The following is a 72,089-nucleotide window of genomic DNA, read 5'->3' as shown; positions in this document are numbered from 1 at the left end:
TCCTCTTCAGGAGACAATTAATATAAAGGAATAATGCAGTTGCTAGATAAATATGGTATTAAATCAAATGTTGGTGGATTGTGCTTTGACACAACAGCAACAAATACTGGCATTACAAAAAGGACTGTTAATAGAATTACCTATGATTTAGGTAAATACATTCTCCAGCTTGCTTGCAGGCACCATGTTACAGAGCATAGAATAGGTCATTTTCAGAAACATGTTACTAATGAAGAAAAGGTTCGGACCAGAAAATCTTTTTTTTAAAAGATTAAGAAACAAGTTTGACAACCCAGAGTTTCATTACAATCCTGAAAACATATTAGGGTTTGATTGGTCATTAAAGACTGGTACTGTAGTCAAAAAAGCAGCAACAGATGCGCTCGAATATTGCAAAAAATACATTTAAAAAAAAAATATTGCTAGGGAAGACAGAAAAGAACTAGCAGAGCTTGTAACTATTTATTTATCGAAATCAGGAATTGTTAAAAAAAAAAAACCAGGTGCAGTTTATCATGCAAGATTTCTTAGCTCATCTCTTTATTATGTAAAGTTACATCTGCTATCTAAACAACTAGATTTTTTGATAAAAGAGGAAGATGTAAAAGCTCAAGTAGAACAAATTGTGGAGTTTATTTGTTGCTTTTATGCTTCATGGTACTTGTAAAGCCACAATCCTTTTAAAGTCCCATACCTTGATATTACAGTTCTACATCAAATGTCTCTGTATAAAGATGTTTGTCAAGTAAAAGAAGCTGTAGATAAAGTCATTGACTCAATATTAAAACACTCATGGTACTTAGACTCCACTTTGATACCTCTTTCGCTTCGAGATTATAAAGTTTCTGATAAAGATAAAACACTAACCGCCAGATCAATTTTAACTTACAAAATGCCATCTTCAAAGGCATCTGATTACAAAATTGAAAATAAGCCGAAAGTGGATATCAAAGAAATAACCAACCTAGATAGCACAATGCGATAGCACAACGGCTAATAACTTACCAAATTTGGCATACCCATAGATACATTAGTTAAGAAGATAAAGAAAGAAGACTGGTAACCATAGACAAAGTTCATTATGCCATGACAAAAAGGAGTATGGAAATAGGTTTAAATAACATTAATAATTTCAAGAAATTCAAAAGTAATTAAAAAACTTTTTTTTTCTTTTGTAGGCTTTTTTGTAAGGTAAATCGAAAACCTAGTTTTTATCATAATTGGCGTGAGTAACTTAAAAATTGATTATGGCATAAAAACTTGAACCAATTTTAAATAAGTAAAAAAATGAGGAGGGACCTGGGGGTAGATAAGGGTGAGAGGAGAGGTAAGCCAAATACATTACTAATTGAAGTAACAAGCAATTTACAATATTATCAACCAAAAAATATTTTTATTACACATGGCTGTCAACACAGGGGGAGGGGGGCATGCCCCCCACCTTCCTTTATTTTTTGAGAACCTTTTTCTTTATATATATAATATTGAAATATAGCCCCCCCTCTTTACTTTGAAGGTCGGTTTAATGGTCTCGTTATATTAGAAAAAATGTATTTGTATACTCCAAATGCTTTCTTAGCATCACAACAAACTCATCAATTTTGTGAATTTATCGACAATTTGAATAAAAAGTGTTCAGTAATAAAACCAAAACAAAAATATGTATGATTTTAAATGCAAATTATATGTAGTCTAGGCCATTTTTTTTAATTCAGCCAACTTAGTTTTTATTAGACCTTCCCTCGACATCATTGAAATCAGCAACTTTTGACAAAAAATTGACATTTTTTTTACAAAAATGAGCCTTGAGGGAGAGTCTAGAGTGGTCAGAAAATGCCTGGTATGCTTTAAAACCTTTTTTCTATATATTTGCACCAAATTTAACAAGATACGCATTTTTGTTTTGAAAATTCTCTCATTCTGAATCACTCTAATATATATATATATATATATATATATATATATATATATATATATATATATATATATATATATATATATATATATATATATATATATATATATATATATATATATATATATATATATATATATCCTAGGTTTGTAAATCAGTAAGATCTATTACATGATAAATTAACATGAAAATATTTTTTAGGAATTTAAATTATACGTGCTGCATTGAATCCTGGAATGAGTGTACCATTTTGACATCACTGGTTTTCCCCTTTTAATTTTAGATTTTGATTTAGAATTCAAAATAACGTTCAATATTTTGCTTATATGTTCTGATGCACTTCTTTTGAGTTGAATTTAAAATCTTTTTAATTTCGAGCAACAGCCACTTGTAGAAAAACAAAAGAAATCTTTACACTTTAGATTTACAGCACATTCCGCCAAAAAGTTATTTTACAAGCTTTTTAGTAATATGCTTAAAAAAAAAAAATTTATTTAATTCATTTAGTTAATTCTTATTATAACAAACTTTTTAACCCTCAACTCTATTAACCTTTCACCACCTTGAGGCTAGCTTTCTCATCTTTGATTCTTAGGTGATAAAAAATAAGAAAAGTACATACGGATAAGTAAAGAAATAAATTTAAAAGTAAAAACTTTTTTTACATTCTAAACAAGAGTTTTACATTTCTAAACTCAAAGTAAGTTTCATTGTAACAAAACAAGTGAGCATTGTTTGATTCTAAGCAGTGTATATTAAATGTGCACATAGAAAGCTGTCTACGATAATAAATATCATTTTTAGAAACATATGGACAATTCATATTTTTTGCAAAGTCAAATGCAAGAGCTGCATGACCAGTTTTGCATTATAATGTACTTCTTTCTTTCTGACATAAAACACCTCTGCTTTCTCCAAATGAAGCTCTTTTTCTTGACGACTCTTGATGAGTTGTTCTACAGAGGTGCTTTGGTTTTTAAGCATAATATTGAGCTTGTCACATGTAGAGCATGTATCTTTACAAGGATAACCAAAGCTAATATTAAACTTTTCTACAAATATTTTCCTGGTAAAAAAAAGAAAGTAGAAAATTAGATAATATCCAATAATATTTTGAAATAATCAAACATTATTAAAGTACCTGTAGCTTTCTTGACAAACTTTATTCAGTGGGAAGCACTCCTTGTACATATTGTACATTTTTAATAAATTAAGGTCCTCTGGTAAATATAGCTGTTTAGTGTCATGTAATGCATTATGACTTTTTTGTCCTTTAAAAGACTTGATATGATCAATAATACTATTTACAATATGGTCTGAAAAAGCTAGAGGTTGAATTGTATGTTTTCCTTGCTGGTTTTTAGGAGAAACTCCTTAAAAAATAATCAAATATACAAGCTTTATAATGTTTTATTAACTTAACTAAGCCAAACTATTAACTTTCAAGCTCATATAATCTTTTTTGCTAATGTTATTTTTGAAAGAGAAACTTTGTTGATTATTAATTCACATAAAATAAATAATGAACACAATTGTTCATTATTTATTTCATTTGAATTACTAATTAGTAAATAAATAAATATTTATTTCTGTTTACTTACCAGTCTTGGCAAGAGATCCTCCTATTCTTTCTATACTTGATTTTCCAATTCCAAAAATTGATAAAATAGCATTGATGCAAACTGAAACTCTAACAGTATCATTATCTCGTGTAACTTTGATGTTATAAGAGAATGAGTAACCATGAAGAAATCTTTTTTTCTTCTTTTTATATATATACATATATATATATATATATATATATATATATATATATATATATATATATATATATATATATATATATATATATATATATATATATACTAATAAGAAAATATCAAACAATACGAATTCTATTAATACAAATAATAATTTATTTTGAGAAATTTTCACTGGGTTTTTGGGGTCATGATTCGAGTGCGGTTTTATTTGAATATTTGTAATGGCTTCTTTTCTGTAGACTTTAAACTCATACTTATCTTTGCTGTTATTTATTATTGTTATATCTAGGAAATTCAGAGTTTTGTTATGGCTTTCTGTCTCAATTGTGTATTGCATTGCAGGGTGTTGTTTATTTAAGATTATTTTGAATTTCTCTGCTTCTTGGATGTTTGAAAATCTAGCATGACTATCATCGACGTATCTTAGATAGGATTTTAAGTCGAGAGGAGGATTTAATGTCATTACAATTTTGAAAGCATTTTCTTGGTGATGTTGTAGAAAAGATTCTGCCAATACAACCTTGATTGAAAGACCAATAGGACCAAAATTCTCCAATTCATAGATCTCATTGTTCCACAAAAAATAGCAGCAATGTAAACTAAGCTCTATAAGTGTTTTTGTTTCTGATATAGTAATTCTGATATAGTATTCTGATATAGTTCTGATGTCTACACTCAAAACATATATATATATATATATATATATATATATATATATATATATATATATATAAATATATATATATATATATGTATATATATATATATATATATATATATATATATATATATATATATATATATATATATTTATATATATAAGCTACACATATGGCTAAATTAGTTCATGCCTAGTTGAAATTAGATAATTTTAATGCCCTTATGGCTAAATCAATTGAACCATGTAAACACCAAAGCAGCTAGAGCCAATGCACTCACCGCGCTGATAAAACAAAAAGAACAAAAACAGAATAGAAAATAAATGAAATAAAGTAAAGTACAAATAAAATGCTCTCTAAAATAACTTTTATAAAAAATGAAAACCATCTACATTTAATATAGATTTTGAAAAGTTATAAATAAACAACTCTGGAATAGATAAAGTTAATTAAAAACAAAATTATGTTTAAGTTTCTGTTTAAAAAAGCAAAGGAGTTAAAGCTAAAAGTTAAAGCTACTTTCAAACAGTCAGTGGTTTTTTTATAGAGATTTTTTTTAGCACAATTATTATATTGTTATTAAGTTTTAAAATCTTATATTAATTTTATTATTTTATTTTTAAAAAAATGACTGACATTTTTACTGTTATTTTTTTTTAAGTCAAGAAAGATTTTTGCATAATTAAATGAAGAAATATTTTTTATAACTAGATAAGCAAATATTTTTGTATAATTAAAGTTATAAAATATGAAATTCATTTATTGAGGAAGAAGATTTATTGAACATGTTTTAAGATAATTAAAAAATACAAAAGCTGAGATTAGACTGTATGAAAAATACCAAGTTGAGTTTTATGACAAAAAATCAAAATACAAAAACCCAAGTTGAGTTTTATGACAAAAAGTCAAAATACAAAAAGCCAAGTTTAGTTGATGTTAAGTCTCCACAACATATTCTCATAACAAAAATCGCTATTGCTGACAAATAATGTGCAAGAAAATGTAAGCTCAACATTGACATCACTTGCTTGTTCTTCCAGTTGTTAATTTAAATTGAAGTGACGTGTTTCTTGCTTTAATTGTCTTTAAGAAAATTTCACACATTCCGATTTCTTATTATTTAATTTTTCTTAATCTTATACAAGTGATTGCAGCAGTTTCTTTTGCTGCAGCATAAATACATATGCCTTTCACTCAAACTTAAATGTGAGAACAATAGTTATTGAGTTTTATGCTATAACTATTGGGCATATCTAAAAGATCGCACAGGGAATTGTGTTTTAGAAATTAATGTCTATTTTTCAAACTATTGTGATGTTAACGCACACAAAAAATAAAATGATAAAAATATTCAAACATCCAGGTAGGCTAAAATATTATAAAAATATTTTTGTTATAATTGTTCTTTAAGAAAATCATAATAGCATGTATATTGCTTGAAGTCCCAACTTCAAATCATAAAAATAAAGAAAAATAAAAAATTATGCACAGGAATGGAAATGCCCTATTTTAAACTAAAGTTATATTTCCAGTTTTCAAATTTCATCAAATAAAATTTTAGAGTTTATAAATTCCTTATTTTAGGTGGTTTTAAAAATTTACTTGGTCATAGCTTTTGAACACTAAAAAATTGTTAAATAAATTTTTAAAGAAAAAAAAATTGAAATTTGTCACTATTATAAAACTTAATGATTTATTATTTTCCCAACATTGAGAGTTGAGAGGGGGCATAAGTTTAGTGCTTTTTCTTTCATTCTCATTTGATATAAGCATAAGTGTAAAATTTGCTCTGAGACTCGAACATCAAAAAAAGCTGTCACAATTCTGTATACCTAGTATACCTTTTTTTTTTTTTAAATATCTTTAAAAATGTTTTGTTATTTTTTATAGCCATCTGTGAAACAGAAACATGAACTAAAAAAAAGGTTCCGAGTTTGATCCCCACCACGTCCCTGGTAGTACCGCGCTCAACTTGTTTCTCCACACAGTGGCCTTGTTCGTCAAGGTTCATGTTTCGGAGTTATAGAGTTGAGAGAGGGTTATAACCACTATTAAGTAGCCTCCTTATCTGTAGTGGCCTTCTCAGCTTGAGGAGGTGAATAACAAAAACAAAAATATAAAGTTTGAGTTTGCTAAGTTTACTTTTGGTAACATTTATCGTAAAAAAAAAAAAAAGAAACATTTAATATTATTGCAATGGTTTGGTTATTTAAAAATATACTTATACTAAACATATAACTGAAAGCAAGCATTAAAAAAGAATTTACTATCCTGTTAGTTTATGAAAACTTTTTAATGCAAGTTTTCATTTACGGCAGGTCCAGAACACACACTGGACGCCTTAAATACATCATACGGACTTGTGGCGTATGAAAACTTGTGACTTGTGAAAGTTATATTTTAGGGGGAGTCAGTTGATCAGCTTAGGGAATGCAGGGAGGTGGGGAGGTGGCCTCCCCTCCCCCCTTGCCTTATGCTGAATTTATCACTGGTTATGATACAAACATTTTCTTTATATTTTATAAACATTTTTTTAGGAATATAAATAAAGCAAAAATAAAATACCTTTTTTGATGAGACTTTACACCTAAAAAACATATATATATATATATATATATATATATATATATATATATATATATATATATATATATATATATATATATATATATATATATATATATATATATATATATATATATATATATATATATATATATATATAAATTAGTAGAAAATCACTCAACAAAAATTTTTCATCAAGTGAGAAAAATTTTTATTAAGTGATTTTCTACTAATTTATAATTGCTCTGTTTCTTTAAGAACATTGTGCACTCTATTTTGTAGAACACATTTTAAAATTGTTTATATATATATATATATATACATATATATATATATATATATATATATATATATATATATATATATATATATATATATATATATATATATATATACATATATATATATTTATTTATATATATATATATATATATATATATATATATATATATATGTGTGTGTGTGTGTGTGTGTATCTATGTATGAATCAGAGATAATATAGGTCTCATTTAAGAAATCCGGAAAACATTTTATGGAATAAATCAGGAAAAACACAGACTTTATTTCCCTCATATTTGTCTTATGAAAATAACCAGAGGCAATTAAAAATAAGTATAAATCCTTTAAAAACCAGAGATTATATTATTTATTCTATTAAAAATCACCAAAATTAAAAAAATTTCAATAATTGGACTTAATCACATTGGCTTCTGAACGGCTCATATAGTAGTAAATAATGTGGTAGTTATAGAGTGGTAGAGCACATGTTTTATAAGTAAAACAAGTGCTACCTATTTTATTCTTAAGAATTTAAAAAAATAAAATCACAAAAATTATTAAGGAAAATAGTTGAATTTAACTATTTTTAAAACCATCAAAACACAAATTTTTAGAGTAAGAAGATTTTTTTACTAAGAAAATTTTTGTTTTTATATTTTTTGTTGCTTTTTAATGTTTTTACTATTTCAATTCTTTCAATCTTTTTTATTATCATTATTTTAAGTAAAAGATTTAAGTATAAATTTATTGATTGAAAGCAAAACTAAAGTTTATGGAAAAATTGCAGATGATGATAATGATGATGATGATGATGATGATGATGATGATGATGATGATGATGATGATGATGATGATGATGATGATGATGATGATGATGATGATGATGATGATGATGATGATGATGATGATGATGATGATGATGATGATGATGATGATGATGATGATGATGATGATGATGATGATGATGATGATGATAATGATATACGCTAACATCCTTGTGTACTGCCTGAAACAACATACTAAAATAGCTATCTGTTTCAGTATACGCATCAACTGAGGGTTTGAATCAGAGGTGAATCCAGCATTTTTCAGTTTCTAAGTTAGCCAACTTTTTGACATAGAGCAAGCTACAAACATTTATATGTTTATACCCATATTAAATACAGTTGCTTTGCAAAAAACTGCCATTGGAGCCTGGGAACATAAAATACCTAAAACTATTGCCCCTTCCATAACATGGAAGCAATAAGTTGATAAAAAAAATTTTTTACTGTTCTTAACTAAGTTTATATTACTTAATAAATTTATATTTATTAATAAATTTTAAATTTCATTGAATAATCTCTTAACATTCAAAAATTATTTAAAGCCTCAGTTAGGATATAAAAGCACAATAATTACCCAGTACCCCTTTGATTTTTTTTACAAAATCTATATAGAGAAATACTTACCACATAACAGAAAAATAGCATTCAGTTTTGTTGTTTATTTCTAATGCCTTAAGTGGTTTATAAGTCTTTATTTTGTTCTTGTTAATATCAATGGTGTTACTAACTCTGCATGTTTTTGAAAATGGTGGTGAAAATACTTTATTGGAATAACTTAATGTAGTTGGTTTTTGTATAACTATTGATAAATCTTTTTTATTTTCTTTTTGAACAAAATTCTTTACATTATATTGATTTAATAAGTTATTGTTACTTCCGCAGTCAGAATCTGAATTGTCAATGACATTAAACTTTTCAATTGGAGCTGTATGCAACTTTGACTCAACATTATCTTTTTTTATAAAATTTGCTGGACCAACATAATTTTCTTCAATACTTTGCGTACACGTGTTGTCACATTCATTGCTGCAATTTAAAGATAAACCAAACTTTTTAGCAGTTGAATTAGGAGATAGCTTACTTTTTTTTGAAAACGATGACAATGAAGGAGCAGCAGACCTTCTCATCTTAATTAATAAAAAATTCGTTTATATAGCCTACATTATAGGCTACTACATTTTTATGTTTATTATTACACATTAATTATATTTAAAAACTATTATGATTTTATTGTCTATAGAAATAAACCCTCTGCTAATATTATTTTATTCATTATTTTTATAAATTTTACTTTTAATATTATTTTATTTTTATTTATGAAAACTATTAAATTTTCATAGTCTATAGAAATAAACCCTCTGCTTATTTTTATGAACTATGTTCATTTCCAAACACTAGAACAATTTTGCGGTTTTATTGTTTCTCTTCACGGACCTTTAACCCTTTAACAGTGGAGCATTTTGCGGCGATTCTTTAACCCCTCTACAGTGGAGCATTTTACGGCGGTTCTCTAAAAATAAGTAATTTTTTTCTAATTGCGTACGGTTTTGAAAACATCGAATTGTTTTGAAAAACCCACTATTGAAACATCCAACTAATATTATTGAAACATCCTAACGCTACTGAAAAATCCGATTACACTATTGAAAAAAAATCTATTTTTAGAACAAAAACTTCGCTATTACTGTTTTTAATTTTTTGTTCAAGCGACAAAATTTCGTGACAGAAACAATTCGTACGGTTTCGCCCAAGACGCAAGTCTTCAAAACAATACCCACATATAATACTTATATGTGGGTATGCTTTGTTTTGAAGACCTGTATCTCACCTTTTATTTGTATTTTACCCTCGACGGTTATAAACGTCGTTTACTGTTAAAGGGTTAACCGTGAGTAAAATGTCCAATTTTTATGTCTTTATTACTAGAAATTAAAAAACATCAACTAAAAATTAAAATTTGGTTTTGCAGTAAAATATTTGGAGGAAATTTTCTTTCAAAATATAATTTTCTACTACTGAAAAAAATATTAAAAAACTGAAAAGATGCGCAATTTCATTGGCAATGAGAAAAGCAATAGTTTGCACTTTGGGGTCATCCATAAATGATGTCAGTAAATATAGGGGGGGGGAGGGAGTGCTGTAAAGTTTGACATTAATTGACAAGGGGTAGGGGGTGTTGAGGCCAAAATGATGCCAATTTAAATTATTTTTTTAGTTTTAATGAGCAGATTTTAACGGTATTTAGATCTACTAAATGGTATAGTTGTTTTGTTTGTAGGGAAATTAATTTTAAATGCGGGGAATTTGATATTATATTTTATTAAATTATTTATATAATATAATATCATAAATTAATATAATAACACAGGCCTGCAAAATGAGAGTCATAACTTCCTCTCTGGAATTTGATAGCTGATTCTAGGGTATTTTGGTGCGCTGATTACGAATATGTACTTAGTTTTTCTCTATCACCTCCAGATTTTTCAAAAAAGGCACAGATAGAAAATAGAAAAAAAACAGAAGATTTCACATAAAAAAATATATATTTAAAACAGAACATTATTTTTAACTTAAAAAACTACTAAAATAAAGTAACAACTTAACACTAGTCTAAATAACATTTAAATTTCATTTGTGGAACCTGGTCCTTTTCTCCTGGAAGCTTCGGTTGTGCGATTTTCGCTTAAATTTCCGGTTTGGATCGTCGCGCTTCAATAACCAACAATAGTCCGCCATCATGTTGGTATTCCATCTTCCTTGATACCGGACTTCAAGCTCTTTCAAATTTTGGTGAAATCTTTCGCCTTGTTCTTCGCTAACGGCTCCTAGATTTTCTGGGAAGTAATCAATATGAGAATTTAAGAAATGAAGTTTAATGCTCATATTATAACCCATTACACCCAAATTGGAAATCATTTTGGCCACTATTTCTTTATAGTCGGAGCTTTTATTGTTCCCCAAAAATTTTGTCACCACTTCCTTAAATGACTGCCATGCTTGCAACTCGATATCGTTAAGTTTTTCATCAAACTTTTCATCCGGCATTAATTTCCTACTATCAGGGCCGACGAAAATTCCTTCTTTTATCTTAGCTTCTAATAAAGATGGAAAAACTGAATGCAGATATTTGAAGCCTTCCCCCTCTTTATTTAAAGCCTTCACAAATTGCTTCATTATACCCAATTTTATGTGCAATGGTGGCAGTAAAACTTTTTCTCTGGGAACCAAACTCTGTTTAAGTACGTTTTTGAATCCTGGGGTTAGTTCAGTTCTTGGAGTCCATTCCTTTTTGGTTCAATGATGTTGTTTATCCCGGCTATCCCACTCGCAAAGAAAGCACGGGTATTTTGTATAACCACCTTGTTGGCCTAGTAGCATGCTTATGATTTTCAAATCTCCACACAACATCCAACCGTGTTGCTCATAAGCTATATTAGTCAAAAGCTTTTCCAAATTTTCATAACATTCCTTTAAATGGACAGAATGTGCAACAGGTAACGAGGCATATGTATTCCCATTATGCAGAAGAACTGCTTTCAAACTTCTTTTTGAGGAGTCAATAAACAATCTCCACTCGTTAGGATCGTATTCAATGTCGTACATTTTCGTCAAGCCTGGAATATCTTTACAGAACACTAAATCTTCATCTTCAGCAAAGAATGGAAGAAAATCTTTTTCTCTGTGACGGTACCATGAAAATGAAGTACCAGGTGCCAGCATATTTCTTTCTTTTAATCGTGATCCGAGGAGTTCCGCTGCATACAACGGCGAATTTGTTTCGATTGAAATAGTTAATGATAAAACCAAAAATATTTTAGTAACCTGTTGTTACAAACCGCCAAATGCGTCCACAGGAAATTTCTCAAATCATCTCCAGAATATTATTCAAAAAGTTTCTCTAGAAAAAAAAAAACTGTTTGTATTAGGTGACTTTAGTATTAACGCCCTAAATTATGACAATGATATAAAAAGTCAAAACTTTTACAATGATTTATTTCGTTATGGTGTGATCCCTTTAATAAACAAACCAACAAGAATAACAAGAAATTCAGCAACATTAATAGACAATATATTAACTAACTTTTTATTTGAAACCTCGTTAAATAAAGGAATAATTAAAACACCAATTTCAGATCACATGCCAATTTTCATATCCGCTAATACGTCAAATAAACAAAAACAAAAACAAAATAAAGTCACATTTACTAAACGCCTTCTATCATTAAACAATCAATTAGCGTTTCAAAATGAACTAGGAAATATAGACTGGTCTCCATTAGAATCACTCAATGATGCTAATTCCATGTTTAATAACTTCCATCACAATTTTTCAAACTTGTATGAAAAACACTTCCCAGAGACAGAAGTTAAAATTAAAGTTAAAACCTTAAATTCGCCATGGTTTAGTGAAGGCTTAAAAAAAGCTTCGAAGCGAAAACATCGACTGTACGATAGATATCTAAAAAATAAGTGCGTAAAGACCAATGCAGAATATAAAAACTATAGGACTTTATTTGAGAAAGTCAAACGAACTGCAAAATCAAACTATTATAAAAAGCAACTTGAAAAGTGTCAACTAAGTTCTAGGAAAACTTGGCAAGTACTAAATGAAATAATTGGAAAACCGAAAATCAATGAATCTTTTCCGAAAATCTTACATATTAAAAATAAAACTGTTGACAATGAAAACAATATAGCAAATGAATTTAACAATTTTTTTGTGAATATAGGACCTAAACTTGCGGCAAAAATTCCAAATGTAAATAAATCACTTAAGGAATACCTTCAGTACAATAAAAATCAATTTAAAAATGAGAATTTAACCTTTAAAGAATACGAAACAGCCTTTAAAAGCTTGAAACGTAATAAGCCATCTGGAATTGATGGTATAAACAGCAACATTGTCATTGACTGTTTTAATAAGTTAAAAGTGCCTTTATTTAAAATTTGTAAACGTTCTCTGAATGAGGGTATCTTTCCTGATATACTTAAATCAGCAAAAGTTAAACCTATATATAAATCAGGCGATAAAACGGATATTGGAAACTATAGCCCAATATCTATACTTTCCATTTTTTCTAAGATTTTTGAGCGAACTATGTTCAATAGGTTATATGCATTTTTTAAAAATAATGACTTATTCTATTCAAAACAGTTTGGATTCCAGAAAAGCACTTCAACTGAACATGCAATACTTCACTTAATTAATGAAATAAAAAACTCTTTTGCAAACGGAGAATTTACTTTAGGCGTGTTTATTGACCTCTCCAAGGCCTTTGACACAGTGGATCATAAAATAATGATAAAAAAGCTTATGATGTACGGCATAAGAGGCGTACCCTGCAGGTGGATAGCAGATTACCTGAGTAAACGTACACAGTCCATATATAACGGAAATAAAAAACTAACAAATTCATCTTTAATTTCTTGTGGAGTGCCCCAAGGATCTATTCTTGGGCCTCTACTTTTCCTAATATACGTGAATGATCTCTGGAGAGCGACAAATATATCAACAATAATGTTTGCTGACGACAGTAACTTTTTTATTTCAGGAAAAGATATACCTCAACTCTTTGTACAAATGAACAACGAGTTAGATAAAATTTTACTATGGTTCAATGCAAATAAACTTTCTATTAATTCAAGTAAATCAAAGTTCTCATTATTCCACCCTTTAAAAAAAAAAAAAATTCCTATTTCTTTTCCAAAACTAGTTATTGAAAACACAGAAGTTAGTCGCGAAAGAGTCACAAAATTTCTTGGTGTTCTCATTGACGAAAATATTACCTGGAATAAACATATTGCCTATATTGGAAGCAAAATATCAAAAAGTATTGGCGTTCTATATCAGTCACGGGATTTACTTAATAAGCATCATCTAAAACAAATCTATTTTAGTTTTATACAAAGTTACTTGAATTACGCGAATATTGCGTGGTGTAGTACATCTAAAAGCAACCTTGAAGCAATCTATCGAAAACAAAAACATGCCTTAAGAATAATAAATTTTAAAAATAAAAACGAACATGCAAAACCACTGTTCGAAATTATGAACATCTTTACGTTATACGAGATAAACGTTTATAAAATTTTATGTCTCATGTTCAAAAGTAAATTTCAACAATGCCCCTCAATTTTTGATGATCTTTATGAAATAAAACCTAACATTAAGTATACTTTACGCACAACAGGCTTAATTGAACCATTGTGCAAAACTAAACAAGAACAATTTAAAATTACGTATCGTGCTCCGCATATCTGGAATAAAATCTTAGCAAAATATAGTAATTTACAAGATGTAAACAATATAAATTGCTTTCAAAAACTAATAAAAAAGAGTATTTCAAAGTATAAAAATCTTATTAATGATTTCTTTTAAACTGCTTTGTTTTGTTTTTGTTTCTTTGACTGTTTGTTTTATTTGTTCTTGTCTTTTTACATTGAATGTTTTTGGAGTTAACACTATTTACCTTAGTTAATTAAGTTTTGCTTTTAACAATATTATAGGAATTTAATATTGTAAAAACATAATTAGTACAACGGTTCTTGATGATAAGACTTAATGGTCTTCTGCAAGTTTCCCGCGTTTTTATATATTTTTGTATAACTATCTCTTATTATTTTGTCTTTGATTTTTTTTTTATATTTATAACTGGATTATTTTTGAAAGAATAAGAGTATCTTGTATTATATTACGGAATTTAATTGTAACAAAAACGGAAAATTTAATAAATAAATAATAATAAATAAATATCTTTGGGAAGATTTAAATCTCTTGTCGTTTAAATGTGACTGTGAAAAGAGCTGACAAGCGTCAGAATCTCCATGAAATTTAGGATCAGATTGGTGGACATCCTCTTCCTCTATATCACAGTCAGAATTTTCAATTTGTAGAGCTGGAACCGGGGGCTGCACCATTTTTGAATCGCCAAATATTGCAGGCGTAACTGATGACACGTTTGGATAGTTTATGTCCCTTTTATTTTTTGAATTGTATCCAGTTATGTCACAACAACAAAAGTAGCAATCTTTAACATGGTCGTTAGGCTCTCTCCATAGCACAGGCGAAACGATTTTGAAGCTATTTTTCTGTCCTTTTGACCACTTGCGAAGTTCTAATAAACAAGTCGTACAAATTTTATGAGGTGCCCAAGTTTTGTCTTGGTTACTTAAAACGAGTCCAAAATAACTTTTATAAATATTTTTTACAAAGTCTGTTATACTGTTTCGTTGTTTTATCACCATAAATTTCCCGCAAATATAACAGAAACAATTAGGAGAGTTTAAACAACTTCGCGATGCCATTTTAAAGTTTATGTTGCAAGATGCGCACTTCAACTGTTAAATTTCTAAATCAGTGCGGGTACTTATACAAAAATACTTTGGTTTATCCTAATTACACCCTTTTCTAATAATATTCACAACAGTTAGTTAATAATACCAAATCATTATGTAATAATGAGCTCATTACTAAATTAAGCCAAAATGACCCGTTTTTGACATGTTTAATGCGAATTACTAATACTTATTATGTAGTCATTAACAAATTACTAATTGGCGTTAATTTCTATGTTCCCTTACACTAATTATATGAAATAAAAATTGAGCTGAAGTAAATTAATAACGTTTTAGACATTTCAAAAGGTAGGCGCTCAAACATTTTAAAGCAAAATCTTAAATATTCCATATCAAAAAATCCTGACGTGATTGATTTTTTTTAATTATTTTTCTCGTGATCAGCACATCAGAAACTATAAAAAACGTTACTCAGATTTTAAAGAGGAAAACCATTGCAGGCCTGTGTAAGTTTCCCAGAGACATTAAATAAATAACAACCACTAATGTAAAATAAAAATTACTACCGTTTTATTAATACATTATCATTTGACTGCGAATCAAATTATGTTAGAAACATAAACTCGTAGTATATAAAATTCACAATCGTTACTCGCTCCCTAGAGGATTATAAAATGTGTTTCAAAGTAAACACATAAAAGTAAACTCATAAATTTCTCAATTTTTGAAATTAAATTGTCGTTATTTCAACTACGAAACTTTAATTGCTCTCTAGTTGATTGTAAAACGTGATGCAATGCAAACTCATAAAGTCTATTGAAAATTCGAAACGCTAAAAATCTCCCTTGCGGGTTGAAGAAACTCTTTTAAAAAGCTTGCGCTAACGATGAGCAAAATCATTATTCTGATTGTGATGTGAACAATACTAATAAATCAATGTTAAAATATGGATAAAACCGCATTACTTAACTTATTGATGGTCTCGTATGAAATTGCTCGTCCCGATAAAAAAAAGGCTAATATCCAGAAAGAAGTCCATAATATATGGAATTCATTAAAAGAAGAGAAACTGGTGCATAAGGATCTTGAATCAAGAGTAATGTATTAAATCAATTTATTTAATGAAAAGGCAATGAAATTCAAGAGCAAGCAATTATCATTTTGGGCCAATACTTTAAAACAGTCTGCCCCCACGTATACTCCACTTGAATTTGACAAGAATTCCTCGCAGTTTGTTGAGCCCACCAATGAGCAATCTGTTATAGATGAACAACATAGTGCATTAACTTTGAGTTTGTTGACCACGAAAAATCAAAAAAATGCAATAACAGTGGCTCAAGATCGACTCAATTCTGAGATTGCAGCTTTAAACTGTGAAGTTGCTGAACTGAAGACTAGAAAGAGAAGTGGATTCATTGCTGAAGCTGAAGAGGGTGATTTGAAAAAGAAAAAGAAGAAACTAGCTCATCTAAGTAAAGAACTACCAAAAAAAAAGTGTGATCAAGCTCAACAGAAGAAAACTAGAGAACTGAAAAAAGCTAGAATGGAGGAAATCTGCTTGGAGCATTCAAAAGTCAAAGAAAAACTAAAAATCAGAAAGAAACCTGGTCGACCGTCATTAGAAGTAGATCAACCTCTTCTTTTGAAGGCGATTATGGATATTGCTCTCCATGGTTCGTCCGCTGATGAAAGATATCGGTCAGAGGTTCTTCGGGTAATGATAGCTTAACTATGTTTGTTAATATTATATTTGTTAGAACTTTACTCTTAATTAGTATATGCACTATTGTAAATATCCTTGAAATGTTAACAACTAATTTTAAGATTTGATTTAAATATAATTTACGAAATAAATCCCGTTTTCTGTAAAAAAGTTAATTATATCCAAATATATTTCTGTATTATTAAGAGCATTAAAACTCTCGACGAATTGACATCCGAGATGAACAAAATTTGATTTACAATCAGCAAGAGCGCCCTCTATACTCGTCTACTTCCGAGAAGTTACGGAACATTAGAAGGCAAAAGGCGCGTCAAAACAGTCCCTGTTAGACTGATCAGTCCCAGAATGAATCTCATTTAAAACATGTTGACGGAATCTTTTGCAGTTCAACTATAAAATATGTGAAAGAAGTTTGTTTTATTTTAGGGCCAGATGAAATGTGTTTCATTAACCAAGACGACAAGGCTAGAGATGAAAATCCCAGATACCAGAAAGTAATTGAAATCGGGATTCACCATTTCTTGAAGAATAACCTTGACGCTCTTTTCATCATGACGAACGCTCCAGGCCGCAGTGCATTCAACAGAGCTGAGCGACAAATGGCACCTCTAAGTAAAGAATTATCTGGGGTGATTCATCCGCACAAAAAATTACGGAACTCAACTTGATTCTCAAGGTAATTACATTTACAAAAGTTAATTGGTAGAAATGATAATACAATTTTTTACCTAACGGGTGATGCAGAAGTTATCGGACAAATCCTAATTTCATTATTTAAGCATAATAAATAGTTTTTGTGGTTTTATGCGTAGGCATAAACGTTCTATAAAATATAAACTTTATTATTTGAAACACAATTATTTAAAATGAGGTTAAATGCAGCTGAACGAGAATCTATTCGAAAGCAACTAAAAATGTTTTTTGTAAACAAACCTAATATAAAAAAAAAAATCGTAAATCATTTTGAAAAGGAAGGATTTGCTCGAAGTACAATATATGATAACCTAAAAAGACTTGAAACTGTTCAATCGTTTTCTGATAGAAAGCACCCTGGTCGTCCGATATCCTGGACTAAAGAAAAGAAAGCCGAACTAACAAGACTTGTCAACAATAAAAAAGGGGTCAGTCAGAGAAAAATAGGTATTAAATTCGGTGTAAATCAATCGACAAATGGTCGTCAGTTAAAAAATGAATATTAAATATAGAAAACGTGAAAAGACTCCAAAATACACTATAGAACAATAAATAAAGGCAAAGAAAAGAAGCAGGAAACTAGTTAACCAACTCTATAACATAAAATCGCTTCTAGCCATCGATGACGAAAAATACTTTTGTTTTGCAGGGGACAACATGCCTGGAAATTCTGGATACTACACAAACAACAAAAAGACATGCCCAGAAAGTGTTCGTTTTATAGGAAATGAGAAATTTCCAAAAAAATTATTAATGTGGATAGCCATATATGACCGTGGTATGTCCGAGCCATTGTTTCGCACTTCCAAGGCTGTAGCAACCAACTCATCAATCTATATTAATGAATGTTTAGAAAAACGACTTCTTCCATTTATTCACAAGTATCATGGAGACTTAAACTATTTAGTTTGGCCAGATTTAGCAAGTTCTTATTATTCTAAAGATTCTCTAAATTGGATGGACCAATATGTCTATTACGTTGATAAAGAATCCCATCCCCCAAATGTGCCTCAAGCACAACCAATTGAAAATTTTTGGGGACATTTGGCACAGAAGGTTTACGAGGGAGATTGGCAAGCTTCAACAGAGCAAGTTTTGATTGATCGCATTAAACTAAAACTACATGAAATTGATTTAAACTTTTTACAGTCGCATATGAAAGGCGTCAGAGCAAAATTGAGATCAATTGCAGATGGTGGTGTTTTTTCATATAAAAAATAATATATTTTTATTAAAAGATAAATGCTTTATTGAAAAAAATATAATAGTAGTTTGTTTTTTTTATTTATAAATAAGTTATTGACGTTTTTATTTTGTCCGATAACTTCCGCATCACCCGTTATAATAACCAACATATCTTTTTAAATCAGGCAGGATAATAGATGAAAATTTAGAAAAACAGAACTTTGGTTTTGCTGGGCAGGCTTTGACTGATATTTGGTCTGATCTACAAATTGACGATTACCTAACCATTGCTTTCTTCTGTCATAATTGTGAGCAATTATGACAGAAGAAAGTTTGGTAGAGTTAACATTACTCAATATTCATAGAAATATTGACCTAAATTTTTATGAAATCATAAACAGATTTTCTGCAAATAAAATATAGCAAATTTGATTTTATACTTTAATTAATGGTTGAAATTATTTATTCCGTAATTCGATTGGTTGTAATCATTTCATATTGTAATTTGATTTGTAGTATTGAATAATTTGAATTAATAAAATAATTTAAATTTTCCTAAAGATTATTGTTAGCATCTAATTTTACATAAGGCATTTTTATTAACATCGCAACTTTTAAATTTTACGATGCTCTGGGTGATTACACCAGATGCTTTTGGGTGTCTCACATCTTATTTTAGGCTGTCTCACATCTTATTTTTGGGTCTCTGACATCTTATTTTATCAAAATTTTTGTAAATAGTCATTATAGAAATTTTTGAAAACAGTCAATTTTTAAGATTTGAAATTGATTTGTTTTATGTTTTTAATTGATTCTTCTATGATATATATAATTTATCTCTAAATTATCTATCAATTTAGTTAAGAAAAGTAAAAAAAAAAATTTATTAACTTGTTGTTCTCACACTTAGCGCAGAGGGGAAAAATTTGGGGGCACTTAAGTCACAACCCCTATTTTTTAATAACGATTGTATATATATATATATATATATATATATATATATATATATATATATATATATATATATATATATATATATATATATATATATTTATTTATTTTTTTATTTTTTATGTACGTGACAATTCCGTCTTACGACACCAAATTTTGTGCTATAACTATGTGCCACGATTTTTTAAGGCCTTTTAGAGTAAGCGCGCTTACTCTAAACGGACTTGAAAAAACTTCTACTTTCTAAAAATAATCTGTTGATATCAAAGATATCAACATAGATATGAAATGATAAAAACTAGAATAGTTTAACCTTATTACTCTTTGATTTATGGTTATACTGACTAGGTTAATTACTGAGTTCATTCTTTTCGAATCTTCGACATTAATTTTATGGCAGATGTGCAACAAAAAACTTTGTTGCACATCTGCCATGAAATTAATGTCGAAGATTCTCAAAAAATTTTCTATTCTATTTTTTCATCTAAGTTTTTCATTTATCTATGCACCTGCTTAATTTCATTGAGTAATTTTGAGTAGCAGGCACCCAATTTTTAGTCGCACTATTGGTAGGGGAGAACGGGATGAAATAGGACATGGGGTGAGTTGGGACATGACAATATCTCAGCAGAAAATCTTATAACGCAAAGTTTTTTTATATCAGTAATAAGTTTGCAATAACTATTTCATATTATTGTGGTTTTTGAGTTTCAGATGTATTTTTTCAAATTATTTGTGAATGTGTAAAAATCTAACAAGTTACCCGGATTTTGAATACATCCTTCATGTTAGATATTTTGGAGGGATAAAAAGGTTCATTTAAAGATTTTATTTAAATAGTGGGTAGCCACCTTAATGTTTAATAAAATATATATATTTTGTGATAATAACAAATTTTTTTTTCTATTTTGAATTAAATTTATAATAAAAAATATTTGAAGTCTCTTCTAATAAATTCTAATTGTAATAAAAGTCTTTTAGATTCTGTTTTAAATTTCTCCAAGGAGTGCTATTTATGATTGATAAAAATTCTATTAAAATCTTTTGTTCAGGGTTGATTGTGCCCCCTTTGTCCAGGTGTTTAGGTAAAATGCACCCAGTGCCCTCCCCCCTCATTCTGGGCGGCCCTGGACAGCAGACCTGGAGTGAAATGGAACACTGTTTAATTTCATCACTTTTTAAATTTACTTTATTTCGACTTTTTTAATTAGCTTTTTTGTAAATAAACAAACAAGTAAAATAAACAAATAAACAAACAAGTGAACAGAAAATATTGCTTATGTTTATGATTTTAATTTTTACTTTATGTTACTGTTTTTTTAATTTTACATTATATTTAATTAATCATATAGGATTTCTTTGTCTTGAAATTTTACCCTGATTATTAAAGACATCTTTCACAGTAAGTATTGTTTTACCTTTTTAGGATATTCTAAATTCAGTTAAAATTATATTTTTTAGGTCTTCACTATAACCCTTTTTAAATTTAATCTTATTATTCTCTATAAAGTAAAACTCTAAAACCGAAAATACTCATAAAAGAAGAGGAGTTTAATGATGGAAAAGTTATATATAAAGAATTTAATAAAATACTTTGAAAGTATAGGTCCTAAACTAAGTTCTTAAATTTAATGTATAATCTATTCATTTAAAAGTTACAGTAAAGACTCTCTTGTTTTCAAAGAACTAAAATACGAAGAACTTAAAATTACATTAAAACATAAAAAAAAAGTAAAGGTCTAGGTTTCAATGATATGTTAAGCAAAGTAATTTCGAATGTTTTTCAAGATTCAAATGTTCTTCGAGCATTTAACTTCTCAAATATTACAGAAACTCCATACAGTTTTATTACATGATTCTAAAACTTAAAATAGCTGAAATAGCTAAAGTCTAGAAATCCGTGAAAATCTCCTCCCTAATTATGAATATTAATTTTACCTGTGTTATCAAAACTCCAATCGGCTACATAAATACAAAATCACAAACAAAATTCCCAATAAAGACCAATACGGTATATAAACATAATATCTATAAAACTTCAAAAGTGTTTTATTTTGTATTTTGAAAAAATCAAATAAAAAATAAAAAAAGTTCCGGTGGTAGGGCTCGAACCACGGCGCTTTGCTTTAGAAACACTGCGAGCTTATCACACGGACACACAGGCGTGTTTGTTGTTGTAGATTTTATAACTATTTAAGAAATAAAAAACTTTACAAAACGAGGGTGAAAAATTTTCAATTCGGAAATGAATGAACCAATGTTCCATCTAATACCTGCATAGTTTCTAAAAAACATTTTCCTTGACTTTATGAGACTTCAATTTCATTGTGACATTTTTAATAATGTTTAAAAAATTTTTTGTTTGTTTTTTTATTACATTAAAATAAAAAATTGTGCTCAATTTTATCGGATTTATTAATCAGATTGGAATTAGGAAAATTGCATCAGTAAATGTCCTTCTCCTTATAATCATTATAGCTAAGCTTTTCAACAATTGTACAACAGAACAGTCGTATGAAATTTAAAACCTACATTTGGTTGAATATAGGTTATAAATTATATTAATAACATACAAAATTTTAAATTTGAACTAAATTTTTTTAATTTTAACATACAAAATTTTAAAACTTTAAATTTGAACATACAAAATTTTAAATTTGAACTAAAAACCACTATAAATAACTTTACGGTAATACACATAAACATCAGAAGTTTACTTATTAATATAGACAAATTAAAAAACTTTCTCCCTGAATGCAAACATGCTTTCAGTATGATCTGCCTTACAGAAACTTGGTGCTCTGACGAAGCAGCAGAAACAAACTCTGACCTCAAAATTCCAAATTATAAAGTATTTTTTAAAGAAAGATCAGTTTGCAAAAGAGGAGGAGGAATTGTGAATTATAAACGGAATGATCTAAACAATAAGATAAGAAATGACCTTTTAATCTCTGATGGCAATAGTGAGGTCTTCACAATGGAAGTTGTTAACACTGCCTCAAAGAACTTTCTAGTTTCCACGTGCTACAGACCACCTGATGGTGATACTTGTGAATTTTCAAATTATATTAAACATATAATTACAAAAAATAGAGAACAGAAAAAGTTATTCATAATTGGAGATATAAACATAAATATTTTAATGTACAACAAGCATGCTATTACTAAAAATTTCTTTGACGACATGTTTCAACTTAATATCTTCCCAATTATCAACAAACCTACCAGGGTAACTTCCAAATCTATTACTGCTATTGACAATATATTAACAAACTCAGTACAAGATCCTTCTCTAAAATCAGGAATAATAAAAACAGATATTTCAGATCACTTTCCAATATACTTATCTCTGTCACAAAATTCCAAAAAAATTGATAATTCAAAAATCTTATGTTATAAAAGAATTATCGATGAAACGTCTACTCAAAAATTTAAGGACTTGCTATCGGCAACAAATTGGCAAACTGTCTACCAAGAATGTGACCAAGGAAACACAAACTCTGCGTACATTAACTTTATAAATTTATTTATCCTACAATATAATTTTTTTTTTTTTTTTTTAAATTAAGGTTTTACAATAAATTGTGTAGGCATAAACTGCCTGTCAACCTAATTATATAATACTTGACAATTACAGAGTTTGTATAACTAATAGAAAATAAAATGTGGATTAGTCATAGAGAAGCCATTCATTTTTTAGATGATTGTCTAGAAGCAGTTTAAACGTTTTTAAAGATAACGCTGATACAATGTGATTAGGAAGAGAGTTCCATTTATTTATTATTCTTAGAGAAAAAAAATTCATACGTAAATTTAATCGCGAAGATTGTTTTTTTAGTTTATATATATGACCACGAGTAATAAATTTACTATCTATTTCAAAAAGACTTCTGTCACTATTGTTGTTTTTGCTCCATTTGTAGACGTTGATTAGGTCTGCACGAAGTAGCCTGTATTTTACAGTTGTCATATTTAATGCCAACAATCTTTGTTCATACGGTAGATCCTGTAATCCATTGATTCGTTTCGAAGCTCTTCTTAACACATTTTCTAGTTGCCGTTTGTCTTTGAGAAGTCCAGGGTTACAGATTGATCCACAGTATTCTAGGTGAGGGCGGACTAGTGCTGAAAATAGTTTTTTGAAGGATAATAAGTCTGGATATGATGTAAATGTTCTTTTTATTATTCCTATTATTTGTGTGGCTTTGTTGACTTGAATAGTTGTGTGTTTGGAAAATAATATAATAAAAGTTTTCTAATTCAAGAAAAAGAAATAAAAACAAAATATTTAAATTGCCTATGGATAACAAAAGAAATAAGAAAATCCTCAAAACAAAAGCAAAAGCTATACCTAAAATACTTAAAAAATAGAAGCGAAGCAAACCTTTCCCTTTTCAAGCAATACAAAAAACTGTTTGAAAAAATTAAAAAAACACACAAAATTTTATACTATTCGAATCAAATACAAAAATTTAATGGTGACTTAAAGAAAAGACATGGGACATTATGAAGGAAATTGGTAAAAGTGAATTTAATGTTAACAAAATGCCTTCTAGAGTAATAATTAATGAAAGTGAATCAAACAACAAGCGAGATATTTCCAATGAATTTAATAAATACTTTGCCAATATTGGTGCTGATCTTGCATCGAAAATTCAATGCCCAAATAATACATTTAAAAGTTACTTAACAGGCTCACACTGCTCTTTAAATTTCAATGAAATAAATCAAGATGAACTTAAAATAGCTATTAAATCACTTAAAATTAAGTCCCCAGGAATCGATGATATCTCTTGCAAAGTAGTCTCAGATGTTTTTGAGGAGATACGTAATCCAATTTACCAAATATTTAATTCATCAATTTCAACAGGTATTGCACCTGATAAACTAAAAATCTCTAAAATTATACCAATCTATAAATCAGGAGAAACCAATTCTTTAAACAATTATAGACCAATCTCTATTCTTTTGGTATTCTCAAAACTCCTAGAACGAATAATCTATAATAAAATAAATGAATATTTAAAAACTAACAAAATTATCAATAAAGGTCAATATGGTTTTCAAAAGCTACACTCAACTGAGCATGCAATCCTTGACCTCTCAAATAGGATAAGTAGATCATTTAAAAAAAAAAAATCACATTAGGGATCTTTATTGATTTGTCAAAGGCATTTGACACCGTCAACCATGAGATTTTACTAACAAAAATGAAAAACTATGGTATAAAAAATCAAGCTTTAAATTGGTTTAAAAACTACCTTGATAACAGACAACAGTGTGTTATTATAGATAGAAAAAGCCACTCAAATTTACTAAAAACAAAATGTGGTGTACCCCAAGGTTCCATTCTTGCTCTTCTTTTGTTTCTTATTTATATAAGCGATCTTCCAAACGCCTCTAATATCTTTAAAACTATAATGTTTGCCGACGATACAAACTTATTTTACTCGTCAAAGACAATCGAAGACCTCTATGAAAAAACAAATGCTGAACTAAAAAAAGTTAACATATGGTTTAAATCAAATAAACTGCCACTCAATATAGAAAAAACTAAGTATATACTATTTCACTCTAATCAACAAATTAAAAAGATACCCCTGAACCTACCAACAATTAATATAGAAAATATATCCATCAAAAGAGCTCTGAATACAAAGTTTTAAGGAGTTCTAATTGATGAACACATCTCCTGGAAAGCCCACATAAACTCAAAAATATCAAAGAACATAGGTTTTCTTTACAAGGCAAGACCATTTTTGTCACAAAAAAGTCTCAAACTTATCTACTTCTCATTCATACATAGCTATCTCATGTATGCCAATTTAGCATGGGGCAGTACCCACAAATCTAAATTACAACCACTTTACTTACGTCAAAAACACGCTTCAAGACTAGTATACAACAAAAGCAAATTTACTCATGCTCAACCCTTACTGGAACAAATGAACGCACTAAATATATTCCAAATAAATATTTTTCAAAATATACTTTTCATGTTTAAATATAAACTAAGTCTGGTTCCAGAGCATTTTACAGCACACTTTTTTAAAAACGATATAAATAAATACAATACAAGAGCAACAGGCAACTTTAACCCAGTGAAAAAGCGCACATGGGATACGCGTGGATTTTTTCCACATGTAACCCATGTGGGGATTATTATTTTGTCCCATGTGGGTTTCATATGGTAAATCCCACATGGATTCCATATGGTAAATCCCATATGGGATACGCGTGGGTTTTTACCATATGTAACCCATATGGGGATTATTATTTTGTCCCATATGGGTTTCATATGGTAAATCCCACATGGGTTTTATGTGGTAAATCCTACATGGGATATAGGTGGAAAATACTACATGTTATAGATCTTAAATGCCACATATTTTAATCCAAATGGTATAAAAGTAGTCAATACTAGACAAATGAAAGTCCGAATGCTTCTATGATAATTTTTAAAATTCTTTTAATTTAAAAATTACTTAAATAGTAATTTAAAATTAATCATCGAAGCTTTCAGAGAGGCTTAACTTAATCTGGTATTTGCTACTTTATCCCATTTGGTATTCAAAACGTGTAGCATTTTTGATCTTTTACATGTGATGTTTTCCACCTATAACCTATGTGGGATTTACCTTAAACTATTATGACGAAATTTTATAAAATTAAAAAACGTGTTGCAAAATGAATTTATTTAAAAATAAATGCTATTAATCAATACATCCAAAACGAATATTAAAAATATTATTTTTTCTTTTGCGATTTACACGCCGTTTTTTGTCAATTGAATTAATTAAATCGCTTCGGCTTGTATAATACCAAGGTGTTTAGTATCTTCTAACTTTCTTCAAACATTTTCTAAAAAAAAAAAAATAAATACAAATATATATAAATATAAATATATATATATATATATATATATATATAGATAGATATATATATATAGAAAGAGAGAGAGAGAGATACAGAGAGAGAGAGAGAGAGAGAGAGAGAGAGAGAGAGAGAGAGAGAGAGAGAGAGAGAGAGAGAGAGAGAGAGAGAGAGAGAGAGAGAGAGAGAAAGCAATTTTAATAAGGAACCTTATTAGTCGAGCAATTTTAATTATTGGCCAGTTTGAAGTCATTAATGACTACAATATTTCACAAATAATTATTTCCTAATTTATTACTTACAATGACTAACGTATTATGCGTAATTGAACACATATTATGCGTAATGAGCTTGAACCCATGAGGAGAATCCTGAAAAAAAGTGATCAATAAGGATAAGTAGTTAAACAAAAAAACAAAAACAAATATGTAAAAACCTACTTTTTCAATGATGTAGACTTCTATAATAACAGGCCTTGACATCGCGCAAAATGCCGTAAAAACTGAAGGCCGATTAAACTTTCACTTTTACTTATATTGATATATTTTTATATTAGGTAGGGTGTAATGGCAGTCTATGTTTTCTAATAATAATCTCTACTAAAAACGGAAATATAAAAAGAAAACCAAAAAATTGTTAAAAGATAATCATGCTTTTCGTATTTCAAATTTCATTAAGAATATTTATGTAATATTAAATAGTATCAATAACAAGCAGAACCATAACAAAGTATATATCTATATATTAGAAAGATAACTGTATTTTTAATTTTTTTTTGCTAAAAATGGTAACAATAAAAATCACCAACAATAAAAAACACCAACAAAAGTCGATTCAAGCAAAAAAAAAGTTTTATCAATATATCTCAACAGGGTTAAAGCCCTTATACTTGGCAACTTGTAGTCAATACACAAACAATCATATAAACATCGTCGCATAGCAAAATACTCATATGCTCTACATATAATATCTGAAGTATATAAAACTTCACCAACATTAACTTTTCTCATAGCATTAAGGTGTTCGAATAGAATATTTGACAGAAGCGAACTTTCTTTATTTTTTAAAAACCTAACTGCTTCAAATAAAGCTGATTTTGTTTTTATTAACTTTAATTTGCTTACAGCTAAATATGAAATATTACAAGTTGTGCCATTATGGTTAGCTACAAATAAATAATCATTGAAAATTACTAAAATAAATAATGGACACCAAGTTTGTACATTTTTGATTGTATGTGCAAACTTTTTTTATTAAGCTGGAAAACAATAACATTGTTATTATCACTTAACAAAGATTGAATATCGTCAAATATAAGTTCATCCTCTTTAAGAAAATCATTTAACTCATCTGGTAAAATGCTTCGAAAACCGATTGAAGTTACATTTTTTTTAACTTTACTTGCTGGTGTGGCTAAACAACTAGGCGGAATATTTTAAAAACAGATGGTGGGTTTAAAGGTCGTTGCTTCCCATATTTGCTTTCAAAAGGTGCTTCATTTGGCCAATGCAGTTGACATAATGCTATAAGTCTGTAACAATAAAACCAGTTCTTGGGATAGCTTCACTACATCTTTTTCTCTCCTCTAGATTCTTCGGGAATTTATAAATTGATATTTTTGTCGTAGTTGAGTATTGATATTTTTGTTATAGTTGTAATTGATATTGTAGTTGTAGTTGTATAAATTGATATTTTTGTTGTAGTTGAGATAGTTCGACTTGCAAAGAGATACACAGCATTTTAAAGGCATTTTATTTATTAAAAAAACTTATCGTTAGTTTGACAATATTATTACCTTACAATGTTAACGCCTTGAACCTTTCAACGTTATCGTCTTGATGTTGGGCTATCTAATTTATAAACCAATCACATTTTAAAGATTTATTAAAAAAGCGCGAACACAAACTTTCGTCTAATGTTAAAAGATGAAAATGTAAACAAAGTATTAGGAATTGGCCTTCAGTTTAACAACTTTGTTGCGCGATGTCAAGGCCTTTTATTATAGAAGACCACGGTCACACATAATATAATATTCTGAAACTAATAAACAAACATCTAAATTTCTTTAAGTAAATTTATTCTTTGATCATTGCCTTCATATCCTATCTTATTTTCATATCATAATCTATTATGGAATTATTTATATAACATATCACAACAATATTATTAAATTTGTGATGTTCAAATATCATATGAACATTCTCTAACATGTTCATATGATATTTGAATATAGTTCTTGAGTATATTATCTGCAAACAATTGACTGATGCAAGTTCTTGTCAAAAACCAAGCATGCATGCATGGGACACTGCAGTGTCCCACAAAGAAATGCAGATTTGAAAGTCAAATTGTGTTTTACTAAAAATTAAAATAGGGGGGAGATAGGGAGGTTTCTGTAACTTTTTTTAGGCTCCAAAACTTTTAACTTTATATATAATAAGGTTCATAAAACTTTAGGGACTTACGAAGTACATTGAGGAACAAAAACAGGATATTTACAGAAACTTTTCAATTTTTAATCTGGAGTACCACAGTGTAATTGGGAATAAAGTCTATGGGTCCAGTATTCAAAGTAATACGATCTAAAGTAATATATAAATTAAATAAAAATGCTTTAAAATGCATGCAGTTATACATATAACTCCTGATAGTTAACTATATGTATAACTAGTTATACATAATATTTATTATATAAACTTATTTTTTAAGGTTATGCTTGAACAAATTAGTACCAATTAATTCAAATTCAAGATTTAGTTCAAGTTCAAGTTTTTATTTGTTCATTGTTTTTTCACTATTTTATATTTATTTGTTCAAATTTGTTAACTAGTACTAATTCTTACTACAGTAAGAATATTTATCATTGTTGAACGTGATTTTATTAGTAACTTAATTTTACTATCAACATATTTTGACAACACTCTTTACATTTTAAATGATGACAGCTTTACTTTTCTATTGATGTTAAATTTATTACATTTCAATAACTCAGATTGAATTTTAACTGAATTATTGTAAGCTCTGTAAGGGTTTGTTGTATCTCAAATGGTGTTGTAAATAAAGTAAAAATAATATATATATATATATATATATATATATATATATATATATATATATATATATATATATATATATATATATATATATATATATATATATATATATATATATAGTATTTAGGCTATGGGATCATCCATAAATGATGCCAGTAGATAGAGGGGCAGTGTGAGTTTAACAATAATTGACAATGGGGAGGGGATGTTGAGACCAAAATAATGTCAATTAAAAAATTGAATTAAAAAAAAAAAGTAAAATATTTTATTTTAAAAAAAAGTAAAACAATTTATGCTAGCTATGAGCAAGTTTTAGAGGTATTTACACCAACAATGTGGTCTAAAAACTTCTTGTTTTTGTTGCTTAAAACTGTAGAGGATCATAGGAAAAACAATTTAAATTCAGAAATTAGCTTGCTTATCTGAAAGAACAATTTATGTTTTTTTTTTTTTACTTTTAGTACTGTTGAGAATAAATGTATAATTGAACCAGAAAAAAATTGATGGTATATGCATTTTTTATATTATATTAACAATTCAGATATACCATCATAATACGATAACAAAAGCTGACATCATTTTCAATGGGAGATGGCAAAAAATTGACTGAGTTTGATAAAGGGTGAAGTTGTTCAATAAACCGGGTCATCATCTGACATCATTATGCATAGATGACCCTACGATTTAGGTAAAATAAGTAATCAATTTGCCATACTTCTCTTTAGAAAGTGTAAGAAAAAAGCATTGTTATGCTGAGAACCTACCTATTGAGCAAGCTTTGACCACCTATTTTATAAATTTGAGAGACAGAAGTGGAAGTGCGAATCGCAAAAGAACTAATAACAATGCTCTAAATTGATTTTAACTTTGTAGACTAACATTAATATAGTATTTAATAATAATAAATAAAGTTTATATGATTTTTAAAATTTGTATTTATTTCCATTAATTAGCAGTTGTCAGTCTCTATTTTATAAAATGAATTAAAAAACTATTTATTTATAGTATAATAATAATACATAAATACTAATGCTATTATCATCACAATGTTAATGGTATTCGTTTTAAAGTGAAATTTTGTATCAATTTTATTGTTTTAATGTTATATATATATATATATATATATATATATATATATATATATATATATATATATATATATATATATATATATATATATATATATATATATATATATATGTATATATATATATATATATATATATATATATATATATATATATATATATATATATATGTATATATATATATATATATCTATTATATATATATATAAATATGTATATATATATATATATATACTTATATATATATATATATATATATATATATATATATATATATATATATATATATATATATATATATATATATATATATATATATTATTTTTACTTAATTGGTACTAATTTGTTCAAGCATAACCTTAAAAAATAAGTTTTTATAACAAATTATATGTATAACTTGTTATACATATAGTTAACTATCAGGAGTTATATGTATAACTATATGCATTTTTAAGCATATTATTTTATTTAAACATTACTTAGATCATATTACTTTGAAAACTGGACCCAGAGGCTTAATTTTTAATCTGGAATACCACAGTGTTATTCTCAAGAACACTGTGGTATTCCAGATTAAAAATTAAAAAGTTTCTGTAAATATCCTGTTTTTGTTCGTCAATGTAGTTCGTAAGTCCCTTAAGTCTTAAGGACCTTATTATATCTAAAGTTAAAAGTTTTGGAGCATAAAAAAAGTTACAGAAACCCATCTCCATCCTATTTTTTTTTTTTTTTTAATAAAGAAAATTGGGAATTCTTTGACTTTCAAACCTGCATTTCTTTGTGGGACACTGCAGTGTCCCATGCATGCAAGATTGGTTTTTGACAACATTTCAACTTGCATCAGTTAATTGTTTGCAAATAATTTACTCAAGATCTATATTCAAATAACTATTATATTATCCTAATAATACGTCTATTTGCACAAATCTTAATCTTATTTCTATAAAGAAAGATAAAAATTATTCGTGGTACTTACATACTTGCTTGCCATTCTCTTTATTAATATAAAATATTTTCACACAATATAAACGTAACGCAATGCAATGTTGATTTAAATTTTTTTTTTATAGTTTTCGGCTTTTAAATTAATTCCCATGCAAATCCCACAGGAAACCCACGTGGGATTTCCCATGTGTGTAAATACCATATGGTTCCCACATATAACCCATGTGGGATTACCCACATGGGTTTAAGGTGACAAATTTCCATACGGATACCACATGGGAAAATCCGTCCCACATAAATCCCATCAATCCCACACGGAACCCACGCGGAACCCATGTGGGACGCGGTTTTATTTTTCACTGGGAAGATACCTTTTGAAACAACAAGACTCTCAAAATTCTCAGTTACATATCGTGGTCCCTATTTATTTAACAAATTAGTTTCCAGAAACGAATCACTATTAAACTTAAACAACGAACACTCTCAAAAAAAAAAGCTAAAGTCTACAATAATTAAATTAAACAACTGTAAGGAATTTTTTTAAATTTGAATAAATAAATAAATGTAACTTAACTTTTAATACAAATCGATAATAAAAATAATATTAATAACAAGGTATATATGTAACACGTACATATATACCACATATGCAACTGATTTTTATGTGTATTACACGTCTAAGAAATAGGTACTCGATGACAAGACTGACTTAAGTCTTCTGCGAGCTTCCTATGACTACAAATAAGTATTTCTTCTTATCAATCTTACACAAATTTTGTTTTTATCATATACGCTAACATTATCTTAAAATGTGGTAAATTAACTTATAGTGAAACATCTAAACTCTCCTCAAAAAAATCAGCAGATTATTTTTATTCATTGTATTTTTTATTTTAATTGGAGTAATATAGAGATATATTTCTCGGATTATTTTTACTTACACGTTATTATCTTGTTGTAATTGGTATTTATTTTATTCATGTCTCAAAGTTGTAAGCAACTATATTTTTATTTGCCACGTATATTTTGAACTTTATATTTATGATTTAAATTTGTATATCTTATGCCAATCAGTGATTGGTAACTTGTAATTACTTTGTATGTGTAAAATAAAACATGTATTAAAAAAGAAAAAAAAAAATTATAGAACATAGAGAAGATGGGTGGGTGGGTGGGGGGGGGGGGTCATGATTTCCGCAGCAGTATTTTGTATATTGAGAGGAACTCAATACATATACAGAGCCGCAAAGAGCTTTCATGACGTCCGGGGCATAGCAGGAATTAGACGTTCCTAAATGTATGAGTATCTTAAAATTAAAACCATGTACTAACCATTAGCGAGATCTCGTCTCGTTCTCGTTTCTCGTGAGAAATGGGACTTCTCGTGAGAAACGAGAAATTTCTCGCGAGAAGTAGAAGTATATTATATTATTTTCCAAATTAAAGATTATTATAATTTACAAAATGCTTAATAATTTGTTTTTTAAATTAATTATTATTTTGACTCCGTGATTTTAATTAGATTTTTTAATTAGATTTTTTTTTTAAATCTAATTAAAAAATTTTAATTAAATTTTAAATATTTTTAATTAGATTTTAATTACAAAAACTTTTTGTATAAAATGGTGCACTTTTGACTTAATTTCATTAGTTTACCAGTGGAATTCAACTTGACACATATTGTTCATATTGAAAAGAAATATTCTTGCCTCATTTCAACGATCAAAAATGTCACCAAGAAAAAACAAAATCTGGAGATATTTTCAAAAAACAAGTGACGGTGCTGAATGCAAGGCGTACAAAAAGTATTTGAAAGCTAAAGATGGAAACACAAGCGGACTTCATTGTCACCTCGAAAAAAAACACAGCCAAGATTACGTTGAGTATTCTGAAAAAACTGAAGACTCTCTTCTTCCTCCTCCTAAGAAGAAACAACGAACCATGGTCGAAATGGTTGAAACAAAGTCCAAATATGACAAAGACAATTCCATTCAAAAACAGTTTGACTCTGCAATGCTGAATTACTTTTGCACTGATCTGGCATCCTTTTCAGCAGTCGAAGAAAGAGGTTTCAAGAAATTGTTTGACATTGCAAACCCTAAACTGAGCCTTCATCACAGAACAACATATTCAATTTGGTCAAGAAAAGTTCAAGCTGGAATGAAGAGCATAATAACAGAGGTTACGCCAAATCTAAAAAGTGCTGCACTTACTTCTGACCTTTGGACTTCTAGAGCTCAGGACAGCTACATCTCTTGGACTTTTCTTGCTATTGACGAAAATTGAAGACTACATCACTGGACACCCCATGTCCAACAGTTCCAAGGCAGACACACAGGTATCTTAATTGAAGGAAAGCTGGATTCTTTCTTAGAAGAACTAAATTTGCCTGCTGATTTGCCAATGTACTGCGTGAACGACCAGGCAAGAAACATGAAACTTGCAGTCAAATTGTCAAAGCGCCTTGCCCAATACTTTTTTTTTACATATTTTGCAATGTGCAATTCGAGACTCATTTGGAATGACTGCTGGAATGGATGATGCGTTGATTTGGCTTCTTTAACATACAAAGATTTGGCTTCTCTAACTCACCAGTCAACAGTTGCAGCCTAGTTGCTTGAATCAGAATCAGACGCTCAAGGAATCAATTTTAGACAGTTACGCCAATCTGTTGACACAAGATGGCGTAACTGTCTAAAAGCCATGCAATCCAGTTCACAAGAATAGTGAACTGGATTGCATGGCTTCTGTCCTACATCTAAAGAGTGCAATTATCAGCTTATGTGTAAATGAAGATATTTTTTCTTCAAAGACCATCAGTGCATCACAGTGGAAATCAATCGAGGGAGCAGTAGAAATTTTGGCACCACTTAAAGAAGCTACAGAAACGTGGTCGGCTGAGTCTATTCCAACAATTAACACTGTCACCGATTCTCTTTATTTAATCCATGACAAAATTGAAACACAAGAGCCAACATCTGAACTAATTCCTATTTTGAGCGAAATGTGCCAGTATGAATATCTCCCTCATGCCAAAAAAGACTTTCCGATTCTTGATTGGTGGAAATTGCATTCAAATACATTGCCAGAACTCTCTTCATTAGCTAGACAAATTTTAGCTATTCCAGCAAGTTCAACTAAATCAGAGAGAGTTTTTAGCTCAGGTGGAAATGTCGTCCGATCATCCAGACACAACTTACACCCAGAAAAAGTAGAACAAATCATCTTAATCAGAGAAAACATTGTCTTGTTGGATAAGTTTGGCAAAAAAATTCTGAATTAATATTTGAAAAAGTTGATTACGTTTGACAAATGTCATTTGTGTCTATTTGTCAAAACCATGTTTACATTTTTTTTTTACTTGGATTTTAATAAATTTGCTTTCAAAAATTGTTAAATTTCTTGTCTCGTCTCGTCTCGTTCTTGGTCTCACGAGAAGTACTAACTTCTCGTCTCGGTCTCGTCTCGGTTTGAAAAAACCTAGTTTCGCTCATGGTTACCATGTACAATTATAGAAGTTAATGATTTTTTTCTATTTCTAATGTTACCAAATGTTGGAGTCATGTAATATGTAACATAAAAAGTAATAAACTATTTAAGTTTTTTGTTTTTTATTTTTTATCTTTAAGAAAATAAGTTACATAAGAGATTCACGTAAACAAATATAAACAAATAAGACAGTTTAAAAAACAGACCGAGGCTCAAAGAAGATATGGGTTCATCGAATAATAATAAATTATTCCCCTCAGAACTCAGAAAGTGTTTTTTTGCTTGAAACTTAAATGAGTTTAATGATTTTACCATATCTTTTTTTGCATTTTCTTTTTTTGAAAATAATTCCATATCTTAGGTCCTCGAAATGCTATTGAAAACTTTGTATATTTTTTGTAATTTCTTTGGCAATTTAAAGAAACTTGATTGATTTGTTTTTAGGAAATACTTTTCTTTTTTTTTTTTAAACTTATAAATAAAATTAGCTGGAGTGAGGTTATTTGTATATTTTTACATGAAAATTAGGTGTTGAGAAATATTTATTTCATAAACATTCATCATTTTCATGTCTCTCATTAAGGGTTCAGTGTGCTCCCTTTATTTTTTCCCGTATATAATTCTACACAAATGTTTTTGAACTCTGTCTAAGTTTTGTTTGGTTGCGTGCTACCCCATGTAATATTGGCATACTTAATAAAACATTGAATTAAAGAGAAGTTAAATAAGACATAGCATATTAACATAAGGACAAACTCGGTAGATCATACTAATGGTTTTACTAACTTATAATGGTAAATATTTAATATGGGTAAACCAAGATAAATGCTTGTCAATAAGTATTCCGAAGAACTTTATAGTGTCTTCGTGTTTTATTTCTTTATTATTTAAAAATAGATCTGGAAATTTAAGGGAAAGATTTAATTCTTGCGACTTTATATAAAGTAATGTATAATAAGTTTTTTTTGACGTTTAATGAGAATTTTGTTGCTGTAAATCAATCATTTATCTTACTTAATTTAAAGTTCATGTCAGCATAAAGTTGTTTGGTACTATAGTTGGAAAGAAAGAAATTTGCATTATCTGCAAACTTAATTGGGTTTAATTTGACTGATGCGTGACTTAAGTCGTTTATATAAACTAAGAATAAGAGAGGGCCTATAATTGATCCATATGGTACTCTTTAAAGTAGGTAAGCCATTTTTTTCTGAATCCTGAAAAAATATTATGAATTTTGTATTCAATATTAAAAAAAAAACTGCGAAATGTAACCAAAATTATGTTTTGTAAAGTTACTCTTTCATAATACTACTGTATTTAATTTTAAACCTAGGTAGGATATGTCCATTAATTATGTCAACAAAATAGAAGGAAAAAGTCTGAGAAATTTGACTTAAATTAAAAAGTTTAAAAAAAATTTTAAAGTTTGCAAAAAAGAAAGAATTAAAAAAAAAAAAATTACAAATCGGTATATGTACGTATGGTAATATAATGTAAATATAAAAATAACGTACTATATACGTTACTATAACGTAAGTTATAAAATAACATATTTTAACGCAAATATAAAAAAATTTTCAAATCGGTATATATACGTATACATATTCAATACAATCCGTAATATATTAATATAAATGTATTGTTTAAATTAATAAGCGTTTTTTTTATAGTTCTTTTAAATAAATCAATAGATTTTTTTTTTTTTTCATATTTTCAACATTTGTATAAATTAAAAACAGCAAAGGTCCAAGTATTGATCTTTGTATAACACCGCAACTTACTGATTAAAATCGTGTGCATGTAAAATCGTGTAGTACTCCTTGTTTACAATTTTCTTGATAACATCGCAGCCACATAAGTTAGAGTGAACTATTCTATAATTGCGTAGTTTATAGATAAAAATGTTGTGGTTGACAGTATCAAATGCTTAAGATCGGTCTAGAAAAATTCCGAGTGTGTGACTATTGTTTTCAAAACCATTCAAAATTTGATTCGCAAGATCAATTATTGCATGTCCGTGGAATGGTTTTTGTGAAAACTAAACTGTTTATGATAAAGAATATTATTTTTTTCACGATAATTGTACAGTCTGTTATGCATAATACACTCTAGTATTTTAAAAAAAAACAGGAAAGTATGGATATTTGTCTATAGTTAGATTTAATCGAATCATCACCGCTTTTGTATATCGGAATTATTTTTGCTAATTTGGTCAGGAAAAATGTCGTCTTTTAGAAAAAGAGTAAAAATTATGAAAAGAGGTTTCTCTATAATATATGAGACTGCTTTTACAACATTAGGGTTATTTTCATCCAGTCCTGCACTCTTATTTGTTTTCAGCCTACTAATCGCTTGCCAAAGTTCATCATCTGAAAGCTCCGATTCATCCATGAAGGAATCTGATTTTTTCGAGAAAGATTCAAATGATTCTTTTCCCTCAGGAATTGCACCGGGTAGTTGTTTCCCTATATTTATGAAAAAGACATTAAATTTTTCTGCAATTTATTGAATTTAATCTGGATAATGTTACTGAACGGAGTTACTGAACCGACGTTACTAAACTTTCTGTACGTTTAGTAAGGTTGGTTAAGAGTTGGCTCAGTAACCTGTTGTTTAAAAAATAATTTAAGTTATTTTTAGACAACTATGTAAAATTTTGTATTAATTGTTAACATTATAATGAATTTCAATGCAACATGTAATTTGAGTGATTCTAGTCGTTTCACTCAAACCAAACCTTTTTTTTTCAAGAAGATATGTTTTGTAACAATAGGAAAAGCCCTGAATCGTTAGAATCGGGCAAAATATATTCCATGTAGGTTTTAATTGAGAATAAGGTCTGTTTAGCAAACTGTCTTTGGTAGATAGAAACCTTTTAATACGCCTTTACTTCTCAGTTTTCTCAACTTAAACCTATTGTTCAGCGTATGAGCTATAGATAAAGACTCTTGTTTAAGTCAAACTCTTGCAACTGAGTATAAATTAGCATTTGCTAAATTAAAAAACTTCTTTCTATTTACCCAAGATTTCTATCAACCAAATTTTCTAAACTGTTTAGAGTCAGTTTGCTGAACAGTATGAAGGCTTCATTCTAAATTCAAACCTACATGGAAAAAATTTAAACAAGTGGAAAAGTATAATCAACATCAAGAGCGCCTCTGTTGCTTTTATTGGAAGAAGAGTTTTGTTTCGTACTTTTATTTGTATTTTTATTTGTATATATCGTATTTTATTTGTACTTTTATTGGAAGAAGAGTTTTATTTCGTGTTTCCTTTTACATAATGCTCTAAAGAAGGATAAAAAAGTATTCAAATTCTGTTGAATTATCTGCCATATAATAATATGGCAGATAATTCAACAGAATTTTTGAACATTTTTATTGCATTAAACTTTTTTTTATTATTTGAAATTAAAGTTATATATATTTTTTGAATGGGTATCCAAAATGATTAATTGAGCTTAGACCCCCTGATTTTTAACCTTTGCCCCATTTGTAACCCTTATAACTTTTTTTTCCGATTCTGTAAACATTCTTTTCTATTTTTATAGGACAAATGTTTTTATTTCAAAAAAAAAATTTTGTATCGCGCATCTAAAATGCTTAAATGGTTTAATACCCCTCAGTTTTATTTATTTTTCAATCAGTTTTCAAGACTAATTTGATTAGTTTTGTATTTCATTTAGAGGAGCATTTTTATGGAACAAAGTAGTATTAAAACATTTTGATTTTTCTCAAGAATGGAAATTTTTCTTATTTAAATGAAAATTAAAAAAAATTCTTTTCCTTATTAAAAACATTCTTATATACTTTTAAGTTTGAATTTGTTTTATTACTAATACTCTTAAGAAATCTTTTATCTTAACTTATATACATTTACTTTATTTTATTAACATTTGTTTTTGTGATAATTACTTGGACGCATAGATATATTATTTTAGGGACATATTATATATTTTATACTAACGAGTAAGGGATTACGGTAGTGAGAAAAGCCGGTATTATATTCTGGTCGGTATTAATAACCAGTCACTACCGAAGTTATGATTAGTGATCGACCGAAACCGAAATTTGAGCCGAAACCGAAAGTACCAAAATTTCGGTTCAGTAGCCGAAACCGAAATTTCGGCCGAAATTTGAAAAAGAATGTTTAAAATCCCTGAACCTTTTATGATCACCGAATTAAAGCAAAAAAAACTATTTTACATATATCTAAGCAATCACCATGAAACATAGTTTGATAAAAACTATAATTTCAATAATTAAAGGTAATAATTGAAGTATTTTCTCTGCGGAATACGTTTTTTTGTTCATGTTTTTGTTGGTCGAGGTCGTAGGAATCTCTTTGCTACTTTTGCCAAACCAAACTTTGCTTTTAATGTTGTTTTCTAATATAAATCTATGAAACTTCAGACCTTCTTCGGAGTTTGAATCACTTTTTGAGATTTTGTCAACCCAACCATGCATTGCAAATTGCAACATTTCAGCCCTCTGTTGTTTTGTTCTGGTGTCAAATAAGGGTATTGTTCTTTTTTTAATTGTAATAGGCTCAACTTGATCTGAAGTTGGTATATTTTCAGGACTGCCGGAAGTTGTGAGTATTGCTTTTTCAGTTAGGAGATTTTTTAGAGTAAATGACTTCTTAAATGTGATGAAAGTCCGCTAAGTGATTGAAATTTTAGCTTGTGTGATCCACGAGATACTTTCAAATTGCAGATATTGCAAGTTCCGTGTTTGAAATCACTACCTGTCACGGTAAAATGATTCCTTAAACCAGTTTTTTATCGATTATTTTCCATTGTAAAATTTAGTACTGAGAAACTTTTGATGAAACTATTGGTTTGGGTTGCTTTACTTAAATGTTAATTCATTTTAAGAATGATTTTGAGAATAGTAATTTAAAACTATTATGTAACGTGATTTCAATTCAAATTTCTACAATTGTTATAATTAAAAATTGATTTACTAACAAACGATTACAATTAGGAAACCGTCATGATCCCACTCTAAATTAAAACTTAAAAAAAAATCTTATAAAAGTTTCGACCCATTTCGGTTGCGGTTTGAACCGAAACTTCGGTCGAAACAGGAAAAGTAAAAAAATTATTGAAGCAGAAATTTCGGTTTCGGTTTCGGCCGAAGCCGAAAGTTTCCGTTCACTAGTTATGATATTGAAATTGAAAGTAAGTTTTTTAAAAATCAACACTTTCAAAAGCTCGGTATTGAACGGTATCTTTTGAAAGTGTTTGATAGTATAAACTTAAATTATCGCCACTATCAAAAGAACCAAATACCTCTTTTGATTAGCCCACCTAAAATATATTATCTTAAATGATTGTTCATATTTTTTACAATACTCACCCTTTTGAAACTTTTCAAAAAAAATTAACATTTTTAAATTGATTTTTATTTCCCAGAGACAAAATATGTATCAAGGCTTGATCAAAATTACATTTTTTTTTTTTTTAATATTTTATTAATAAAAATAAATATAGTTCAAACTTAAGTCTCCAACACATGTGAGAAATACAAACAATGAATTTAAAAAAATGCATTCAATATCATAAAAACTCGTTTGACTATTTTTTTTTGTGAAGAATTTTAACCAATGCTTAAAACAAAGAATTAAAAGAACTTGCTATTTACAGTATTTAAACCCATTAACTTTACAAATGCTCCACTTAATCGGGAAAATATCAATAGCAATTATCAACTCTTAAGGTGTCACTATCTTCAAAACAATAAAACAATGTTATTCTCACAATTAATTTTTTTAGACAGACCTGTAAATTTTATTTTTAAAAGAAATAACCTCTGCAAAAAAAAAAAAATTAAACCATAAAAATAATTAAAAATTAATTAGTTTATGAAATTTACTTAATACAGTGAAATGTCTCTAATTCGAATTTTATGGGGAAAATAAAAGTTCGAATTGGAGAGATAATCGATTTATAGAAAGTTGATTTTTCTTAAACGCATTTTTTTTTTTTTTTTTTTTATATTGAATTCGGTAGTGGCAAAAGGGACTTCGGTAGTGATGGAAACAATTTTCATTGTTGGAAGAAATATTTTGACTTTCAAACACTCGATATTGAAATTGAGTTTTTTGATATTGCACTTTCAACATCATTACTACCGATAGTTCGTTGTTTTTTGATACTTCAATAGTTCGCTAGTGATATCGCAATACCCTACTAACGAGTTTTTACATCTTAATTATATATATAAATATTTACTTTGTACATTCAAATTTTGTTATGTACAGGGTGGGTCAAAGAAGACCTACTAATGTTAAACATGGATAACTTTTGCAATAATCATTTATTTTGGTTAACTTATTTTATACATTAAATATATCCTATAGAAATTATGAGTGAAATATGACATCAGACAAATGTCCACCATTTTTCTCGATACGGAAATTGGCCCTTTTTAACGCGTTTTCCATTACACCACATAATGTTTCTGGTTGAAGTATTTCGTCTCGAATATTTTGCTTCAGCTGTCAAATAGTCTCTGGTTTATTAACATTCACTTTGTCTTTTAAATATCCTCATAAAAAAATAGTCGGGCGCAGTCAAATCTGGCGAACGAGGTGGCCAAGGGAAATCTGATTTTTTTCCATTCTCATTTTCGAAGAAATATGGGCCGATAATTCTAGTGGCCATAACACCGCACCAAACAGTACATTTAGATGGTTGCAATTGATGCCAGTGTGTTGCTCTCGGATTTTCAGAGCCCAAAAATCTACAGTTTGTTTGTTGACATAATCATTTAAATGGTAATGCGTTTCATCTAACATCAAAACATTATTTAAAAAATCAATTTGTGTGGCTAATTGTGTAAAACGAATAGCGTATTGTAGTCGTTGATGGTGATCTTGCGATAGTAGTGTTTGCACAATTTGAATTTTGTATGTATACATCTTAAAATCCAATTTAAAATTCTACGCACTGTTGTTCTGGAAATGCCAATTGGCTGGAACAACGGCGAGTTGAGACAGATGGATCATCTGCCGCACAGTTTCCACGTTATCTTCAGTGCAAATATTTCGATGGGCACCTCATCCAGGACGGTCGGCCACTGAACCCAGTTTCTCAAAACGATCAACCAAACTCCTAATCATGAAGGCTGTGGGAGCTGTTCTGGAATTAAAATGTTGCCAATATTTACGCTGCGTCAAAACAATTGATCGTTTACAAGAATAGAAAAACTCGATAATTTTAAGGCGCTGTTTTGTATTGTATGGTTCCATAATAAATCTCCAAGAGCTCAATTTTAATAAGATAAGTTTATATTGATATATTATGTATGTGTCTTAGTGATATGTATGTTTATTTGTATGTAGGTGTATTTGCATGCAGTGCAAAAAATATTTGATAATTGTTGTTAATATGTTTGTACGGTTTTGTATGTAATTGCTAATGTGTTTATATGGTTAATATGAAATTGTAAATATGTTTATCTGGGTTGTAATGGTAATATTTGAGGTATGTGATTTAGTATAAAATATGATTATAACTTTGTAAGAGAGAAGTTCTCATTGAGTAAAGAAAAAAAAACATCTTGACTTAATGCTATATTTCTGCGAGAAAACTACAAGCTAACCGGACCATGAATTCAAGTATTAAATTATTTGATATGTTTGAAACGTATGATGGAAATTCAGATGCTACGGTGTGGATGCAAAGAACCAAAGTAATAGCTGAAATGCAGAGCATAAAGCTGGAGCTATTTTTTCTAATTCTTCTTAGAAAAACTGTGTATTCGGTTTATGACGCTTTAACCATTGAAGATAAGCAAAATGCAATAGAAATCAAACAAGTGCTGCTAACAGTGTTCTCATTGGATGTTTACAGTGCATATGAACTTTTCACAAAACGAAAGTTACATGATGGAGAGTTGATGTGTTTTTTGATGATTTGAAACGATTTGCTTATCTTGCGAAATTGTCTGAAGAGACAGTACGTTTGACATTTGTTGTGGGATTGCCCGAGTTTTTATCATCACAACTTCGAGCAACAAAGGACCCGATTGATGTTATGTTTTATCATCATAATTTCGAGCAACAAAGGACTCGATTGATATTACGCGCCATCTGAAATATTAACTAATAATAAGGCATTGTTTAAGACTGAAGAAATGAAGAGTTTCTTTGACAGTTGGGGAGTGCGTATCACGTTTTGGGTCGCTTATTACCCTGAGAGGAACGGAACGCTGGAAAGAAACCATCTCACAATAAAAAGAATAGCAGAACGATCTAAAATATCAATACCAGAAGCAGTATATTGGTACAATGTTGCTGTCGATAAAAATGACGAACGACCAATGGAGAAAATATATAGTTATCGAATTGGTAACAAGGAATTAAGAAAAAGAAATCATCTGGTAAACAAAAGCACAAAAAAAAATATTTGGAGCAGGTGATAAAGTTTGGTTGAAACCACCCAATACAAAGTGCCGTACCAAGTGGAAGCCAGCGACAGAAACCAAAGACGTGTCGGAACAAGTTTTTGAAGTGAATGGGGTTCCGCCCCACGTGAAACATATTAGATCTCGATGTAAAGTTAGCCCTTATGCTTTATTCCGGATGTGGAAAGAGGTAAGGGCAATAATTGCAAAGACATTGTTGAAATCAATGAGGACCAAGTTGAAGGAACTGATGACGTGAATAAAGTGGACATCGAGGTCGAAGATAGTCTCCAAGAAACGGAGATGCCTTTGCAAAGAAGTGCTCGAGAGCAATGCATGCCGAAAAAATATATTGATTACTGTTTATATGACCCTTAAGGGTCAAAGAGGAGTGTAGTTATATAAGGTTAAAAGTAAAAGTGTTTCGTGACGTTAAGTGGTTTGTAATTAAAGTGTGTATATATTTGATAATTGCTGTTAATATGTTTGTACGGTTTTTTATGTAATTGCTAAGGTGTTTATATGGTTAATGTGAAATTGTAAATATGTGTATGTGGGTTGTAATTGTAATATTTGAGGTATGTAATTTAGTATAATAGTGATTATAATTTTGTAAGAGAGAAGTTCTCATTGAGTAAAGAAAACAAAACTTTATTCATTCTTTTGTTGTAAAATTTATTTTGGATAAATATAAAGAACAAAAAAAAAAAAAAAAAAAATTGGTTTACCTTTTTGCTCCAATTATGACTTTTAGCACTTTGTTTGGGTTTAAAAAAAAAACTCTTTTCTATTGTTATAAGACAAAAACTCAAGAATAAAAAAGGTTTCATTTGAGTTACGTGACATTTGAGTGACACAACATAAAACCCAAAAGTCTCTTAGCCCACCAGTTTTTAATTTTTTACGTATATAATTAAAAGAAAGAGTTTTTAATTTTTTACGTAAACAACTTGACAACAATTTTCACAAAAATCAGTTCTCGAGTTAATGCGAAAAATAGTTTTAAATTGATTTAATTTTAATTATTCAAATTCGAAGATATTAAAGAAATTGCTAACTTTTCTACTGAACTTCTCAATTCAATCAGTATGTCTGGATTACCACCACATGAGCTGAAACTCAAAGTAGTAGCAATTACTTTCCTCTATGAGAATATTCTAAGTTTGACCTAAGGAGAGTGACACAAACCATCTTTAACAATCTGGATTTTATAATATATAGGTATTTTAATAGACTATTTTTTTATAAACAGGTTATACTTCAACTTTAAAATAACCCTTGCCAAAGATTAATGTAAAGATCTGGAGAATCAGATAATAATCAATGAAGATCATATTACTCCAACTGGGGTACTATCATTTCTAATTTATGTCAGTTTGATCTTATGTAAGAAATACCAATTTTGTTTTTATTACTGCTTGATTTAATTTTTTTTTTATTCCTTAGCAAGTAGTTTTTTATTTCTCTCTTTTTCTAAGGTGACCTTTTTTTTTAGTTAGTTTGCTTTTGGGTATTCAATTTTGTAGATAAACGAATTTGTTTACTAAATGGCGTATCAGTCAAGATGGTTGTTTTTAATAATCTACTTTTAGCGTTCTTTTCCAAGCAGATATTTTTGAGTAAGATTTCAAAGCATTAGGTGAGGTATAGTTATTTCAGGTTCCAGGTTGTTGCATAAATGGTACAACTGCAATGCAATCTGTTACTGGTAATGATAGATATTCACCATTTTCGAAAATTGCAAAACTTTTTTTTACCTTTTTTTCATTTAATCTATTCTAAAACTAATTCTAGTTGACTTAACTATAATTTAACTACCTTATTTTTTCTTTTTGCATTTCAACTTTATTTCCAATTTTATTTCCGATTCTTGGAACCTTAAGATTGCGAACTTTTTTTTCTTTTCTGTATCTTTTTTGTATACCATAAATACTTCGTAGAGTATGGTAAATACATCAGTGTCCTTTTAATATTTTTAAAACATAAGTAAATAAAAATGTTATGTTATGTTAAAATGTATTATTTTATTAAAATTTAAATTATTTAACTGAGTATAGGATCCCTGCTGAGAAGGGATCCTATACTCAGTTCCAAACGTGCAGTAGTGTAATGAAACTGCGGATGTTATTTACTATAATTTGATTTTAGCTTTTTCTGATAATTTTATGCATTTTTATCTTTAGTAACACTCTATTGTAGCTTTTATGAAAATAAAGCCACTCTTTTTGTTGTTGTTGTTGCATAATATAATTTTTAGACTTAATTATTACAATTAGCATTTTATTCGTTATTACACAACAGTGTTTGTGATTGCCCCCCGATGTGTTCGGAATTACCCCACGTAGGTAGGGTAATTCCGAACACCAATGGTTTTATTTTTGCCAAAGATTTTTATTTTACAATAAGATTTTAAAAAGTTGCTTTTGAGGGTTTGTGACTGAATACTTAAACTAATTGATAAGCAATAAATATGATTATAAATATCAATTTTGTATAACTGGTGTCTTTAATTTGCATTCCCGCTTAGGTGTTCGCCAATACCCTTCTCTCCCCTATATTCTTTATTTCATAACATAACATTTTTAAAAGATATTTTTTTCGACTTAGTGTTGTTTTTATTCGTTTGACCCGGCGTTTTGTTTTTAAGGATGTTTGGTACTTAAAAATAAATCAAGTGCGACGCAAATACTTTCTTAGGTTCTAAATCACCTTTTAAATTTCTCTTTTTTTTTGTTTTTTATGAAAATTTTATAAATTCACGTGTGCCATTTGTGCCAGGAAATGTAAAACTGTACATATAACACTTTCTTTTTTTCTTTTTTTTTACCTTTTCAAGTCTGGAGATAATACTAATATTTCTAACTATAGACCTATTTCCATTCTTCCATGCTTCTCGAAAATACTAGAACGCATTATGTATAACAAATTATACTTATTTTTAGAAAAAAATAATATTCTTTATAACAAACAACTTAGCTTCAAAACAGGGCAATCTACTGATCATGCAATTCTTCATCTTATTCAGATTATTTTTCAAGGTTTTGACAAAAACAAGTTCACTTTAGGTGTTTTCATAGATCTTAGTAAGGCGTTCGACACTGTTGATCATAGTATTTTAATTAAAAAATAAGAAAACTACGGAATCAAAAATAAAATCATAGCTTGGTTTAAAAGCTACTTATCTAATAGAAAACAATATATTTCATTCGGGAATGAAAAAACTAACAATAAGTCAATTACTTGCGACGTTCCTCAAGGATCTATATTAGGACCACTTTTATTTTTAATCTATATTAATGATTTAAGCAAAGCTTCTAATATTCTAGATTCTATTTTATTTGCTGATGATACAAGTTTATTTTATTCTCACAGTGATATGACAACATTATTTAAAACGGTCAACATCGAACTTCTAAAACTAACCGAATGGTTAAATATGAATAAACTTACAATTAATTTAACTAAAACTAATTATACTATTTTTCATCGCCTCCATAAAAAAGATAAAACCCAGCTTCCAAAACATATTATTGGAGAATACATCGTAAAAAGAGAATGTACAATAAAATTTCAAAGTGTAATTCTAGATGAAAACATAAATTGGAAAGACCACATAAACATGATTGAAAATAAAATTTTATATTATATAATATATTACTAATTTATTCACTCCTACCTGAATTATGCAAACATTGCCTGGTGCAGCACCAATAAGACAAAGACAAAAAAGCTGTTTACCAACAAAAACATGCAATTAGATTATTATCAAATGCACACCGCTTCTAACATTCTGGACCATTGTTCAACAATCTAGAAATATCAAATTTGTACCAAATAAATATATATCATCTGCTAATTTTTATGTATAAAACTAATAATAATACAATACCAAATATCTTCAAACCATTATTTAATAAAATTCAACACAAATACATGACTAAATATTCAAGTAACAACTTTGTACAACCCAAAACTATATATGAGTCAACCAAGTTCTCAATAACTATTAGAGGGCCTAATGTATGGAATAAGATAATTAGTAATGATATTAAAAGACTTAAAACTCTTGAACAGTTTAAACAAAAGCTAAAACTATTACTTTTAAATAATTAAAAAACAGAGAATTATTTTTATATCTACCTATAAAAAAGTTATATTTGAAAATTATCTATTAGTGCATGCTTTTTTTGTCTGGACGGGCCTAAAGTCTTTAATTAAATACATTATATTCAATTATATTATGAAAAAGTAATTATATAGATTTACAGCATTTACGTGCGCATGTATGTATATGTGTATATGTGTACATGCGCATGTGTACATATATATACATGTGTACATACATGTGTATCTGTTTATGTGTGTGTATGTATGTATGTATGTATGTATGTATGTATGTATGTATGTATGTATGTATGTATGTATGTATGTATGTATGTATGTATGTATGTATGTATGTATGTGTGTGTGTGTGTATATGTATGAATGTATGTATATCTGTATGTGTGAATGTATGTGTATGTGTGTGTATGTATATATGTGTATGCGTATGTATGTATGTGTATATATGTGTATATACATATATATGTATATATGAATATGTGTGTATATGTGTATGGGTATGTATATGTGTGAGTATGTAAAAATGTGTATGTGTGTATGTATGTATGCATGTATGTATGTGTATATGTATATATGTGTGTATGTATGTGTATATTTATATATATATATATATATATATATATATATATATATATATATATATATATATATATATATAAATATATATATATATATATATATATATATATATATATATATATATATATATATATATATATATATATATACGTATATGTGTATATTTTATATATGTGTATATATAGTACCTTCTGATTATAAATTAACTTTTATACTTTCCTTTTTTTATGTTTTCTTTTTTAGCTGTTGGTTTTGGTTTTCTTGAATGATTTATTAAAATTTTATTTTAATGAATAACTTTGAAATTTTTTATATATATAAAGGGCAATGTGTGTGTGTTTGTTTGTTCTCTATAGAAATCCAAACCGCCGGACCGATCTCGATGAAATTTGGCATGGATTAGTCCTCGAGGGGGAGAAGGTTCTTAGCTGGGTTTTGACCCCGGGGTCAGGGGGGCTAAAAAATTGTTTGTTCTCTATAGAAATCCAAACCGCCGGACCGATCTCGATGAAATTTGGCATGGGGGTAGTCCTCGAGGGGGAGAAGGTTCTTAGCTGGGTTTTGACCCCGTACCCCGAGGTCAGGGGGGACCATTTTTGTGTACAGATATCAGGTAAGCCAGTTTAAATATTGGCCCGGGCAACGCCGGGTAACTCCAGCTAGTATGAATATATATAGCATTGCATGACCGTAAGTTAATCTTCATGTTATTGAGAATAAATTACTTCCTTAACTTTTATTAAAAACAACTTTGAAAGACTTTAACTATTTTGCATCTTATATAAACTTCTTTGAAACATTTTGCTTTTTTCTCTCATTTTTAATTTTAGTTACAACGTATTTATATAAATGTCCAGAAAAAACAAGGGACTTGGTGATAAGACAAATCTGTCTTCTTCTCGTCCTTGCCATTTTTACATATATATTATAAAACACGGAACTTGTAAATATTTGTACGGCTAAATGAAAGGGAAAAAAAAACAAAAACAAAAAAACACTTTTTAAAAAATTCGTGTTACCATAAACCGGGGTAACTTTGTACCAATTTTGATAAAGAAGATAACTTTTTGAAAAAAAGGAATATTTTCCCAAAACTATTTTGATGCTAAAAGTTGTGCATTACTAATATCATTTAATTAGTAAAATGGCGTTTTAATTATACTCACCAAATCTAAGATTTTATGGAAATAATGAGGTGGTCAATGTTACCCGGCAATGGGGTAACTTTGTCATAGTAAATTGTTTTTTTAGCACCGGATGTAAATTAAGTGTTATTAACCACATTTAATGTAATTTAAACTTACAGTAGCTTTTATTTCAAAAAGGGATACCTAAAAATGTCAAGAAATTAAAAAAGGGACAATAAAAATAAATATAAACAGTATTAAAGAAACATATTAGCTAAAAAAATTTTTTTTTTAATTATTTTTTTATTAAATGTCAGAAAAAGCAAAAAATAAGAGAGTACAAACAATTTGTAACATAAACTCTTTGTAACACAACTTATTTCAATTTATAACAAAACTTGTATAACACAACTTGTAACACAAATTGCGACAATTTGTAACACAAACAATTTGTAACATAAACAAACAATTTGTAACATAAACTCTGTTTTTTTAAGAAAAATTTAGGCATCTCTTCAGTAATCTATCATAAATTCAATAGAGCCTGATTCACCTTCAGATGCTGTTTCTGTTTCACTATTGTATTCTACAGAAATTGATTTTCCTGTTTCAATTTTAAGCCTTTTTTTGGATATATTTTTTTTATTCTTATTTTTACTTTGTGTAACATATTTCTTATCACCACCTTCATTTTTTTCTCATTTAATATGTCTAAAAGGCTCTGGTCTAAAGCTTTGCGAGGACTTAAGGCGTTTTCACTTGGTAATTTGATATACACAACATTAGGATTAAATGGCACCAAACCACAAGCTCTAAATCCACTGATTAAATTTTTTCTCGAACATTCATTAATGGATGTCATTAAATCATTCAGCAACTTAGAGAAATCTTCTTTTGGTAACGTTGCAAATTTTTTACCACGAGAAGTAAGTTTCCAACCCAGATGTATACTTCTCCAGGCTTTTTTTAATGGTGCAAATAATGCAACATCAAGAGTAAATGGGTTGAATTGGGCAGAAGGCATATGAATCTAATGTTATATTTTTCACAAGAATGAATAACTTTATAACTTAAATGGGAGGAGAGATTGTCACCTATTAATGCTTTTTTTCCAGTTTGTTTCTTAATGCATGGCAATAATTTCGAAAAAACCAATCCTCAAAAGTAACTTCATCAAACCAGCCAGATTGGGTTCTATTAAAGCGAGAATTTTTGGGACCATGTTTTATCCATAAATCGTATAAATGTGTGCTTTTAAAAACTGTGTATGGTGGAAGAATTTCTCCAACACCATTTCCACAAAACATTACAGAGAAACAAGCTTTACTGCTATTCATTATTCTCTCGGGGTACTTAGTTCCACGTTTCATAACAACTTTTTTATTTCCAGGGTCATCACGCAAATTTGTTTCATCATAATTCCAAATGTTACAAGGTGGAAACTGTGAACGTTTCATAAAACTTGAGACCCAATCATCACCAGGAATATTGTTTTTAAATATTTTTACAGTACGATTTTGCGATTTTAAATAACCAGCTACTAACATTTTAACATCAAGTTTATTTAATGGAAATCCCCAATCACACATGACCTTGATTCTAGATGAAAATAAATGCTCCTCATCATAAGTAAAAATGGTTGGTGCACCAATACATTTTTTATGCTTTGACTTCATTTTATTATGTACCTTTTTGAGGCTTGACGAATAGACATACCTTCATTAATTGCACCCATACACTCTTTCAAAAGAATGGTATTAGAACAAGTGTTGTATGCACGTTTTCCAACACTATGCTTGTTATATTTACGAGGCATTATGCTTTAAACAAAAGTGAATATAAACAACACAAGCAAACTGCAATGTAGTAATTTATTAAACTATAATATAATTTTATTAAATTGCAATTGAATTTAAAAATAAGATTCTCTAAATTTTAATTTTTTTATAAAGTTAACAAAATTATGATTTAGCAACAACAACAACAGTTTAACAAGAAAATATACTTTTTTAATAATCCTAAAATACATTTATGCTAAAAACTGTTTTTCAAAATAAACAATTCGGATAACATGCTTCAAAAAATATTATAGTTAGAATAAATAACGATCAAACTACTTTAAAATGAATATTATTTACATGGCCAAAGTTACCCCAAAAGAGTATAAACCTACGGGGTAACTTTGACCACCCTGTAAAAAAACCAGAATGTTGTTACTTGAGCCAAAAACTTTTCACTTAATTTTATTTGAACTTTTGTCTTTAAAACAGAAGTAAAACTGAGTTGTATGCTATCATTTTTATCTTCGCCCAGACAACATTCTGTTTTACAGTTTTTGATTGTGTTTTACCAAGATGTAGTTTTCATTCTTTTTCACTTATAGTAAAGAGCATTTGCAACAAACTTCATATCAAAATTTAAGCAAGAAAGATTGCATTTACAAATAAAACAAAAATAGTAAAACGTTACTTAACTGTTAAAAAGTAACAGATGTTTAGTTAAAATTTTTAAAAATGGCCAAAGTTACCCCGCTGGCTAAAAGTTACCCCGCTGGCCAAAGTTACCCCGGTGTCGCGTTAAATAAGTAGACAGTCAGTTCTGCGCAAGCGTAACGCCTGCGCAGATACAGCGCAAAGCTTCCGTTAGGTAGGTTAAATCTATCGTTAAATAAGTAGTCTTGTTTCCGTTAGGTATAAACTCAAAAAACAAAAATAATCATGTTTTAAAATTTTTTTAAATTATATAATTAAAATGCGAGTCTATAATTACTCTGTTGAAGATGTTTAGCAGTCTCTGATGGAATAATAAGTTATTATAATAAAAAAGTGTCAGCTTTGTGGTATGTGTATATATAACCCACTATTTAAGTTAAACTTTTATATAATTTATGATTAAGAGTTTATTATTATTGTATATTTTATATTATTTTATGTTTCTGAAGTTAATTTTATACTATGTCTCAGCATCTCAAAACTCACAGTTGTTTTAGAACTTCCATTTTATGCATTGACTTATTTGTCGATTTTGCTCAGAATTATTAGTCAATTTTGTTATGTATTTAAGAGTTGCAATTAAGTATTACTAGAAATACTTATTGAAAACAATCTAAGACCAAATTAACTGTAAATTTATTATGGATTTGAATCTAATTTTCAGAAAGTGACCCTAGGTACAGTTTAAAAAAAGCTTATTGTACCTAGGGTTACTAATTTTTAAACCCTTTTACTTGATGGAATTTTATTAGTATAAGTCAATATACTTATACTAATACAAAGTAATTAGTATAGAGATCTGATCGTATCAGTTTTGCCTTCTTTAGACAAGTCTGGGGACTTGAATTTGGGCACTAAAAAAATCTGGCTATAGGTACACAAACTTCCCTTAGACCTTATTGGACCTCTTGCCTTAATAAAACTTGAAAAAAATATATTATTACAATTACTGATAATTGAAGTAAATATATTGAAAAATTAACAATTTATGCAACTACTTTATTTTATAGATTTTTGGTACTCTTCAAAAAACTCTAAAATTTTAGATTATTTGATAAAGTCTGCTTATTTTCCTTAAACCAATCAATGAGAAAAAGGTTCAGAGTAAACTGGTAGCGGTAAAGGTTTGAAAAAAGCTATTTGTTAATGATAGTATCGTTGTAAAAAGGGGCTGTCAAAGTTCAAATTTTTCTAAAGTTTTCTTTAAAGTTTGTCAATACAGTCTAAAGACAAGGCCTTAGATATTTTAAGAGACTCACCTTGCTGGCTTGATGATACCTTGATTGATATAGCACAAAGTTTTTTTTTATATCAGTTTTCTAAAATGTTTGGGTTTCCAAGTTTAAAATATCTAGATTTTTTGCATTTTTAGTTGTTTTAATTCATGTGGTCTTTCAGAAAGTTACAGTGCAAACGATTAATGTTAGAAAATCATATTGGGTGTTTCTAAGTAATGTGTCCTGATGTTGTTTTACATTGGAAGTGTGTTTAGTTTTATGATTCACTCTTTAATAGTTTAAGTAAAGGTGATGTGCCATTGTTAGTGCATAGAGTTGCACATGAAAATGATTGTGATTTTTTCTTAGAAAGAAATGCAATGGTTTTGTGTAGCAGTATCAACCTAAGTTTAGTTATATAAAAAGATAATGACATGCGGTAGCATTACCTGAAATGTATTGAGAATGGTAAATTAGAGATGTTTCCTTTTGTTACTGTGTTATACTGTCATAAACAGTTTGTCTTTAGTACTATCAATGTTGTGAATATATCCTGTTATTTCTACTGTTTTTGTTTTTATGACATATTTGAATATTTAAATTCGATCAATATACATAAATATGTTTTTTTGTTTTTTATTGTTGATTTGTTTATGTACCTTATGTTCCAGTTAATATTTAAAAAATTCATTACTTAATTTATTTTTGTAAGTGTCTTATAGATGTCTAAAGTTATACAATTGGCTAATTTAGGTCAACTATTGTTTGTTCTTTATTTTGTTATTGACATGATGATTTGTTTTGCTCACTTTGTAGTTGTTTTTTTCTTACTGTCATCAGTTATTCAACTGGGGTTATTGATATAAGATATAGTCAATAGGTACAGTTATTTAAGTCAGTTCTTTATTTACATACATTTTGTTGCAGTTGCAGTTGATTATAGCTACTATTACAACTACACCAAAAGTAGTATTTAAAAATATGGCTATGTAATTTTTAATTATAATGAGATATTTGATCAATTTTTTATAGAATATTGTGAAAGTATAGACTATTCTGGCATTGATATATCTTTGATGGGCGGACATAAGAGTATAACTGCATTTTTGACCATTTAACGATTTATATGAGAAAATGTGTCTTGTGTATGCCGGCATCAATGGTTTTAACAGTATAGTTACACCATTCGGTTCAAACAGAATAAAAGTAATAACCCATTTCTCAAAATATGGCTTCTGTAGCAAAATAATTGGGTTCATAATAATGTTTTTTTGCTCTCCTGAAAAGTTACACTTTTGCAGTTATACTCTTATGTCCGCCCATCAAAGATATGGCTGTTTTAACATTTATTTGATTTAAAAATTCAAATCCTTCAATTAGAGTTCATTTTGTAAATCAATTTATTGACATACATTAATCAATGCATTTATTAAGTACTCTTCTGGCACAAAAGCATTTTTATAATTATTTTATTTATTCGTTGTGATTTTATGATACTATTTATATTATACTAATTTTCTATTCTATGTAGGCTTGTAATTCAATGTGGAAAAATCGAATTTCTTCCGAAAATGCCCAAGTTTCAACCAAGTTAAATTTTTTCAAAAGGACTTAAAAACCATGTTGTTTTATTTTGCTATTTATATTGTGTAAGGATATTATTTTTCTCATTGATGTGTAAGGATATTATTATATTGATTTTATTTTCCAAATAAAGTTTTAGTGTAGCATGAAGTGTGTCGTTTCTTTAATATCGTTTGTATTTAAAACATTCTCATAGTAAGAAATAGTAAACTAAGTCACATTTTATTATTATTGCGCTATGCATACATTAAGATCGCTAAAATCGTCGAATAATACCCGACTAGGTTGTTATTCAACGGTAGTACAGTAGTGGTGTAGTGGTAGAGCGCTCGCCTCATAATCAAAAAGTGTTCTGAGTTCGATCGCCACCACGTCCCTGGCAGTACCGCACTCAACTTGTTTCTCCGCGTAGCGATCTTGATCGTCGTGGTTGGTGTTTCGAAGTTATAGAGTTGAGAGAGGGTTGTAACAACAACTAAAGCAGCCTCCTTGACTGTAGTGTCTTTTTCGGCTTTGAGGAGGTAAATTAACACACAAAAAAAGGCTAGACACGAATTAATAATTCTCTTCTTTTCTTTTTTCTGGGATAACATCAGAATGCTGTCCTTACTATTTATCTGCGTAGAATCAAGTAACAATTACAAATTTTACAATCATTAAGTTTAAGGGTTAAGGATAAAAAATTTAACGTAAAACATTTTGCTAAAATGCACAGTTAAATTATTTAGGAATACAATAAACTTCCTTGTGAGATGACTATTTTATTTGATATCATTAATACGGGTGAATGGCCTATCAAAAAGCTTTTTCTTAAAAATATGTTTCTTGTCATACTATACTATAAAGATATAAATTGCGATTAGAATATACGTCGTGAGTTAAATATTATTAAAAGTAGTAAATTATCACTATAAAAATGCCCTTTAGTAATAACAATTCGCATGGCAAAGGAAATGCTTTTAGTTCGGTTAACGTATGTTTTTTTTTTTAATTTGTTCGTCTGGGTTAGCAAAATGCCTCGATTGTTCAGTTTGTCTACTTATTTAACGATCTACTTATTTAACGTGACTTAATACGTTAAATAAGTATCCGTAAACTAACGCATGCGCAGAATATCATTTTGTATACTTATCTAACGATCTACTTATTTAACGTGACACCGGTTTACGGTACCGTTGGTTTATTTTCTGTCCTGTCGTTGCATTTTTTTATCTTATTTATTTTTATCATCGCTTTGTTTCTATTGTTTTCTATAGTGATTGACCGAAAAGTTTCAACCGATACCGAAATTTTGATTTCGCTATTTTTGAAATTTCGGTTTTTAACGAAAATTTGGTAAAAACCGAAACTTCGGTTGAGAAACATTGCGAAAACCGATATTTGTCTAATTTAGAAAAACAGTTAGTTTTTAGAATTTTCACAAAATATTTTAAGAATTTTCACAAAATACCTCGAAAAAATTTTGTTTTGCAGAAAATCTTCCAGTTATTAAATTTCGTTATTATCTTATATTGCCGACTTATGTAATAAATTTCAATTTGGGATACGCATGTAATTAATTTTAACATAATAAGAGTAAAAAAAAAAAAAAATATATATATATATATATATATATATATATATATATAAAATTGCATTTTTAAATAAATTTTTCTAATAAAATAAATTTTGACTAACCGAAATTTCGGTTTCGGTTTCGGCACCAAATTTGAGTATCCGAAATTTCGGTTTATTTCGGTTTCGGCTTTTTTTCTGTTTTGGTCGATCACTAGTTTTCAAGTTTCTTTTCCATTTACATAATTTTGATTAATGCGTATTTAAAAAGTTTGTTTTTAGTGAGTCTATTAATAGTTAACTTTAAAATGTTGACTTGATACTTAAAAATATTTAGTCAAACTATTGTGCGAAACTGTATAATATAAACTATATATAAATTTTTATCAGTATTGAAAAAAAAGTATAGATTACGAATAATAAAAATTTTGAATTTAATATTAAAAAAAAAATTGGCAAAACCCAAATAATAAACAAGATTCACTTTAAAAAAAAATATCAACGTTAATGTGCATTTACAAAAACCTCCAAAGGATCAAAAAAAAATTATTTTCCTTTTTTTTTTCTTTTTTTTTCAAAAGTCAATGTAGCACTTCCTTTGTAGTAGCAGGCTATAAGAGAGTCGGTTATAAATATATACCATGTAGCCACGATGCAGAGGTACAAGCTTTCACTTTCAATCGTGAAGGTAAAAAACTACATAAATATAAATCTCGTTCCGGCCGGAATTTTTTCAACAATTCTAGCAAATCCGGTTCCGACCGGAATTTAAAATTTCCGATTCAGCACACCCCTAATTTAGACAAATAGAAAGGTAAATACGAAAAGAAACACTTTTTTAATATTTATTTAGACATATTTCTTTTTTCGCTATTTATTTTTAAGTATTACTTTAACAATTTATTTTTTATGTTAGAATCTATAATTTAAAAATTTCGTTTCTTTTCTCCTGAAAAAGTCTGCTTTAACCGAATGCGCAATGAGTTTCCAGTTCTGCAAAATTTTTCAACATGATTAGTTATGAAATAATTGCAGATCTAGTTTTGTTTTTAAACAAGATTCGGATACGCAAATATTTCATCAAAGTTTAGAACCGGAAACTTATGACGTATTCGGCGAAACAGACTTTTTTAGGAAAAAAGTTAAATTTAGGTTATTTAAGAAAAATCAAAGATATATCAAAATCGCATTTATTTTTATGTTCAGAAAGATAGCGTTGTTCTTATTCTAATTTCACTTGATTATAAATCAAATTTATTAAAAAATAACGAAGTTTTTAAAACATGATTTAAACTCCATTTTTTGTTTCGTCACTGAATGTTGCGTCACTGAACTAATAGTTTTTTCAGTAACATAATTCAGTAAGAAAACTTCGTGGATTTTTTTTGATGGTTGCCTGTTTTTTAACAAAATTCGGATACGCAACTATTTCATCAAAGTTAAACAATTTAACGACGCATTCGGCTAAAGAAAACTTTTTTAGGATTAAAGAAACTAAATTTTTAAATAGTAGATTCTACATAAAAAATAAACAGTTGGGATAATATATAAAAATAAACAGAGAAAAAAGAATATTGTTTAAATAAATATCAAGATGATGTATTTCTTTTTGTATTTTGTTGCAATCATTTTGGTTTTACAATATTTAGCAGCATTTTGAGTTTTTGATATTTTTTATTTTTATTGTAAATAATTAATATCAGTAGAAAATGTTCAGCCTCGACTACTTACTGAGCAGTATTACAGCCAATTGTTCAGCCCAAACTGAAAAATTGGCTATAAAAATTTTACAATTTTTATTTACATTCCTACTGTATTCCATGGAATACAGTAGGAATGTAAATAGGAATGTAAATACGCCCACACAATATAAAATCTGTTTAAAATTTTCACATAATGTTTGTGTTTATAATTTGCATGAAAATATGCATTTTTCATTTGATACATTGTCGAAATCGATTCGAGCGTTGCAAACATAAAAAAGATTTTTAAGAAGCCTGCTGTAACAGAATCCAGCACAGATTAACGATGCGTGATAAATTTGTTAAACACGCATTTATAAAGAAAAAATAAACAATTTTCAAGAAATTGAGAAAAGTTTCCATAAATATTTATCTGAAACTTTGGTAATCAAAAATGATATAGTTGAAAACGCTAAGTGTTTCTACCAAAATGGATTGAAAGCGGATCATTTTGTTCATAACCGAAATTCAATCACGACTCTTGCAGTCTAAAAATTTCTTTTATTCTTATTGAAAACTTTTATTAAGTCTTTTTTTCCTAGACATTTTTCTTTAAAGAACAATGTCTCCCATTTCGAAAACCACTGCAAAGATGTTGTGAATTACGTCTTCCAAGATACTAACAAACAATTAGCAGTTGTATCTTAATATTAACATTAATATATTTGTAATGATGCGGTCTTCGTGAAGGTATTGGAAAATTATTCCAACGTAATTACATGTATTTAAGGTTATTAACATAATATTTTGTGGTTCTGAATTTTATATAAAAAGGATGATTTTATAAATAATATATTCGCAGTCATATGATAATAAAACAACTATAAAAAAACGAGTGAGTTCATTAGTGTTACTGGGAAACGTTTAATAATCACCCACACTAAAAGGTGGCGACCTCTACCAGGACCAACGGTACCTACAAATAATCGAAATGAATCAAGAACGAATTATCAGAGGGTCAACGTGTTGAATATAAACATTAAATGCAAAGAACGCAACACGACAAGCAGTGACAAATCGAGCATAATCTTGGCTTTAGACAAAATAACAAATTTATTGACAAGATTTGAAATGACAAAAGATGAGCTGACCAGAAAAATACTGGATGACGGCGAAAGCATCGTTACGGTTGAAGAATGGGTATTGAAACCAATAACGGAAGTTTAAGCAGCAACTGCAATTAAAAACGAAATGGTAAACAATTTGGATATAATAAACAAAAATGAATGCGTTAAAAGATTCGAGTATAAAAAATAATTTATGGAACAGCAGCTAACAATTCAAAAAGAAGCGGAACAAACGTCATTGCGAAAACTTCAAAACGAAGAAGAATGGTACCTAAAGAAACTAAAAATAAAAGAAACATTGCAATTTTGGAATAAATTTACGGTAGAAGTTGATAACTCCAACATATCAAGCATCAGCAAATTCAATTACTTAATGGAACTCGTGGAAGGAAAACCCAGAGAGGACATACTTGGTTTACCACACTCAATGGAAATATATAAAGAAGCAAAGTGTATATTACAAAACACTTATGGAAAAGATATTCGGATTCACAAAGTGTTGATTAAAGATCTTGAAGGAATGACGGCTTTGCACAAAACGTACAAAATCAAAGAAGTTCACGATTTTTACAATAAACTTGCAAGAACAGTACGAACATTAAAAACAATGCACAAACTACAAACTGCTCAATCATTTGTATATTCATTAATGGATAAACTCGGACCGGTTTGTGAAATACTCACACAAAACGATGATGGATGGGAAGAATGGGGACTGGAGCAACTCGTCGGAAAGTTATAAAAATAGATAGAAAGAAATCCATTGAACTCTGATTTCAACATTGAACAAATAAAATACGATAAAAAGAACACTAACGTACAGTTAAGGTCTTATAAAAACCGAATCACTGCATTCAAGTAACACAATGGTAGTAATTATGATAAATTAATGACAAGTGTTGGTAAAAATGAATGTATCTACTGTGGGTTACAATATCACAAAATGCGAAAGTTGTATAAAAGTGTTAAACGTTTCTAGACGCAAGGAGATTTTAAAAAACAAAAGATTATGTTACAACTACATTGGTTATGGACATTCTGCGGCAAATTGTCAATCAATGAACAGTAAAATGGGAAATAAAAAAGAAACCATGAAAATGGTATTTAATGCGAGTACAACTGTTCACCCGACAGTAATTGCAAAAGTAAATGATGAAAAAGCAAGGATAATGTTGGATACGGGTGCTGGAAGTTCTTATATATGTATAAACTTAGTAACAAAACTGAAGTTGAAACCTACACGAAGGGAACATAAAACGATCGAACAACTATATGGAACGGTAAACAAGCGTGTGGAAATATATATATAATGTTACGCTAGAATAAATAACAATACCGGAATTTTGCATCAAGATTGAATGCATTAATGCAGAAAAGGAAATACTGACCTTCTTACCCGATAGAAACGCACAAAGATTAATTTGGTATAAACGCTTAAAGAAAATAAAATTAATTGAGTTACGATTTACAAGAGTAATTTTTGGTTCCAGTTCAAGTCCTTACATTCTCGGCGCTACCATTAAAAACATATATCAAAATACAAGGATATTTATTCAAAAACAGTGTTTGCCTTGGAAAAAAATACTTATGTCAATGATCTGCAAGCGGGTTTAGAAACGGAAGAAGAGCTTATCAGGTTTAAATATGAATCAACACAAATCTTGAATAAAGCTGGATTTCAATTGCACAAATGGCATAGAAACGTAAGAAAATTAGAGAATAATGTTGAAGACAAATCAAAAAAAATACTTAGACATTCTAGAAAAAAGGAAACAGATCAATTGTCAATTGAATTTACTACTTGCATCAATAACGAAATAAAATTTTTTTAACAAAAAGTAAAATTCTATCCGCATTCAACAGTGTTTTGACGTATTGGGATTTAGTGCACCTGTGTTAATCACTAAAAAAATATTGTATAGTTGGCTATGCTTATTAAAAATTGGATGGGATCATCAAAATACCAAAAGAAATTTTGAAAAAATGACAAACTTGGATCAAGGCAATAAGCAACAAAAGAATTATTTTGATTCCTCGGAGCGTTGTGTCCGGAAAAGTTATTGAACTAGAGCTCCACGGATTTTCAGATGCAAGTATCTTGGCAGTATGTGCATGCATTTATGTCAAGTATAGCATTAATAAAGTCTTTAATTGGGTTGAAGAGAAGAGGCAGTTGGTCACAGTTTGTAAGAAACCGAGTTCAGTAGATCTTATTAAATAGAGAAGTAAAATGGCTTTATGTCCCGACAAAAGAAAACCTCAGCCATTTTGGAACAAGAGGAGTGAGTCCAAAGAAGTTGTCAAGCTTTTGGCTCAATGATCCAATATGGTTAAGTCATAAAAAAAATTCGCCAAACCAATTGGGAACATTTGATAATTCATATGGCACATTATGTGAAAGTATTGCTGTAAAGGAGAACGTCTTTATGGTAACAGAAAAAATAAAGAAAAATCGAACGTTTGAAGAATTGTGGAGTAAATATAATTACTGGAAGATTTTAAAGATATCGTTGTTTATAAAAAGGTTCATTTACAATTGTCGCAATAAAGAAAAAATAGTTGGACCAATAAAAACGGAAGAGATGATAGAAGCGGAAACGGTCAATGTTAAACATCTGCAAGGATCTGTTGTGCTAAAAGCCGATGTGGAGCTTAAACAGGATGAAAAGCAACTTTGGAGGTGTCATAGAAGAGTCACCGGGTATAACCCAATTTTTATATCAAAAAGATTCTTTCCAAATTTTATTAATGATTATTATTTTATTATTGATAATTATTGAGCATCATCACACCAAAACCTTACACGGAATACGGAGTTATGCGTGGTTTCAAAATACGACTGGAAAACGGTTATGTGATAGAACGACCATTTCAATTGTTGCTTGACCTGGAAATCGATTATGAGGCAGAGATAATAAATGAACCTAAAAATAACGTGGAAATTGAAGAAAAAGTGGAAACCCTAAAAAGAGTACCGAGACGGGCGAAATTAGATGCAAGACAATAAATGAGTTGCATCATAGAAGATGAGATGGCTGATTAAAGCCGAATTCTCCGATTTAATCGGGGGAGTATGTTGTGAATTACGTCTTCCAAGATATTAGCAAACAAGTAGCGGTGTATCTTAATATTACCATTAATGTTTTAGCAATGATGCGGTGTTCGTGGAGGTATTGGAAAATTATTCCAACGTAGTTACATGTATTTAAGGTTATTAATATAATATTTTGTGGCTCTGAATGTTATATAAAAAGGATGATGTTTGTAAACAATATATTCACAGTCATTTGATAAATTTTATACTGTTATTTAGGTGCCCCAAGAAGACCTAACGGTCTTGTCACAGAGCACCGCGGACCGTGACGCGAAAATATGTCCAAGGCTCGTTTCGAACCTGAATCTCTTGCTTATAAAGCAAGCGCTCTAACCACTGCGCCACGGCCGCACAAATATGTTTTGTTAGAACATCAGACATGGTGCTCATCCACTTGTAATTGTAATAACCACTTGAAATAATAAAACAACTATATACAAACGAGTGAATTCATTAGTTTTTTTCTAAAAACGCACTTCAATATAATAATAATATAAACAGAAAAATAATATTTTTAGCAATAATAATTATTATTATAATCAAATATTTTAATACGCCTTCGAAGTCTCCGCAAACGAAAACTAAAAAAATTCGAGTATCAACGTTATTTAAGCCGCGCAGCTGCAGGATTACCCTTTGGTTAATTCCTATCAGATATTATGAGTGATAAATTACAAATACAAATCAATATAAATCCAGTCAATTAAAAAAAGTTTACGCATTACAACTAAAACTTGTTAGCTGCATATTTAAGGTTTTTGCAATTTTATTAGTTAGTAAGAAAAAGCGATTAAAAAGAATAGTGCGCGTACAGACTTAAAATCTATTTTAGAGCTAACGTAACATCTGGCAGGCCTAAAAACTATTCAAATCAAAAAGTTATAAATTTGAAATTATAAATTCAAAACAAAACTTTTTATCATCATTACGCATGCTTTTAATTGCATCAAAGGTTTTGTAAGCAAATATACATTGTTAAATCAACTTAAATAATTATTTAACAAAGGGGTTGTCCTTAATTACGTCACGCAATTTTTGACCATTTTTGACCGCTCCCCCCCTAGTCACTATATCGTAGCTCTTTATTAACAAGTCGTCACTAAACCACTAATCCCTTACTCCTCCAGAACGTGACGTAATTTATGAACGACCCCTAATATTATATTTAAAAATTTAGATAAATTAGTATAAAATAAAATTTTTTTGATATAAAAAAAAGAAAAACTTATTAAAAACATATTTATTTATATTGTCTCATTATAAAACGAGTTCTCCTCAGTGACCTTAAACAAGCTTAATGAACTTATTTAAGTTTCTTAAAAGTTATTTATTATTTATGACTAAGTTTTATCCTTGCAATAAATTACTTAAAATAAAATATTTTTTACTTTTTAATTTTTTCAAGACCTATTTGGAAAGTGTTATCCATTTCGCATGATCACAGCCAACAATTTGTGAATGCGTATAAACACAATAGAATTATTTTTTTCGTTTAGATTGGTCCGATAAGAGACTTTAGTGTTGTTTTCTAACTGAAATTATAAAAATAACTCAAAAATAGCAAACACAGGGAATCGGAATTGAATAACTCTAATTATTGATAAAAGAATTCATTAATTAATATTATTACTAATCTTAAAAAGGTAGATTGGAATACAAATATTATTCTAACTATTTTATTAAATTAATCTAATTAAACTTAGTATTTGTATCCTTAGTTTTTTATTTTCTTTACTCTGATTACTTATGTTCGAACGATTTTATTTTGTTTCACAATAAATATATATATATATATATATATATATATATATATATATATATATATATATATATATATATATATATATATATATATATATATATATATATATATATATATATATATATATATATTTATTTATTTATTTTAAACATATATGACTTATATATAAATTTTATATAAGTATAAATGACATAATTTTGTATAAATTGTATATAGATATGTATATATATATATATATATATACATATATATATATATATATATATATATATATATATATATATATATATATATATATATATATATATATATATATATATATATATATATTACATATATATTATAAATTATATATATATATATATATATATATATATATTACATATATATTATAAATTATATATATATATATATATATATATATATATATATATATATATATATATATATATATTTATATATTTAAATATATATTATATAATTTACATATGTATATAAAACCTTAAAGTTTATATCAAATTTTTATATCATGCTAATAATTTAATTTAGTCAGACACTTAGTGACTATGTGGTGCAGACAATAAAAATTTCATGTTTTAAATATGTATAAAAATTAAATCATATGTTGTAATATTCAAATAACATTTAAAGTTAAATTAAAAAGATGTGCAAAAGTTATTTTAAATTAGTGCTTGTAAATATATACTTTTTGTCTTCCAAGTGCTTATAGAAAAGAAAAAGGAGGATAGATTTAAATTTCCACCTGTACTTAGCAGTCTAAAGGGTCCATAAGGGCTCGCACACTTTTTACAGTTTACTTTTCTTCATTTCTTTATTATTAACTTAGGTTTTGTTTCGCATTTTTATTTTATTTATGTAAGTAATACTTTTTAATTATTGTTATCTTTATGTATTATTAATTTTTTTTTTGAAGGTGCATGCTTTATTCGCAATTGAATTTATCATTTATTTTTATAATTTTAGTGATTTAAAATTGGAGTAGTAATACACATCAAGAGGTTGAATCACAAGTAAAACAAAAAAACTAATACTTCTACTTTTTATTATTATTATTATTTTTTTTTCGTTTTAAATTGTTGAAATTAGTTTTTACTTTAGTTTGAAATTTATGAAAAAGCTTTCAACAATTTAAATTTTTGAATTTAAATTTTTAAGTTTTATTAAATTTAGATTTTAAAGTTTAAATTTTTTTAAAATTTAAATTTTAAAGTTTTAAATTTAAACTTTTAAGTTTTTCAACAATTTAAATTTTTAAATTGTTGAAAGTTTTTTTATGAAAATTAAAAAACCTATTTTCAAAGTGAACCAACAGTTAGCCATTTTTTCTTCTACATTCAGCAATTTTTAAAATGAATCACTCTGTTCTTAGAAATATATAATTTTTATATTTCTAACAAAAGTGTTATTTAATTTAAAAAGTCGCATATAAATTTGTTTATCATACACATTCTATGTAAATTTAACCATGCAAAATGTAATGTTTGTTACATAGGGTAAAATGGGTGACACTATTTCCAATGTGTTGATAAATATTTCATAGAAGGTAAAAATTTCAACATTATAAATCCAACCTAGATTATTTTAACAAAGTCTGTTCAGAGAGTTTTAATATTCCAGAAACTCAAAACAGGGAAACTAAATTATATAGAAAAATCCTAATATTTACACACAGAATCCTCATTTAAGTATTATGATTTATTAATAATTAAGAGACTGGATTTGGAAAGACTAGCATTCCACCTCTCATACATGGATCTAACCTTGTTACATCCCCCAAGGATAAGACAGAACTATTTGCAAAGAGCTTTTTCTCTAATTCATAAATTTCAGTTTGATGTCACAGTGCTTATTTAAACACATGTTTATAGTTGTGTGTGTGTGTGTGTGTGTGTGTGTGTGTGTGTGTGTGTGTGTGTGTGTATGTGTGTGTGTGTATATATATATATATATATACATTTATATATATATATATATATATATATATATATATATATATATATATATATATATATATATATATATATATATATATATATATATATATACACACACTCCTAATTGGCACTTACAGGGACATGTTTTTTTTGTTCCTATTTTGTTTTTGTTTTTTCCTTTTTCAATACTATTTTTATCATAAATATAATTATTTTTTAATTTTTATCATGTTTTTATTTTTATTTATAGATATTTAAATATTTTTTTTCATTTTAAAAATACGTTTTTTATATTTATTTTTGTTATTTTTATTTATTTATTATATATTATATTTCATTTTTATTTTTATCTATTTACAAAAACAACTAATTACAGTAATATAACCATATTTAAACCTTGCCCTAACCCTAAGCCTGACCTTGATGCTGACCTAAACCAAACCCTCAGTCGATGTAGCAGCATTCTGCTGCAAGTAAGGCTATTTTATAATCGATGTATGTACTTTTCGTTTTCTATAACACTAAAATGTCCTCGTTAATGCTAATATCCCCATAAGTGTTCGTTTTTTTATAAAATCTGTCCCCGTAAGTGATACTATAGTTGTATATATATATGTGTATATATATGTGCATATATATATACATATATGTATATATATATATATATATATATATATATATATATATATATATATATATATATATATATGTATGTATGTATGTATGTATTTATGTGTATATATATTATATTTTATATATTTGAAAAATTTTAGGTGATAAAGAGGCACTCTTATACAATGAAAAAATTGAGTTAACACCATGAATAGTTCTGCAAGCATTCGCTCAGCCATTGTTTCACAGCGTTTAACTGGAACGCTTTGGGAAGAATTTTGTGAAGAGGCTGCTAATTATGCAGCTGTAGAATTTGCCAGAAAATCAGTTTCTTTTGTTTCACTTAATCCCATATATAATAATGGTGCTTTTTTTAATAAAGCACCTCGTAAGTTTATTGATACTTTCTATGTAAAATTTGAAGAAGAGTTACAAAGAATTGCACAAGATAATGAAGAAAGATGCAATCAGCGAGAAATTGATGCTCTTAACAAAAATACTAAGCGATCACTTTCAATGAGAATGAAAAAGATTTTCAGAAAAAGTACACCCTTAGATAAAGACTTAACTAAAGAAACAGAAAATATGACATCTGATAAAATTCAAGATAAAAATTTTTCTAACACAAAATCTACAGACAAAAATTTTGTTGTAAATGATATAATTAAAGATGGTTATATGTATGAATTAGCAAATATTGAAGGTCGCGGAGACAATGGGTTGACTTGGAAAAAATGTCGTCTTGTTTTGTCTAAAGCTCCTGGAGGGTATATGCTGGAAATTTTTGTTCCACCTAAGGTTATTTTAATTTTTTAAATGAAAATAATTGTTATAAATATATTTTTATTCTTAGTTTTCAGTAAATTGTTAATTTCTTTAGCACTTGTGATGTTGTTAATTATTATAATACATTATAATGATATTGTGATAACAGTTATTATTATACATCATAATGATATTGTTAAGAATATATGAATATAATCAATAATCCAACAGAATGAAAAAAGGTTGATTGTGATAATGTAACAGAATTTATACCAAAAATACAACATAATGAAATGTTCAAAAAAAATAGTGCACACTATCTACAGTTGCTTTAACATATTTTGAAGTATATGTATATATAAATGTATATATATATATATATATATATATATATATATATATATATATATATATATATATATATATATATATATATATATATATATATATATATATATATATATATATAATAAGTCTTATAAGTGTAAAATGTGTATATATATATATATATATATATATATATATATATATATATATATAACACTTATATATAACAGAAATATATATATATATATAATATATATATATATATATATATAAATATATATATATAACAGAAATATATATATATATATATATATATATATATTATATATATATACTTATATATAACAGAAAATGTATATATATATATATATTCATGTATATATATTTATATAGTATATATAATATATATATATATATATTTATATAGTATATATAATATATATATATATATATATTTATATAGTATATATAATATTTATATATATAATATATATATATATATATATATATATATATATATATATATATATATATATATATATATATATATATATATATATATATATATATATATATATATATATATATATATATATATATATATATGATATATATATACTCGGAATCAGCCCTCAGAATTAGGGTCAGCATTCACCAATGCCGACCTAACTGTTGACCTAAAAGTGTTTGAGGTTGGCAAAAAATTTCTGACCTTGTTTCTATGTTTTATGGTAACCCTTTTGTGACTAATTTTTTTTGCCCACATGATGCTGACCTTCAACAGTTTAGGTTTTATTGCCAACCTCATTTTTTTAATTCAGAGGGCAAATATGTATATATCAGGCCCGTAGGAATGAAAATTATATGGAGGGGGGGGGGGGGAGAGGGAGGCAATGCTGGATTAAGAGGCCTAAAGTAGTTTTAAGTACCTTTTTTTTTAATCATTTTTCAGTCAATTTTTTCAAAATTATCTATTTGAAAAATTATTGGAGGTGCAAATGCCCTTGCTGCTCCCTTCCACCCTCCCCCCCGTTGCTAAAGGCCTTTATATATTTATATATATATATATATATATATATATATATATATATATATATATATATATATATATATATATATATATATATGTATATATATATATATATAAATATATATATATATTTATATATATATATATATAAATATATATATATAAATAAATATATATAAATATATATATATATATATATATATATACATATATATATATAAATATAAATTTGTCTATATAAACATATATGTGTGTATATATATATATATATATATATATATATATATATATATATATATATATATATATATATATATATATATATATATATATATATATAGCGTAGAAAATAAATCACAGGCAAGCGGTCAATTCAACCGGCTAACACATGAAATCGACTGTCAATATTTTTTTGGACAGTCATAATTTTTATTTATTTGTTTGTTTAAATTTTCAGCTTCGTAATAGTTCTTCTTAACTGAAACTTATACACACAAAAATAACTTAATGTTTGAAAATTAGCAAAACCGTGTTCTTTTAGAAATAATAATTTTAAATAAAATCAATGCTTTTTTTAAATTTAGACTTGCAAGTAATATTCAAATTACCTGCTAATATTAATAGTTTAAAATAACTTGTTTGCACAGATTTTCATTCAGTTAAAAAATTATATCCAAGTAATTTAATGTTTAATTTTTTTAAAATATCAAAACAACTTTTATAAAATATTCAAAAAGTATAAAGTGAATACTTAATACTAAAAGAAGTCATTTTATGAAATGCTACTGAAAAATTAAAGTGCTGTTTGTCTCTTTTTATTCGCCTCTATTTATATGGGTTGATGTTTAATGATTTTATTACAATTCCATAAAAGAAAGAAAAAAAATATGCAGACAGGAAGTTGATAATTTTAAATTTATTAAAAAATAAATTCATTGCAACAACTTCACATTGGCGAGAAAAAGCTACGAAAAAAAATAAATGAAGATTGAATGAAATAAAAACAAACAAACAAAAAAAAAGCAAAATACAGTTGGAAGAGAAAATGTTCTTAAATACTTACAAAAATTTTAAATAATTTTAATCTGATTTTAATAAGCAGAGAAATTAAATAGTTTTTTTATCTCATTAGTTTTTAAATCATTTTAAAAACTCCTAATGTTAGTTAATAAAGTTATTTACTCTAGTATGCAGATTTTTTTTCAGTAATATTATTTTAAAAATACTTAAAGCAGAGATTGCTTTTAAAACATTGTTTTTGAAGTTTGCACAAGGACCAGTGGTGGTCAGTTGCGGTAGTGGTGTAGTGGTAAGAGCGCTTGCTTTGTTAGCAAGAGGTTCGGAGTTCGACTCCCACCACGTCCCTGGAAGTACCGCGCTCAACTTAGTTTCCTCGCGCAGCGGCCTTGTTTGGCAAGGTTTGTGTTTCGGAGTTAAAGAGTTGAGAGAGGGTTGCACCACGAATAACAACTAAAAAAAAAAAAAAAATAAGTAGCCTCCTCGACTGGAGTGGCCCCCTCGGGCCTTGGGGAGGTGAATAATCTAAAAAAAAAAAAAAAAAAAAAAAAAGTTAAAGTCTTTTATAACTTTACTGTGAAAACTATTATTTCAAATGTTTTTAATGTTAATAAGTTTTTTGAAACAAATTAGAAAGATGTTTAGTATGGGTTTATAAGTTTAGTCAAAATTTCACTAAAAAAGTTTGACTCGCCAAGGCCCCAGAGAAGGTTTCTACAATCAATGAGGCTACTTTTTATTTTTGTTTTTTTCCATACAATATCCATCAATAATTTTTTTCCATAATAATATTTTAGTTTTAGGTTTCATAATCCTTACAAGAAACTTATAAATTTATAAAAAAAAAACTTTAAAAAAAAAATTAACCTATAATATAATAAACCTAATATTAAATATATAATAATAATATATAATAATAAACCTAAAATTGTATTATTGTTTTACAAAGTATGCATATAACTTTGTTTTTTAGTTTTTCATTATTATTATTTTTTTTTGTTTTGCATTATTTTTTTTGTTTTAGGCTTCCAAACCCCGTGCAGGAGTATTTTGTTTTCTAATACATGAAGCTCGAAAAGCATCATTATTAGAGATGCCTGATTCAGATTGCGTATTTATAATCAAAGTAAGTTTTTTTTTTGTTACAGTTTCTTATTTGTTTGAATTAATGTGTTTTAAATAGCATTTTATTTATAAATGCAAATCAGTAACTCATAATGTAAAACTAAATTAGTGTTTATTGAATTTCAGTTTTTTTTAGAAAGAAAAAAAAGTTGCTTAAACTTCCTTTTGCATTCAATATATTTTATATTGAAAGGAAAAACTATAAATATCACAAATGTAAAATTAAATAAAAATATAAAATCACTTGGTAAAAATATAGTAAGTGAAAGATTAATTTTATACCTAAAAAATTTCCATAAATTATTATGATAAATTGAATTACTTGGCATATATTGCATAATCATTTAAGCATAATAAGCTACTCTTATTGTTGAAAAATTGTTAAAAAAATAATCATTAGTTGTGTCATGGCTATCCTCTATAATATGGTTAAACAAAATTTTAATATGAAGATATGGAATCAAAAATTAATCAATGGCTCCCATATTTCATTATCAAATTTATCAAAGCCAAACAATGCCAAACACAAAAACTTGACTGTACCTACAAACAGTTTCTTAGCTTTATTAGAAGGACATTAAGCATATAAAATCAGCGCTTAGCTACAATATTTGATCTGTTGAAAATTGCTATTAACAGTATAATGTAAATGATGTTATTGTTAATAATAATAGTTTAGGCATATATATATATATATATATATATATATATATATATATATATATATATATATATATATATATATATATATATATATATATATATGTATATATATATATATATATATATATAGCTACTGTACAGGCTTGGACAGGAATGAAGTGCGATCAAGCGCTATTGCTGACCACGCAAATGATTTTTTTTTTGACCATGATTGTTTATATGTTTTGATGATTTAAACATTTCAAAAATGCGCTGAAAATAGAAACGCTAAGCTCAACTTAAACTACGAAAAAAAAAAATAATAATAATAATAAAGAAAAAACAATTCCTTACAAAAATGAAAATACTAAAAAGTACTAAAAAGTACTAAAAAGTACTAAAAGAAAAAAGAAAAATTTGAAACGCAACTTTTTGTTCTGTTTTTAATTGCATTTAAAATATGTTATTAAAACTTTTTTTTTTAAACGTTTTATTAAAGTTACTCAAAATGCTTTTAAATTAAGTGTCAAATTACTACTAGTTTATTAAATGAACAAATTT

The 72,089-nt window shown here is 27.9% G+C and overlaps 4 protein-coding genes and 2 long non-coding RNA genes across 8 annotated transcripts in view; 4 read left to right on the top strand and 2 right to left on the bottom strand.

Annotated features, from left to right (window-relative positions):
* LOC100208757 (DNA repair and recombination protein RAD54B) overlaps nt 1-9,169 on the bottom strand; it is a 52,181-nt gene extending 43,012 nt beyond the window's left edge. For both annotated transcript variants that reach the window (XM_065807889.1, XM_065807890.1), the window contains exons 1-2: nt 8,633-9,169; nt 6,903-6,924 (exon numbers count right to left, since the gene is read on the bottom strand). In XM_065807889.1, coding sequence (XP_065663961.1) covers nt 6,903-6,924; nt 8,633-9,135 — 525 coding nt within the window. In that variant the 5' untranslated portion in view covers nt 9,136-9,169. The remainder of the gene's footprint in view (nt 1-6,902; nt 6,925-8,632) is intronic.
* A 9,208-nt stretch (nt 9,170-18,377) lies between these two features.
* On the top strand, nt 18,378-18,941 carry LOC136086300 (uncharacterized). The gene has a single exon (XM_065808593.1). It carries the CDS (start codon nt 18,378-18,380, stop codon nt 18,939-18,941), a length of 564 nt encoding a protein of 187 aa, XP_065664665.1.
* Nucleotides 18,942-26,534: 7,593 nt separating this feature from the next.
* Nucleotides 26,535-32,072, bottom strand: LOC136086570 (uncharacterized). Its single transcript, XR_010641435.1, has 3 exons — nt 31,847-32,072; nt 27,032-27,100; nt 26,535-26,717 (listed from the first exon to the last, which is right to left on the bottom strand). It is a non-coding gene; the product is annotated as an uncharacterized LOC136086570 (long non-coding RNA).
* Nucleotides 32,073-34,555: 2,483 nt separating this feature from the next.
* LOC136086299 (uncharacterized) lies at nt 34,556-35,098 on the top strand. Its single transcript, XM_065808592.1, has one exon. It carries the CDS (start codon nt 34,556-34,558, stop codon nt 35,096-35,098), a length of 543 nt encoding a protein of 180 aa, XP_065664664.1.
* Nucleotides 35,099-52,230: 17,132 nt separating this feature from the next.
* LOC136086569 (uncharacterized) lies at nt 52,231-54,986 on the top strand. Its single transcript, XR_010641434.1, has 2 exons — nt 52,231-52,382; nt 54,784-54,986. It is a non-coding gene; the product is annotated as an uncharacterized LOC136086569 (long non-coding RNA).
* An 8,700-nt stretch (nt 54,987-63,686) lies between these two features.
* LOC100213002 (SH2B adapter protein 2) overlaps nt 63,687-72,089 on the top strand; it is a 43,522-nt gene continuing 35,119 nt past the window's right edge. Inside the window, exons 1-4 of one of the 2 annotated variants that reach the window (XM_065807887.1) lie at nt 63,788-63,936; nt 65,040-65,086; nt 66,784-67,420; nt 70,786-70,887. In XM_065807887.1, the coding sequence (XP_065663959.1) occupies nt 66,830-67,420; nt 70,786-70,887 (693 nt within the window). In that variant the 5' untranslated portion in view covers nt 63,788-63,936; nt 65,040-65,086; nt 66,784-66,829. Of the gene's footprint in view, nt 63,937-65,039; nt 65,087-66,783; nt 67,421-70,785; nt 70,888-72,089 lie in introns of both variants that reach the window. The other variant, XM_065807888.1, reaches the window with a different exon arrangement.

The sequence above is a fragment of the Hydra vulgaris genome, chromosome 10, assembly GCF_038396675.1.
Source record: "Hydra vulgaris chromosome 10, alternate assembly HydraT2T_AEP".
Lineage (NCBI taxonomy): Eukaryota > Metazoa > Cnidaria > Hydrozoa > Anthoathecata > Hydridae > Hydra > Hydra vulgaris.
Note: the sequence above shows the minus strand (reverse complement) of the source record. Positions and strands in the feature narration are given on the sequence as shown.

What these genes read in the sequence shown, in the direction of transcription:
- LOC136086300 (XM_065808593.1), top strand. Translation starts at nt 18,378, where the DNA reads ATGCCTGGAAATTCTGGATACTACACAAACAACAAAAAGACATGCCCA.
- LOC136086299 (XM_065808592.1), top strand. Translation starts at nt 34,556, where the DNA reads ATGGCTTCTGTCCTACATCTAAAGAGTGCAATTATCAGCTTATGTGTA.